General features: G+C 29.8%; 4 protein-coding genes across 4 annotated transcripts; 1 reads left to right on the top strand and 3 right to left on the bottom strand.

The window, feature by feature from the left end:
* The first annotated feature begins 6,559 nt into the window (after positions 1-6,559).
* LOC117911347 (triacylglycerol lipase 1) lies at positions 6,560-13,900 on the top strand. Its single transcript, XM_034825685.1, has 10 exons — positions 6,560-6,815; positions 7,170-7,280; positions 9,411-9,551; positions 10,303-10,413; positions 10,524-10,667; positions 10,755-10,795; positions 10,888-10,964; positions 12,638-12,733; positions 13,070-13,539; positions 13,721-13,900. The coding sequence occupies exons 1-9, from the start codon at positions 6,642-6,644 to the stop codon at positions 13,408-13,410; spliced, it is 1,236 nt and encodes a 411-aa protein (XP_034681576.1). The 5' UTR covers positions 6,560-6,641; the 3' UTR covers positions 13,411-13,539; positions 13,721-13,900.
* A 9,628-nt stretch (positions 13,901-23,528) lies between these two features.
* On the bottom strand, positions 23,529-25,334 carry LOC117911854 (gallate 1-beta-glucosyltransferase-like). Its single transcript, XM_034826276.1, has one exon. The coding sequence runs from the start codon at positions 25,264-25,266 to the stop codon at positions 23,830-23,832; it is 1,437 nt and encodes a 478-aa protein (XP_034682167.1). The 5' UTR covers positions 25,267-25,334; the 3' UTR covers positions 23,529-23,829.
* A 10,777-nt stretch (positions 25,335-36,111) lies between these two features.
* LOC117911678 (gallate 1-beta-glucosyltransferase-like) lies at positions 36,112-37,893 on the bottom strand. The gene has a single exon (XM_034826082.1). It carries the CDS (start codon positions 37,787-37,789, stop codon positions 36,350-36,352), a length of 1,440 nt encoding a protein of 479 aa, XP_034681973.1. The 5' UTR covers positions 37,790-37,893; the 3' UTR covers positions 36,112-36,349.
* Positions 37,894-48,276: 10,383 nt separating this feature from the next.
* On the bottom strand, positions 48,277-50,164 carry LOC117908459 (UDP-glycosyltransferase 84B2-like). Its single transcript, XM_034822058.1, has one exon. It carries the CDS (start codon positions 50,075-50,077, stop codon positions 48,605-48,607), a length of 1,473 nt encoding a protein of 490 aa, XP_034677949.1. The 5' UTR covers positions 50,078-50,164; the 3' UTR covers positions 48,277-48,604.
* Positions 50,165-50,547: the final 383 nt, after the last annotated feature.

Genomic DNA, 50,547 nt, shown 5'->3' with positions numbered 1-50,547 from the left:
TTCAATATATTTACATTTAAATATCATGTATATTTCATTTAATAAAATTTAAATATTAATATTTTTTATTTATGTATGATTTAGTTTGATAATATTAAAAATAAAAAATAGATATTATTAATTAATTAATTAATAATATATTAATTTTTTATAATTTAATATAATTTTAAATAATATATAAATTATATATATAAATTTTAATTTGACCACAATTCAACCATAATTCAACAATTAGTCCAATAATTGAACCATAAACCAATAATTTTTTTAATTTAATTAACCCGATTTTAAAACATTGATCACGATATCTAATTCATCATTACAAAACATTTGCAAACCAAGCTTTGAAAGAGGCCAACAAAGCTAGCATGTTTCATCATCAATTTATTTGAATACATAATGACATGACTGACAAAGAAAATATATATATATATATATATATATATATATATATATATATATATATATATATATATAATATATGTTCAATTTATTTTGCTTTCATTTGCTTTAGTCCATATTCAACCTACAATTTCTCATGAATACTCTTTTTGTAACTTGTACTTAAAAAGCAACCAAATGTCTCTTACAATTTTTTTGTTATGTCATATATGGTATCAATTGCGCCAACACAATGCACTAAAATGGATCCCTAAGAAAGACTTAGGATTTATGTAAGTTTTGATTTTTCATCTATCATAAGATATATTGAACCCTTAATAGATGATGTTTTGACAACTGTTTTATGGGTTGCAATTTTTTATAAAAGTGTTTTCTCGTCTTTAAGGGAAGAAAAGTAAATTCCTAAAAATCAACAAGAAATTACTTCAAATGCATATACTTCATCCCATCTTGATCTTTATCTATAAATTAATGTAAACTAGAAGTTTAAAGGATAATTCATTTGCAAAATCTTACAAACTAACTATCATTAGCATTCATTGATATAAAGAAAATGATAAAAGTAACATATCATAACTACAAATACTCCAAGGTTGACCAATGTTTTCATAAGACAACTAACAAATGAATTTAAGAAATATCCGAAGTGTGGTAAAACTGTTGATTCAAAGGATGTAATTCCTCGAAAGAAGATAACATAAGAAAATGTTGGCACTCTTACAATGGGCATAAAAATGACTAATTAATCTAAAATTGATAAAGTTATAATTCCTAAAAAGGCACAAGTAAAACAAAAAGTTCCTAAAAAAAGCACATATTGAATAAAAAAATCCCCTGAAAAGATATGAATTGAATGAGTAGCTCTTGAAAAGGTACATGTACTTGAATATTATAGGATCTCAATAATTTTGTACATATGAGATAAAAATGAGATTGAAATAATATTATTATTATTAATATTTTTGCTTTCCAAGTGGCATTTGATATTATAAAAATTTATGAAGATCCTGAACCACAAAATTGATTGGACAAAAAGAAAAGAAACTATGCAAGTAGGGTTAAACTTATTAACAAAACAAGAAATATTTTGATCTATAGTTTAAATGTTTGAAGATGTAAAGTTTGTTAGGTATTAATTGGTATTTATACAAAAATACAATGGGAATAATGAGATTATAAGATATAAAATGCGATTAGTATCACAAGGTTTTTCGTAAAGATCTAGTATTAATTATGAAGAAACATACTCTCCCATCATAGACACAATTACATTTTGCTTTATAATTAGCTTGACAATCTTAGTAGGATTGAATATGTGTCTTATGGATGTTATTACAACATACTTATATGGATTCATAGATAACTTATATATATATATATATATATATATATATATATATATATATGAAAATCCATGAAAGATTTAGGCTCTGTTTGGTAACTGTTTTCAAAAATTGTTTTATGATATTTTATAAAATAAAAGTTTGTTTAGGAATCTAAAATATTTTTAACCTATTTTTAATATTTTTAAATGTGTTTTAAAATATTTTTGTATCTAGTACTATATTTTTAGTCATTCCATATGATTGTATAATTATTTTTTAAAACTATGTTTAGAAAACAAATGAAAATAATTGAAAACAACTAAAAAATGTTATCTGAAACAACCATGTTTTCCTTTTTTTTTTTTGTTTTAAAGAATAGAAAATTGTTCTCAAAAATAGTTATCAAATAAACTCTTAAATTGCCTAAAGCAAATAGTACAAAGTCTTGTTGCATGTATTTAATCAAATTATAATGATCTTTGTATATGATTAAAGTAACCTAGACGTATGTGATGCAATCACCTTAACGAATACTTGCTAAAAGAAGGGTATGCAAATAATCCTATGTGGTCATGTATTTTTATTAAGAAATTAGAAACCAAACTTATAATTATTACAAAATATGTTGATGACTTAAATCTTGTTAAAACTCTTAAAGAGCTCATAAAAAGAACAAATTATTTAACAAAGGAACTTGAGTTGAAAAATCTTAGAAAAACATAATTTTATATCGGTCTACAAATCAAGCATTTTTCACATAGAGTTTTAATACATCAATCAACATACATTAAGAAAATTTTAAAGTGATTTCATATGGATAAAACACATCCTTTAAGTTTTCCAATGGGTATTCGATTACTTGAAGTAAAAAATGACTTGTTTCGCCTTTGTGAAAATGATGGAAAATTACTCAATCTTAAAGTACAATATCGTATATTATTGGTGCGCTTATGTATCTTGCCAACCATATAAGCCTAAGCATTGTTTTCTAGTTAATTTATGTGCAAGATATAGTTCCAAATCAATTGGAAGACATTAGAATGATATCAAACATATATTATGCTTTGCAAAGCTACCTATCTAAGTCTATTTTATTCAAGAAAATGAAAGTTATAATCGCTTGGATATATAGATACATGATACCTTTTAAACCCATGTAAAGTTAGGTTATAAATAGGGTATGTATTTAAGTCTAATGGTATTTCATGGAGATCTGTTAAACAAATAATTGTGACCACATCATCATATCATTTCAAAATACTTGCAACTCATGTAGCAAGTTGTGAATATGACTAAGATCTATAATCCAACATATTTAAGAATAATGTGGAACATCCTCAATCAAAGGCAACCCGAGAATATCATATGAATATATTGTTACATTCATTATATAAATAAAAGAGGGTTATATTATAGGAGATATGACAAAACATTTCACAAAAAATATTTTTTACACATGAACTCTAAAAAAACGGTGAAATTGATATTTAACAAATACGTTCAAGTGATAATCTAATTGATTTGTTCATAAAACTATTGTCAATCTTAGCATTCAAGAGGTGTTAATGCATAAAAGTGGAATGCATCGACTCAAGGATATCAATATTAGGGGGAACATGTTTCTAAAAGGATGTTAGTGTATTGTACCATTTTTCTGTTCATTCAAGTTTTGCCCCAATGAATTTTACTGGTAAGGTTTTTAATGAGACAGTTTTAATAAACCAAGAACATCCTACAGAATTATAAAATTATTATATTTTTTTTTTGTAGTTTTTTCCATAAAGTTTTTTACTAATAAAGTTTTAATGAGACGCATTCTTTTAATGCGGGGTACATCCAAAAAAAGTGTTGTAAATAAAAATGGTGAGTGACCACCATATATAGTAGCAAGGTGACATAAATCGTATTAAAGATGCGTAATAAATGACAAACATTTTGTAAAACCAATGAAAGACATTTTTTTCCTCGTTGTCTCGTCTCTTTTTTTCACTATTTTTTTTTTTTTTTGCTTCAATTTCAATTTTATATGCTTTTATAACACCCTTAGATATTTAAGGCAACATGACCTGTCTTTATATGCCCCAAAAAAAATTCTCTAGTTACTACTCAAAAGAGCAACATGATGACCCGTTTTATATGCTCTTTAATGGGCTTAAGTCGTTGCCAAAGAACAACCTACAAAGATGCTTAAGGGCCCGGACTAAGGGCCTAGCCCAATATTTTACAAGTCAAATAGGAGACTTTCTTCTTTCTATGCACTAGTGTGAAGTTTGGTCAAACAAAAATATATTAAATTTGTTTTTCTTGTTAGTTTCAATTTTTCTTCCAAAAAATAAAATAAAATCTTATTTTAACTAGAAAATGAATTATAATTCTATAACAAAATTTCAAATTTGTTATATTATCAACAAATTATTTGAAAGTTATTTTCACCTTTAATAAACCAAAAATTGAGTATTAAAACATTAGTACTAAATATAGTTAGTACTAAATATGCTTAATTGTCACATGACGTGTGAAAGGATTTGAAAATTATACGAACATCGTATTAAACAAGTTAGTCTATTCTACAAATCGGCATGAATATCACTTTAAATAAGTCGTCTTGATAATAATATCAATATCATGTTAAACAAATCATATTTGGTTGAAAAACTTTCAACTTGATTTGTCCTATAAGTCGTATTTTCTACAAAAATGTCTCAAAATTGACATAAACATCGTATTAAATAAGTTATATTTAGGGGGAAGACTCGATAGAAATTAAGCAAATTATGTTTTTTTTTTATAAATACCAAATTAAATCAATTGTATTTTTTTATTAAACAACCCAAAAATTGAAATAAATTTGATATCTTATTAAAATTGTGTTTTCTATGAAATGATTTAAAAAAATAATATATCATGGAATATAATAAAAGAAACGGCAAATTTTGGATTAAATGGGTCTTTATTGATCATTTGAAAACCTTAACATTTTTATTATTTAAACCTTTATTCTTTCCTTGTTAAATAAAAAAAATTAAGCCTAATTTTATTATTATTATTATTATTTATTTTAGCAGAAGTGTCTAGAAAAAATAAGTAAAATACTGAGCAAAAGGTTTCAAAGAGGGAGCTTGCTTACATAAGTGTTTTTCATTTTTTTGTAAGAATTTTTTTGAAATTTCTCATCAATTGTATTTTTGAATTTTTATGTAAAAAAGTATTTGAAATTTTCAACTTAAATTGTTTGTTGGGTTTATATATATATATATATATATATGAAAATTTTCTTTTCAATTATGATTTTTTTTGTTGGCTTTTTTCTTATATAAAATGTATCTACATAAGTATAGAATGGAGTCCATAAAAAGTGGTAGACCCAAAAATTAAAATAAATAAATAAATAAATTTAAAAAATCAAACTCAAATATTAATAAAATAATTTATATGCTAAACTTAGTGTTGATTTAATATTAGAAGCCTTTACTAATGTAAAGTTAATAAAAATAAAATAAAATCATACATATATTTTTAAACTTTGCTTTAGAAAAAAGAAGAAGAAGTAACAATATTAATCTTGTAATTGAAAACTATTGCTAAAATGTTTTATTAAAAATAAAAATAATTTTACCATTTTTAAAATTTTAATTAAATAAAAATTTACTTGAGGAGGGAAATAAAATTGTTAAATGATAATAAATAGCATGAACATACTTTTAAATTTTTAGGAGTTACAAGATAGAATTAGAGATAATATATTTTATCTCATATTTGATTGGTATGAAGTAAATTAAAATATCTTATAGTTTATTTTATTTTATATTTAATCCTATATAAGATATGATAAGTAATAAGATATATTATCTAACCATATTTTTGATATTTTTTTTCTATATGAGATATATGTTAATTCTAGGTATTATAAATTTACCTTTTTATTAAGTTTTGTTTAATTTTTTATATTATTTATTTTACAAAATAAAAAATTTTAATTATAAAAAATTAAATTTGTAGTTAGAAATAAAGAACTAATTTTTTATTTATTAAATTATATAAATTTTAAATATTTTAATAATGAAAATTATAAATAAATAAATAATTATTTACCAAATTTAAATATATAATAATTTCTAAATATCAATAAATATAAGAGAAATTTTATATTTATTTAATAAATATCGAAAAATAACATAATTTTTATTCTAAACAATTAAAATTTTATTTATTTATTTTATTAGCTAAATTCTATGTTAGGAACTTAGGATGCATATCCTATCTTATTTTGTTCCACCGATTCCGCTAATTAGATTGGCAACGGTAGATAACGATAACGGTTCCGGTTACTTGTTACTCGTCACGTATCACACCATTCCCGATATCCCTTCATGATTTTGGCGATATTTTTAATTTTTGACACCCAACTACAACGGTCAGGAGTGGGATTTAATGTAAACGTCAACCAAACGCGCTCTTCATAAGCGTGCCTCCAAATATAATGCCAAGATTAAAGCGTCGTCGTTTAGGAAGATTACCGTTTAAATGCTACTCACGAAGCTTCTCTTTTTGTTTTCCTCCTTCTGTTTTCTTGCTCTTTCTGTCATTTTCATAAAGAAGTTTTTTAATTATTAAGAAAAATAAGAAAATAGAATATAAATATTAAATTAATTTTTTATGATAGAAATTAAATATATTAAAAATCGTGTGAGAATTTGAGCAATAAATAATTTGTTTTGTTATTTTTAGTTTTATCGTTTAAAAGCAACGGAATCACGTGCTCTATGGTTTTTCCGCCAACGCTGTCATGACAGTCAAGAGGGTAATCGATACGCTGTGAGAGCGCGTCATATTCACTCTTCGCCTGCCACCGGAAAAAGATAAATAAAAGCCCTTGGATTCAGTCTCATCACACCGCTAGCAGCCTTATCGAAGATGGAGAGGTCTGCGCCGGTCATGTCTCTGTTAATCTGCTTCTTCGTCTTGCACTCCGCCGGAGAAGTCGCCGGCGTATTAACCGGCGGTTCCAATGTGAGCCGCCCCTTACCGGTGCAGAGCCTCTGTGCTCAGCTTGTTCAACCCTCCGGTTATCCTTGTTCCGAACACGCGGTAAGTCTGTAATCTCTCGAACATATAGTCTGGTAAATTGATCGTTCCTGATTGCTCCGTTTGGTTGCTGAGAAACTGGGGAAGAGAAAAAGTAATTGAAAATTGAGGTTTTCGTTTTCTTAGGAATTGAGCAATGAATACAGAGATATCGTGTAATAACGGAATCGTTTTTTCTCTTAAGTTGTTTTCCCAACCGAGCGGGGTTTCTAGTCTGTTTCAATTCTATGATGACATTTACAACAGTTGGAGAATTTTTCTGCTGAAATTCTGTAACAGTGTTAGTAATTTTTGGTTTGGCACTTTGATTATTGTTCTTGGCTGAATGATAGTGAGGTTTGCTTTAACTTGTTTCAGGTTCAAACCAAGGATGGATATTTGTTGGCTCTTCAACGTGTTTCGTCTCCCACTGTGAATTTAGGATCTCAACCAGGTCCTCCTGTTCTGCTTCTACACGGTCTCTTTATGGTGATTTTCTTACTATTCTTACAACAAAATTACTGTACTTTCAGAACAAACTGAAATCTTTGTAATTGTTTTACTAATGTATAAAACCCTACTTGAGATAGATTTATTTATAATTTTTAGGGTTCTTTTGTTTAACATTTTGAAATTACTTTCATTGTTTCTAAAAGCAAACTTGTGTTGATTTTTGCTCTTAAAAGCAATAAAAGTATTTTCACCTAGCCGAGGAAGCAGTTCTCCAGTTAACTATCAAAATTCCTCATATTTTTAGCTTCTTAAAGAATAGAACAATTATTGGCTAGAACCTTAAAGAACTAGCTTGGCTAGAACCTTAAACCTGGCATCACGAGTGCTCATGATCCAGAGGTTTATAGATAGACTCACCCAATCAATGTCTTTGGGACTGAATGGTCGTTGAGAAAGATGATGATTTGTAGAGCCGGGTGGTATCCATTTCTTTCCTTTTTGTTTGTATTTCATCCTTTGTAAACATGAGAGCATTGATGGTAAAGATTTTCTCAACTGCTTCATTGGAGCCCTTCTGGCATTAGAGTCGACAGGACTTGTGCTTCTTGTAAGACATTTAAAAAATACTCCTTTAGGAGAGGTTCTCAACAACTTCAAGATCGATATGGGACATGCGGCCACCTTTTCTGTTTGATCTGCAACTACTTCTTCCTCATTCTTGGGCTATGACTCCCTTGCCTCCTAAGCCAGTTAAGGCCTTCAACTGGCATCTCTTCTTCATATATTGCTGTCGCACCTACCTACTTCAGTTAGACTGTGGGTGGGCCATTTTTACAAAATACTGATCTTTTTCTTGTTCCTCCTAGCTGGATGCATTGAATTGAAACAAAATCCTGTTTATTTAAGTTCTGGTAGCATCCCATTGGGATGGTCACGTGTGAAAATTGCAGAAGCAGTCAGGCCATCTTTGGCATTATCATCTACCATTAGGTTAGGAGGGGATATTTCTTGGGGGCCACCTAGATACTGATTATAGTTTAGATAGAAGATTCAATGGAGGTATATATGTGATCACTCAGACTAGTTGAGCATCATATATAAATGATTGCTCAGAATGGTGTCCATCTACAATGGCCTACCAAACAAATGCCTATAAGTGATCTAGGCTATGTCCGTGCTTATGAATATATGGCCAACATTGAACTTTTACATGGCTGTCAAATGACGCAAAAGCCAAGACCAACCTTTTGAGGACCCATGCAAGGCATCTTAGAAAAGGTTATGCCAAGGCAATTGCCACGAGCAAGGCACTAAAGTGTAAGAGAAGGCGACCTACTCCTTCTAATATATATAAAATTTAATTTAATGATGATTGTGATGTGAATAAAACATGGATAGGTTCAAGCTATTTCATGATTGTATGCTTCATTCGATATAGTAATTAAAGCTCTAGACTTTGTTGCCTTGGATTGCACTCACTCTTGTTAGGCATTGTTCATAATATGGTCCTTTTGTTTTCCTACTGAAAAAAAAAAAGAAAAGCAAAAAGAAAAATATCCCTGCAATTTGCACCCAGAAAGTTCATAGACCTTTTAGTTTGTCCTGAATCACTTTTAATCTTTCCTTGTTGAATTATGAACAAAGCTAAAAGGAAATACATGGTGACATAATGCTGTTTCACCGCTGTTATCAACAGCGCTTGTATTAATCTGCAGGTCCCTGATTTTCTGCTTTAATTTTCTGGCACAGACCAAAATGTCATGTACTTATATCCTATTGTAAAGTATAGCACATAACCGAAATCTGTTTGATGAATATACTATGGTGTGTTAATTCCACTAAAGGCCATGATTCTATAAGATATCTAGCTTTTTTTTTTTTTTTTTTAATGTATAAATAACTTGTATCCATTCCAACGTTCAATTTGTTTAATTCTTCTCATCTTGCATTATTCTCTGTTTGCTAATATTGATATATGCTCTCTCCATGTTTCTAGTTTTGTGCTCTCTTTCTGAAATTTCCATTTTGATTTTTCATTTACATAGTCTAAAATGATTGAGGCATTTATTGGATAAATTCTTAGGTGGTTATGAGTTTACATAGACTAGAAACTTGGTTTCTGACATTTTCTTATTCTGATGTTTGCTCAATTTAAAATAAGAACAGGCTGGTGATGCATGGTTTTTGGACAACACAGAGCAGTCATTAGGCTTCATCCTTGCAGATCATGGTTTTGATGTATGGGTTGGAAATGTGCGTGGAACACGCTGGAGTCATGGGCACGTCACTTTATCAGAGAAAAACAAGGTAAAGTTAGTTTGCAGTATATTTTTATCTCCATCTAAAGTTGAGCACACTTTCATTGAATTGACAGGTGTCTAACTCATAGTCCGATATATCTAACAGCTCTCTTCATCTTCTAAAGTTGATTATACTTCCATATACATTACTTTTTTATCAGAACTTCTTTATATATCACTTTGAATTTGCATAATGTAAGGTTTTGGACCACTGTGAAATTGAATTGCCATAAAAAGTTTCATGTTATGTAACTAGTACTTTACAAAAAATTAAAAATAATTTGTCTTGGTCATAGTGGAGTTGGGTGCATAGACTTTGATACCGGCTCTGTTAGAATTGGTATCCTGCTCTTCTAGCCTAGGTTGCATTCTTGTGTTTTATGTAGGACGTATTTCATGAGAATAACAAAATAGGAATCTTAAGCAAACATATATTTAGAAGAGCAATGGAGATTTATTTAGAATATCATAATGGAGAGGAGAATTAACTGCATATATAAGTATGGTCTTGGAATGAGAATTTTAGCATCCAGATCTTATGAGAAAAGACCGTCTTCTACCTTTCCATCCTCATCAGGTAACTTTTACATGCATGTAGATTTATATCCTTAAATGAGAAGTCTGCTTGGGGGATTGACTGGTATCATCAACCTGGGTTTATGTTCTGTAGTAGTCTAACAAGGAAAGTCTGAATGAAATTTGTGTATATTTCTTCTTGTCTGTAATATTATCAAACTGAGTGTATGCTTTTGTTGTAGGAATTTTGGGATTGGAGTTGGCAGGAATTGGCACTGTATGATCTTGCAGAAATGATCCATTATATATATACCATGACAAACACCAAAACCTTTGTTGTTGGACACTCACAGGTCTTGATCCATTTGGTTTATAACAAAACCCACCTTTGGTATCGATCAGTTTACTTCTGGCTTCTGTTCTTTGCTCTACTATGAGTTTATTTTCTTAACTCTCTTCACAGGGGACAATCATGGCTTTGGCTGCTTTCACTCAGCCTGAGATAGTGGAAATGGTTGAAGCTGCAGCTCTTCTTTGTCCCATATCATATCTAGAGCATGTCAGTGCTCAATTTGTACTTAGAATGGTCAACATGCATCTTGATCAGGTATCTTTTGCATTTAGACATGTTTGGATTACAGTGTGGAAACACTTTCTGATGGTACAAATTGACATATCAGTTCTTTTTGGACAGATGATTCTTGCTATGGGTATCCATCAACTTAATTTTAGAAGGTTTTGTTCTATCTATTTTCCATTTCTGTCTTTCATTTTGTTTGTTAATAGTTCTATGTATACTGATATTACCATGTCTTATTTATTTTCAGCAATGTGGGAGTTTACCTTTTAAATTCTGTATGTGAAGGCCATTTTGATTGCAACGACTTGCTAAGTTCAATCACAGGTTCTGTCTTTGTCTCTCTCATATATGTTTGTGTGTGCATTGATGCCCCCAAATCTGTGCATGTGACCATTTTTTTTTATAATTTTTTGAGAACTGATGGTGCATAATGTGGTTAAATAACAAGGAAGTTCTGGAATGCTGTTTTATTTGATTTGCAGTGAATTTTCTCCTCACCTTGAAAATGTCATAAAATTGATGTCTATTTTCTCTCTATCCTATTTCTTTAAGGCATTTGAGTTTGCTGCAGCATCCAAAACCCAGTTCCCAAACCATACTGTCATGGAAAGATATCTCAAAATCCACATGCCATTCCAGTGGCTTTGGTCTTACTGTCTTATGTCACAAGAAGCATGTTCTATCCCTTAACTGAATTATGTGAGCGTAATAATCCTGTTGATTTCTTGTTGTTGTTATGGATCAATTTTCAGGCTTTCTGATAATCAAAGAATTCTAGTGGTATAATAATTAGCATTGTTCAATGAAGCCAATTATTGCATTGTCGGTATTTTTGGCAGCAGTGATTTAATGGTGGGGTTCACCCAAGCATTTTGAACTTTCTATATTAACAGAATTAAGTCTCATCCAAATCTTCATAATTGGTCCTATATTTTTTCAATATTTTTGGTGGCTTTATCTAGGGCATTAAGTGTAATGTTAATACTAATGGCTTTATCAGGGGCATTAAGTGTAATGTCAATGTGTGTGACGGGGTGTGATTGTTTAGATACTGGAAATGTTTGTGCTCCAACACTTTAAAATTGATTCTAGAGTCAAATCCTAATAATGTAAAATAGTTGGGCTAATGGTCTCCCCACTATTTTAAGGTCTCAGTGATCAGAATGTTGGGTTTCTAAAAGAATTTGAATCATCAAACTCCATGATGGGGGTTCCTGAAAGCATTTGATTCATCAAACTCCAACTAAATAGAGAAAGGGAACCTATCAAAAAACTAAATAAAGGGAAAAAAGTGTCTCCTTTGAGTGGTTTTGATGTATCATATGATTGAACGATTTGCATCATATGAGATGGTTGATAGATACACAGCCTGATCCATTTCCCTCAAAAACAGGCAACTAAATAAAGGAAGACAAGTTCCATTATTTTGATGAGAAATATTGAACTTTTCAGACTGAAGTACCAATCTATTTACTCTACATGGTTGTAGTGTTTCTATGATCACTTCCTTGAAATATTTCATTTCCCCTTTTACCAAGCAAACCCTTTAATGTTTTTTGGTAGCTCTTTTAACTTTTCCCCTTATCACCTAAGAATTATTGACCATGTTACTAAAAATACTGTAGCATCAGGACCTATACTTGAGATGGTTAGAAACTGTTCGGCTTGTTCATATTACAATGCTGATTTAAAGCATTGAATTGTATTTGCCTGTGGTAGAAACAGTTGTAATCTGTATCGATAAAATGGTTGTTGTATTGGAGTGGTTGAATGATTACTATATGGTTCTTCTGCATAAGGCCTTTTGGAGGGCATTTTCTACTGAGTATGGTTCTTAAGTACCTAAAAATTCTAGCAAGAAAAGAGCATAAAAGAAAAGAAAATAATATGGTTCTTAAGTGGAAGGTACTAAATTTTGTTTGTGAATGTTCTGATCTTATAGTCCATTCTATATCTTTATCTATTTTTACATTGTTTTAAATTTGATCTCTTTTCAGGGGAAAACTGCTGCTTTAACAACTCACGCATTGACTACTATCTTGGATATGAGCCTCATCCATCATCCTCAAAAAATCTCCACCATCTGTTTCAAAGTATGCTCCACACTTTCTTGTCACAACCTTCTATTTTGAGGGCCTTTAAGGTCGATGTTTTGCATAAAACTTTCCCAACCAAAGTGCCACATTGTTACTTTTTAACTGCTAAAACTTGATTTCTATCTTCATCATGTCTGGGTATTTTTAACAGTTGATTGTCCAACAACTGCATTCAATTGTCCCTGTTGCAGTAAAAACAACATGAAGGGGATGAAATATTCACTAAGTTACAATGTCTCTTATAAAGATGTCCTCCCTCCCTGTGCCCTCTCTCTAATTTGTCTTTTTCCCACTCCTGGATGATTTTGTTTCTAACAGCCTTCTGCTTGGCAGTGATCCGAGCTGGAACTTTTGCAAAGTATGACTACGGAATCTGGAGAAATCTCAAGCACTATGGTCAGGTCAATCCACCAAGATTTGATCTTAATAGCATACCCAAGTCGTTGCCGATATGGATGGGTTATGGGGGCAGTGATGCCCTGGCAGATTTGACTGATTTCAATCACACACTCACCGAGTTGCCATCCGAACCAGAACTGCTTTATCTTGAGAACTATGGTCACATAGACTTCCTTTTGAGTGTAAATGCAAAGGAAGATGTTTACGATAACATGATCAGGTTTTTTAGGTCACGAGGAAAGTCTAGTTGTTCAGCTGGTTTGTGCAATATATGATAGTTATGATTCATGGATGTGCTTCGCCAATTCTATATTTTTATTGTGTATATGTTTGTAACTTCACATTTTTTTTCTTCTTTCTCTGATAAGGGCAATGAACGAGGGAGAGTGCTGCGTAGTAATAAGGTTTGCCTTCATTTACCACAATTTCCTGTTTGGTTGCTGAGAAAAGAGACAGTTTTGAAATTTGACACATTTTCCCATCTGTTTATGCATTTCTCTCTTCGTGGCAACCAAACAGATAAATTACGTTACGGGGAATGTCTTCCCACTTACTAACCAAACGTACTTTTAACTGCCTTTGCAGGATTAGAAGATGAAACTAGTTATTTATGATAATCAAAAGAAAGGAAAAAAAAAAATCGAAGATCGGCTTCTTTTTAATATCAAGCGCAGGATTAAAGCTCTGTTATGAACTGTCCACCCCAAATATGGTATGTAAAAATGGTGGCTAATATATGAGAGTGTGGACTGTTTAAATTGTTTATTGTCAGTTGGATCAAAAGTAAAGCATCATCAGAATCCAATTGCCTTCTGGGATTCTACTCGTTTCTCTAGAGCATCAGTACAATCTTGGCTCAGAATAAGTACTCTGCCTCCTCTCTACATGGTTCCCCAGAGCCCATTCTTGGGCCTCGGCCGGGTTGGAACTTGAGCCCTGCTGGAAGAAGACGTGCAAGCAACGTCTATGCAACATGTTATATAAGAAAAATCACATATGGTCATGGGTGGTAGTCATTGAATGTGATTTTGACGTCGGAAAAATAAACATGAACGTTACAACGGGAAAACACTAACTTGATTTAATGATTATTTGGACATAAAATTCCGGGCAAATGCAAATTTGATGATTTTTTAGATAGAAAATTTAAATTCTAATTTTAATGATTATTTAGACACAAAATCTAGATTTACTATGCCTTTTTTTTTCTTTCTTGGATTATTCGATTGAAAATGATAAATAATCTTGAATTTGTAAGAGTTCATTTTCTCATGCTTGAACTTAAAAAATAATTTTTTTATATATAAATACCCTTTAATATTAAAAAAAAAAAAAAAAGAAAGTTAAAAGGGTATTTAAAAAAAATGGATATGATTTAGATTTAAAATTAAAAAAAAAAAAGATTGGTAAATTTGAGATTATTTCATCTTAATCAAATAATATATATATTTTTTCACTCCGTGGGATGAACATTTGACTGGTTGACAATCTAAACACCATAAATAACTAACCTAACACAATTGAATGATCCGTATAATTCAACCTACCACAATTTCAATTTGGACCTAACCCAAGAACAGATCTGATTGGACTTGAATCTTATCTCCGATCCAGCCAACCCAAAGGAATCCTATCATTGATTTTGCTGTCTCCATGGATAAGTTGCTTTTGCCTTTATGTCGTACAAAATTCAGATACCCCAAATTGGATTTTTCTCAATAGTACGGTAATTTAAAAAAGTTATGCTTAAATTACTGTAGTAGAAGAAGTTATTACAAATATACGGTAGTTTTTGCCACCTAGGAAAGAGGATTTACCACTTAGGAGAGAGGAGAGAAGAGAGAGGTTCAACGGATAAATTTTTTTTTAAACAAAGGGAAATCGTCTTTTCAAAAGACGAGTTCCATGAAAAAAAAAATAGTATTTAAAAAAATTCTCCATTTACAAGGGAACTCGAGTTCCTTGAAAAAAAAAATATATTTTTTTTTTTAAAATTCCAAATTGTTATTTAAAAAAAAAAACAACAATTCCTCGAGGGAACTCATCTCTTCAAGAGACGAGTTCCCATGGGAAAAAAAATATATATTTTTTAAAAAAAATTCCCAAATTAAAAAAAAAAAAAAACAATTCCACAAGGAAACTCGTCTCTTGAAGAGACGAGTATAAAAAAGTTCCCAAATTAAAAAAAAAAAAAACAATTCCACAAGGGAACTCGTCTCTTCAAGAGACGAGTTCCCATGGGAATTTTTTTTTTTTTTTTAAATACCCAAATTAAAAAAAAAAAAAAAAAATCTTCAAGAGACGAGTTCCAGGGGGAATTTTTTTTTTTTTAAATATTTTTTTTATAAAAAAATTCCCAAATTAAAAAAAAAAAAAAAAAAAAAAAACAATTCCACAAGGGAACTCGTCTCTTCAAGAGACGAGTTCCCATGGGAAAAAAAATACCCAAATTAAAAAAAAAAAAAAAAAAAAACAATTCCTCAAGAGAACTCGTCTCTTGAAGAGACGAGTTCCCATGCGAAAATTTTTTATTTTAATTTTTTTTAAATACCCAAATTAAAAAAAAAAAAAACAAACAAACAATTCTTCAAGGAACTCGTCTCTTCAAGAGACGAGTTCCTAGGGGAAATTTTTTTTTTCTTTTTAAATATTTTTTTTATAAAAAAATTCCCAAATTAAAAAAAAAAAAAACAATTCCACAAGGGAACTTGTCTCTTCAAGAGACGAGTTCCCATGGAAAAAAAAAAATTAAAAAAAAAAAAATTTTTTATAAAAAAATTCCCAAATTAAAAAAAAAAAAAAAATTTCACAAGGTAACTCATCTCTTCAAGAGACGAGTTCCCATGGGAAAAAAGAAAATTTAAAAAAAAAAAAAACCCAAAAAAAAAAAAACAATTCTTCAAGGGAGACGAGTTCCCATGGGAAATTTTTTTTTTTTTAAATATTTTTTTTATAAAAAAATTCCCAAATTAAAAAAAAAAAAAAAAAACAATTCCACAAGGGAACTCGTCTCTTGAAGAGACGAGTTCCCATGGGAAAAAAAAAAAATTTTAAAATTTTTTTTTTAAAAAAAGATACCCAAATTGAAAAAAAAAAAAAAAAAACAATCCTTCAAGGGAACTCGTCTCTTGAAGAGACGAGTTCCCATGGGAAAAAAAAAATTTTTTAATGAAGAGACGCAACCACACAATTCAATTGAAGAGACGAGTTCCCAAATTAGTTATTTTTATTTTTTATTTTTTATTTTTATATTTTGGGATTTTTTATAATTTGGGATTTTTTTTTTAATGAAGAGACGATTTCCCTTTTGCAATATTTTTTTTATTTTTTATTTTTATATTTTGGGATTTTTTTAAAAAATATATTAAAAATATTACTTTTTTTTAAAAAGACTATTTCCCCTTTGGAATTTTTTATTTTTATTTTATAATTTGGGATTTTTTAAAAAAAATAAATATATTTTTTTTATGGGAACTCATCTCTTCAAGAGACGAGTTCCCTTGATGAATTGTTTTTTTTTTTTAAATAATAATTTGGGAATTTAAAATATATATATATATATATTGGGAACTTTTTTTTTTTAAAAAAAAGACGAGTTCTCTTGAGGAATTGTTTTTTTTTTTTAAATAAAAATTTGGGAATTTTTTTTAAAAATATATATATTTTTTTATTTTTCATGGAACTCGTCTCTTGAAGAGACGAGTTCCCTTGAGGATTTTTTTTTTTTTTTTTTAAATTTGAGAACTTTTTTAAAATATATATATATATATATATATTTTCCATGGGAACTCGTCTATTGAAGAGACGAGTTCCCTTGCGGAATTGTTTTTTTTTTTTTTTTTTTTTTTTTAATTTGGGAATTTTTTTTAAAAAAATATTTTTTTAAAAAAAAATTTCCCATAGGAAACTCGTCTCTTGAAGAGACGAGTTCCCCTTGTGGATTTTTTTTTTTTAATTTGGGAATTTAAAAAAAAAAAAATTCCCACTCTTTCCCCTTGTGGAATTGTTTTTTTTTTTTTTTTTTTTTTTTGAATTTAGGAATTTTTAAATTTTTTTTTTTTTTAAATTTTTTTCCCATGGGAAACTCGTCTCTTGAAGAGACAAGTTCCCTTGTGGAATTGTTTTTTTTTTTAATTTGGGAATTTTTTTTAAAAAAATATATATTTATTTTTAAAAAAATTTTCCCATGGGAAACTCGTCTCTTGAATTTCCCTTGTGGAATTTTTTTTTTTTTAAGGAATTTTTTTTAAAATATATACCTTGAGGATTTTTTTTTTTTTTTATATATTTTTTTTCATGGAAAGAGACGAGTTCTCTTGTAAATAGGGAATTTTTTTAAATACTATTTTTTTTTTCATGGAACTCGTCTTTTGAAAAGACGATTTCCCTTTGTTTAAAAAAAAAATTATCTGCTGAACCTCTCTCCTCTCTCCTCTCTCCTAAGTGGCAAATCCTATTTCCTAGGTGGCAAAAACTATCGTATATTTGTAATAACTTCTTCTACTATAGTAATTTAAGCATAATTTTTTTAAATTACCGTACTATTGAGAAAAATCCCCCCAAATCTGGAATTTTGACAAAAAAATAACATAGAAAATTGCAAACAATAAATGTTAAAGCAGTACAAAAGCAAATAGAGACAAGGAGGACAACTTTATTTAAGCCTTTTTTTTTTTTCTATGCCAACAACCGGTGGTCGGCCAACTAAACTTAATGGAAGGGTAGATGATTGTTGGAAATATTTGAGGTGGGAATTGATGAATTTGTAATTTAAAAAGTGTGAGCTCCAATTTGTTACGTGGCCGTTTTTACAAATGATGTATTATAATCCATCGTAGATTATTTGATGATGAAATGTACTACTAGATATTTTTAAATATTATTTGATTATTATTATTATTATAATTATTATTATTTATCATTGTCTCACATTCAAATACATTTTTAAAAAACGTGTAAAATTGATTCCGTTAAATTGATATAATATTCATAAGTTTGAATAAATGAAGGTTATTTTTTCAAAAGTATGAATTATTTTATTCATTTGGAGTGAAGGATTGGTTCTTGCTAATCATAAAATTGTAGGTATAAATTTCTTTTCAAGAAAAATTAGCCGTCAATTAAAATTGATTAATTCAGAACTAAGGTCCAATTTTTATTTTGACTTGGTTTATACATTCACGAATCTTAAGTGCGGGTTTGAATTTTGGTTTTACTTGTCTTGAAGCTACGTTAGGACTTTGATTTAGCTTATGTTCGTTGAGGTTACAAATACTTAATTTTGAATAGAAGATGCTTTGAATTTGATCTTCAAATTTATAAACTTGATTTTTGAATCTTCCAACTTGTTCTTTAAATCATAGAACTTGTTTTTTAATTTTAGACTTGAACTTCAAATCTTTAAATTTAAACTTAAAGGATATTTTAATATTTAAAGATGAATTTGAAGAATCCCTGAATCTTTGAACTTAGATTTGAAGATCAAAGACGAGGCTTGAAGTACACTTAAGGCGTTGAAATAATGTCTTCAACTTTGTTCTTCTATTGTCTTCATACTTCGCCTAAAAGCTTTGCAAATAGGGATTGGAAACTCCATATTTAAATAGTTTTATTATTTCTTAATTAAAATTAATATTTAGGGAGATTTGAAATGCTATTTCATAGTTTTAACTCATTGAGATAAGAATAAGTAAAAATAACATTTAAGGAGATTTGGAAGACTATATTTGACCATCTTCAATTTATTTTTTGATCAGACTCAATAATTATCTCTTTTATTATTAAAGTTAACATTTTTTTGTTTATTTTAATAATTAGATTTTAATTATTAAAATATATGTTTATTTGTTTTAATGGAAGACAACTAGTCTCTTTTTCTGTTAAAATATCAACCAACATAATTAAAACAAATTTGTTATCAATAAGTTCAATTTAATTATATTGATTGATATTAATAAATTACTTTTAGTAACATTTGACTTTTTCTATTTACCCAAAAAAAACACCACCTTCCTCTTGTGCATGGCACATGTGACATGTGTCATGACTTAATTGGAGGAGGTTATTGCCATATGACACTTTTTATTTTATTACATCTCTCAGCATTGTATGTTTTAGGACACATGATGGTTTTTTAATTAGTCATAACTTAAACTAATTATATATATTTAATTTTTTTGTAGGCTAATAATTAATTTAATTTGAATATATGATAATTGTAAAAGGTTAAATTTTGTCATTTTACATAACCATGTCCATAATTACCACCAATATGACATGGTTGAGTAGTCTAATTAGAGATGTTTTGACTTATGATTATGAGCTATGATTCTAATTAATTTATCCCCTGTTTGTATTAGTTCCTTGAAAGTTAAGCATGATTGGTCCCTTTCATTCTATGAAGACCTCGACCTAGTCTAGCTTTTTAGAAGGTTGGTTCCCTTAGTTGAGTTAAGATATAAAGCAAAGGCATGTATGTGTCATTGGAAAGTGTCTCAAATTTCTAATTAGAATATGTTTCTTTTTGTAAAAGAAATATTATGTATAGAATATTTCTTAAGGTCATATGTGATAATTGTAATTAGATTCCTTATGGAACAAGAAAAACTAGAAGGAATATCTATATAAGTATTCTTGGTCATAAGGGAAAAAAGTTACGAGGGAGATGAACTTGTGAAACTAGATGAGGTGGATAAAGATGCACGGAAAAACAAAGACACCTAATGAAGTGAGACACATCTGATGGTGCAAAAAGGCTCGTGGTTCAAGATGGAATGCAAAAGTGGAATGCTTCAAGACCTAATAATTGTATATATTTCTATTGCATGGTGAAACGTTCTTTCTCATTATTGGAGATAGGTATGAATGACTAAACCACATTAAGACCTTGTCTACCTTTGCGTGAGGTTTGCTTTGTTTTTGTATTTTTCCCTTACGGGAATAATTCTATAACATGCTTAGGTGCCTCCATAGTTCATTCATTAACATGATAGGTGTTATCGAGCTTTCATCTTGAAGGAAAAATTGGATTATTCGGTTGGACCAAGGCTACAAGTTGAACTCGAACTAGGGTTAAAACTTGAAAAATAGTGGAAATTAGAGTAAACTTTATGATGACTAAAAACTTGATAAAAACAAATAATTAGCTATCTCGACAATGTATTGTATATATGACCAAATTCCGTTATAAAAAACTTGAGTTTGGTAGGTGAAGTGAAGCAAACTACCCTTACCTACCTCCTCTCTGTATCTATAGCCGGCAATGGTAAGAGCTGCTAAGCATGGTGACTGGATCGGATCATCACTAGTCTCGTTTAGGTGATCAAAGTTCCCATATAAGGGTGGCACTGCACCATTCGGATGAGAAATTTGATTGTCATTTTGGCTTTGCTTTCAAGTCTTGACAAAATTTAAAAAGGAATATTGCTGTGGTCACCATTTTTAATTAGCGTTCATGAATTTCCCACCTTTTCATGCAAAATCCTTTTTACCTTTAATCAAAATATCAATCAGTCCAAACACAATCATAATTGACAAAAAGCATATCCCTTTCCACTAGGGTTAAACAAAGGGGTAACTAAAACTTCTTCCCATTTTCCTTGTGGTGGTAGCACACCCTTCTCAACCCACCACTTCTCTTTATTTTTTCAGTGACAAATTCTTTAATAACTAAAAGTTTTTTTTTTTTTTTTTTTTACCCTAAAAAAAATATATCATATATACAACTTTAAATCTCATGGTTTTATACCTTGATTTTATTTGTTTTTGATGGATAGTAACCCTATTGTTGACATAAATGTTCTTAATTATTTTAAGTATTTACATGTAGATTCGAAAAGAAATGATTATTTTTATAAGAAAAGAATGAGAGTATTTTTATTAAAATATGACCAAAAAAGATGGAAAATTTGGGTTTTCAATGATCATTTTAATCAAATAATCCTATTATCATCCAATGATTTATATTTCATAATAGACATTATTTATATTATGTCTTTTTAACTTAACATTATTTACATTAAAACTATTGCGGACATAACATGTATAAACAGATATGATCAAGATATAATATAAACAATGCTAATTCATGAACACAAAGATAAAATAATTTGCATACATGTTAATGAGGTATTAATAAGTTCGACCAATCAACTACATTCATAAACAATAGAAAACCATTCCATTATGCTATAAAAAATGCTTCTCATTAAATGTTTCTTATTCTTTTTAACGTCTCTATCTCATTAAGCATAATTTCACAAACTTACTTCCATTTCATAATCCTTTTTCTTTACAACTTAAAATATTTATAAAAAATATTCTTAATAACTTTTTTTATTCTATAAAAAAATATAATATTACAATAATATATGAATATACAAAATATTCAATACAATATTCTTCTTACTAATTAAGAATTTAGAACACTTTGTTTTTTACCTTCTAGGTTTCACTACACATTCCATTGTGTAAATGTGGAATTCGGTGGCCGCTGGTTTCCATTTTCCACTCTTTAATCAGACAGAAGTGGAATTCGGTGGAGACGAGCCAGTTGTCATTCGGGATTAACTCAAACCTAATAACCCCAAGAATAAAAAGGGGAGGTGTACTGACATTTGACACTAGGTTGCTGCCACCTAAATCTACTCACGTGTTCCAAGACCCCTCTACAGCTGGTCACCAGTTGCGGCTCAACCCATTTCACCAACTACTTCCAAATAATATTATTTTATTTCTTGGGCTGGGGTTGGTCATTGGTGGCTGTTAGGGTTAAACCCGGCCATTTCACACAATAGCAAAAATATATTTACAAGTAAAGCTATGAAAAGATAAATTAATATCTCATAACACCAAGGCAATACTTTTTTTTAATTCTATATTATTCTCTAACATTTAAAATAATAAAATATATCAAATAATTGCTATTAAATAATATATATTTACATATATTTTTATTTATAATTTAAGTTTTATGTAAATATAGAATAAGGTCGAGTTAGATTGGATGTGCCCAAACCCTTATTCAATTCCCATCCAAATTTAATTCACATTGGCTTGGGTTGAGTATACGCCAAAACATTTTTAATTTAAAAAATATTTTCAAAACAAAAAATTATCAGATAGAATTTGAAAAACACTTTTTAAAATCTGAATCACTTTAGTATTGGAAAAACATTTATGAAGAAAATACTTTCATTAAAAACACTTCCTCTAAAAAGGTTGACAAATACACTTTAAACTTCCTATATTATAGCCCTAGTGGTCAATTTAGGCGTTCGACAATGATTTTAGGAAGTTTTTCTATAATTTCTAATATTTAAAAATTTTTATTTTTCAAGTATTAAAAAAAATTAGAAACACTTCCTAAAATCACTGTGAAACACACTCTTAATTTTAAACCTTGAAGCATTAATAATAACAAGTTGAAACAAAATAATTAGGATTTATTTGATAATTGTTTTTTAGAATAGTTTTTTATTCTCTAAAATAAAAAAATAAAAGAAAAAAAAAACACGGTTGGACAAAAAAAATGTTTTATGTTTTATGTTCTTAAAAATAGAAAATAAGATGTTTTTAAAAAACATTTTTAAATTGGTTTTTATTGTTTTTAATAGTTTTTTTAGGACTGTTTTAAAAAATAATTATATAAACACATAAAATAATTAAAAATAAAATATTAGATATAAAAATTATTTTTAAAACATATATAAAAAATATGAAAAATAAGTTAACAACGTTTTAGATTTCCAATCATACTTTTGTTATACAAAACATCATATAATAATTTCCAACAACTATTCTTAAAAATTGTTTTCGAAAACAATTACCAAATAAGGCTTAATATTTTCCCTCTTTCTTCTAGTGTTTTTTTTTTTCCCTATTTTTTCTATTTTCATCATTTAATGGTAAAGTTTAAGAAACTATATTCCCTTAGTACAATTTAATTTTATTACCATCAACATTCAAATAAAAGAAAATTTTATAAATATTGTTTTTAAACACTTTTTTTCTTAAAATTTTCCATTTTTTTTCCAAAGTTTATAATAATCAAACATAACCCTAATATTTGAATTTAAATTAAATATTTTTTAATAACACAGTGTTTTTAATATTTTGTATTTAAATATATATATATAAACATCACCTTGAGATAAATGTGATTTATGATTACCTAAAATATTATAAAGTCCGGATTGAGATGGTGCTTTAGAGTAATTGGAAGAAGTAAATAAATTAAAAATTGGACAGCGTGGCATGATTCTCCTCCATCTCCAAAATACAGATGGATCATGATTGCATTTATTGGATCTCAAACTTTCTGGTATTTTTTTTATTTTTTATTTTTGTTTTTTCCACGCCTTGAGATATTGGTTTGTCGGTCAATTTCTGCAAATAACAAGAAAGCTAATTTAATTGGATAAAAATTAGACAAACTCAATTACAATAATAGAATATTACAAGACACTAATTAGGAGACAAAATAAAGAAGAGAAACAAACAGGTTGCGTGAAACGACACCGCTATGTGCAGGAGAAAGGAAAGAGGAAGGGAAAGGCAATTCGATACGGAATCCAGTCAAGACCCCTTACCCTAAGAAGGGTATTCTAGTTATTCCACACCAGGTCTGATTACTTTTACCCAAGCGTTACTTCACACGTGTCCCTTCAAGATACTGAAAACTGAAGACTTTGACTTTAAATTTTTGTTTTGTAAATGATCTCAATGCTCCTTCTCCGAACCTCGTCGACAAAACCCTGTAGATTCCGTTCGGAGGAACCGCCCTCCGCCACCGCCTGCTCCGCCGCCTTCTTCCACTTCATGGCGTTTTGCTTCAACTCCGCTGCCTTTGGTCCGGTGGTGGCCTCGATCAAACACTTCTCCACCTCGGACCGGGTGATGAGCTTGTTTTCGGCCTCGCCTCTGCACATTCTCACTCCAATTTTGAATTCGTCCACCAAGTACTTGGCGTCGGTGACTTGATCTCCCCACTGTGGGAACGCCACCACCGGCATGCCGGAGCTGAGAGCCTCCATGGACGAGTTCCATCCACAGTGGGTAACGAAACAGGCAACGGAGGGGTGAGCTAAGACTTGCTCTTGCGGGCTCCATTGCACCACCTTGCCTTTGTCACCGGCCTTTTCCAAGAACCCTTCTGGAAGAACTAGGAGTTCCAGGCCGGCGTCTTTGTGCGGCGGTTTCATCACCCATAAGAATTGCAGGCCGGAGTTTAAGAGCCCATAAGCGATCTCGTCGACTTGGTCTTGTTTCAGGTACACGACGCTTCCAAAAGAGACGTAGACGACGGAGGAGGGAGGCTTGGAGTCGAGCCACTCGATGCAGTCGTCAGCCTTCATGAAGTCGCCACGGACAGTGGCGTTTGGCACCTTAGGGTTCTTGTATAAAGGTCCTACAGGCTTGATCGGGCAGATCTTGGACATGTATTCGATGACTTCGGGTTCCAGTTCTTGGAACGTGTCCATCAATATACAGAAGGGCTTGTCCAGGTTCCTGTACTGGCCTAAGATAGCTCTCCTCAGGAATGGGTATGGAGTGGTCGGGTACAAGAAGCTAGCGACTTCATCATACTTCAAGAGAGGCATACATGGCAACTGAACATCGATTTCAGGCTCAGCTTCGGAGGGAAAAGGGACTAAGCCATGGTAGTAGTGGTAATACGTAGAAAAGCAAGCGCAAGATTGAACCCAAAGCATGGCACTGGGGATTCCAAGATCAGCTGCTACATCAGAAACCCATGGAATAAATGGGTTGTTGATGAGGCAGGAGACAGGTCGATCCTGCTCTGCGTGTTTTTTGATCATCTGAGGAAGAACCTTTTTGCCCACGAGCTCCAGCTGGGGCAAGTAAAGGTCCAAATCTTGGCGCTTGGGCTCGTTCTCGTCCCACTCATCTTCGAAAAACTCGAACCTGATCAGACCTTCTCCGACCGGTGTCGGCTGGTCAGTAATGTTACTGGCTTTCCTTATCTGCTTCCCGATACTCTCTGGAGTGGAGAAGGTAACAAGCAAGCCCTTTGAAGCCAGACGCTTCCCCAGCCTGAGCAAAGGGTTGACATGCCCTTGTCCAGGGAAGGAAACCAAAAACACATGAACTAGCTTTGATTCAGACCCCATTTTTGTTCAACTATGATTGAGGGAGAGCAGAGAGAAGTGAGGGAAAAGGTGGTTTAATGTGGAATGGATGTGGGAGGAATACTCTTATATACCATGGAGAAATAGTGATAAGTTCAAAATTTAAGCGTGTAGTTAGGACAGGTGGGTAGACCCATAGATGCTGAAGGTTTGGTTCAGCGAAGAGCAAAGGTAAGTAGAGAATGTAGAGATGAACCTAATGGGAGTAGATAAATTTTTTAATTGTTAATTTCATAGTCAGTCCACCATCATCAAAACAGTCTAGACTCTCTAGTCTGATAAAAATAAAAGATTAGAGAAAAATTTGAGAAAACAAGTTCTGTTATAGCACAATTTGTTCTCTCATCCCTCTTGAATAAACTTTCTTTCTTCACATTTTCCATTAATTGAAGAATAGGGAACGCTAGATGTAACACCCCAAAATGAACTCTTCGGGCAAAATAGTAAATTACAAATTAATTAATTAATTAATTAATAATTAATTAAACTCATTAAAGGTGAAAGATTCTTTTTACAATTAATAATCCTATGTATAAATTAGATTTTCCTCTTACTTTCTTTATTCAGGAAACCTTATCGATCAAATTAGAGAATTAAAGATCGTAGGGTTCTAGGTTTAGAAGTCCAGAGTTTGAAGTTCAGATTTTTTTCAGATAATATTTTAATCCTAAATTAATATATTATATTCATTAGTTAGTTCCGAACACGGTAGATATTCTTTAAATTTTTTTTAATTTAGATTAGGGTTAGTTTATTTTTTTAATTCATTTTAATATCAAAAGATTGGAAATTTAAGATTATGGGTTGATTTATTGTTGGAAATTGGGAAATATTAAAATTTTAGATTAAAAATAAATAAAAATTATTTGGAAGATTTCGATTTAGGGTAGGGTTAATCTATTTAAAATTTTTAGGTCAAAATATTAAAATTATGAATATAGGTTGTTCCATTGATGAAAATAGGGAAATTCAAAATTTATTAGATAAATAGATCTAAACAATGAAATTTCAAAAATTAAATGAGTAAATAAATATATGATTATATGTGGTTTAAGCGATTAGAAAATATTAGGAAAAAAAAAATTATAAGATTTCAATGTACCAGGTGATTTCTAAAAGTGAATAATAATAATAATAACGAGATAGTGTGCACAGTGGCCATTAAATAAAAAAGAATGCGTGTGTGAGGAAGAACGAACAATGATGAAAATAACAATAATAAAGAAGGCATGGTGTGTAGAGTGTGGTGGATGATATATATATTTATATATATTATATTGGTAGTTGTGTGAGTGTTGTTATGGTAGTTATATTTGGAAAATATGAAAATGATATAATAAATTATGTATAAATAAAACGAGGTGATGTACAAATTAGTTAAATTTATAGTATTATAACTAGATTAATGATAAATATTAAGTTGATAAATAACATAAAATTTAATTAGTGAAATAAATTGTAGTTTAATTAAATTATGTTGTATCCTAAGAAATAAATTGAAAATAAAATTTAAGTTTTTATAAATTAGAAATTTATTAATTTTTCTAAAATAGGAATAGATTAAATTATCTTTCATAATTAAAAACATTAATTTGAATACATAAAATTTTAGGATTTTCAAATCTATAATTTTAAATAAATAGTTATGGTTATTTCTCTTATTATTTGTTAGGTGAATAGTAGATTTCCCAGAATTATTTTTCTCCAAAGTTTTTTAGGACTTCTTTTGAGGTAAAGGAAATTAATATATATATATATATATATATATATCGTGTGTGTGTGTGTTAATTTTGCTTTTAAGCATGAATCAAATATATTTTTGTATGGAAAAAAAATATGTTATAACATTTATTTTGTTTATATCGAAACACTTGGAGATTTTCTACTTTTGTAAGTTGAAATAAATAAAATAAATAATTTGACACTGGTTTGTTTGACCTTTGTCAACGAGATATAATAGTTGACCTTTACATTTTCGTGGTAAGAAATATAATTGATTTGGACCCTAACCTCTAGGGGTTTGGTTAGAGGTTACTAGTACTAGAAGTATTTGGTTCCGTCTACCTTAAAAGGAACATTTGAGGCTAGTCACCTATTTCTAAAGTCTCACTTAAATAAGCACTATTTGTTATTTGAAAACCATAGAGAAAACAATTGAAATGTATTTGATTTGAAATAGATGTGAAATGATTTTGATATATATGAAAATGTTTGGTTAAACAATTTAAAATGTATTAGCATTTTTGTACTCAAACGTTTTTATGAAAATGATTTTACACTAAATCTCCTCTTTGTAAGCATGATTGGAACTATTTGATCCATGAAACTATGTTAATATTACTTATTGGGCTTTGAGATCATCCCCCTTTGTTGATAATTTTTCAGTAACTCTTAGTTCGGGCGAAGAGTGACGGTTAGGAGGGAAAATTAACTTGTTAGGACATTTGTCAAAACTTTCTTTATTTTTTTTAGCATTGTTTGGATGTAAAATTTATTTTCCATTAGAATTATCTGAGTTTGGAGTTACTTGGACAATAACACTTGGTTTGATGTGTTAAGTTTCAAAAATTGTTATTTGGAGATTTTAGAATTTTTGTTATACTACTCTAAACAGGATTTTGGTAATTGGGAAATGGTAAATTTCCAGTTACAATACAAATGTTTGTGTTGTTTCCATTTTAAGTATTTGGGCTTGAAGTGTGAAATAACCTTTATGCCCTTAAAGTGGGTTTAAAGGTGTGACACTAGAGCATTTATAAATTTTCCCTTTATTAAATTTCTTTTCCTCGATGAAAGCATACTTTTGTTTCCAACATATGTTGGAGAAGCAAACAAAATATTTGAGACATGTGTACTCTAGTGATCAGTTTATTCGATAATGAAAGTTCATGTAAAGATCATAAATACTTTCGTTAGTTTTATCCCCGACCTAATTTAAGGTAGGGACTCTGTAAGTAGGAATTGCACCTTTAATTTGATGGTGACATATGGATATACACTTACATTATAAGTGATTATTTATCATCCACCTAATACTCATAATGTTCGAGTTTAACACACTCCATTTTCATTTGGTCAGGGGCTTGGTTTTGGAATTTTATATATATATAGCACTCGCCCACCTTATTCCTAAAAATGAAAAATGATAAAAAGGGTTTGATTTTTATTTTATTTTTTAAAAAAACCGAGTTTGGATTTTCACTAGTGAATCTTTCTATGCCTATTTTCCAAGCGGGTTATAAAGCATTTCTTTTTTCTTTGCCTAGATGAGTCTTGTAGATAGCACTTGTCCCGCTTATCCTTTAGCTTTCTAGGTGAGTATACCCCACAAATAGTCTAGTGAAGCATGATGAATCTCTGGACGGGTTAGAGAGCATTTCTTTTTTCTTTGCCTGAATGAGTTTCGAAGATAGTTCAACTTTTCATTGTTTACTCGCAGATGTAACGACCTCCTGTACTTTGTGGTCTCAAGAAGCCAAAAAACACCTTTGTTTCTTTAGATAGAAAATTATGCATTGAAGATTCTTATAAAGAAAAGTTCATTTCATTATATATATAGATAGATAGATAGATAGATAGATAGAAGGTTGCTATAATATTAAAATGTCAATATTATTTTAACACTTCTTATATTGATGCATTGTACTTAATTACATGATCATACATGTATGTTTCTTGTTTGCTATCATATCTTGTCATTTGTTAATTTTCTCACTGTGTTGTTTTTATTGATTATATTATTTCTTTTAGTACTCTTAATATTCTCCTTAAGTTCTTAAACTTGAGTATTTTCTCAAATAAAAGTAGTATATACTCAGGAGAAGCATTCTAGTAACTTTGGTTTTGTCATCATAAAAAAAAAAAGATGGTTAAACTAAGGTTTGGTTAATTTTGATTTTAATGATAAAAAAGTAAGTTTTGGAACTAATGATTTACTCTAAATTTGTTTAAGCAAGAATATTTTCAAAATGATAATCAAAAGATATATAAATTATGTAAAAGGAAAATTAAGAAGCTAGAGAGGACTTAAAAAAAAAAAGAACATCAATTAAAACCATTTGTCTAAGATCTCTTTATAAGGTTATTGTTGTACTAGGATCATGCATTTTATTTTTTTTACTTTTGCACCAAAAATCATCTAATTGCTAAATTATTTTTAAATTATTTTATAATTGGATTATTTCAAATTTCAAATTAAACCTTGAGCCAAATGATTTCTAAAATTGCTTTAAAAGGTTTTAAGTTGTTATATAAAAGTTATTGGAGCCTTGGAGGTTCCACACCTTGTAGTGCAATTGGTTGAGGAGGTTAAAAACCAATTGAGCCAATTACGCTCAACTAGTTGAGGGGCATTTTATGCACCCTTAACTTCCAATAGTTGGGGTGTAACTGGTTGAATCAGTTACTTGATCAATTGATTGAACCCCAATGGTCACTTGCTAGAGCATTAAATGCTAATGACTAGTGAATCGATCGAGTTAGTTGCTCGACTAGTTAAACCTCAACTTGCTTAATAGCTAGTTTGGGCTTCCAAACCCTATTTAAAGGCTTCAGACTTTTTCTTTCTTTTTTTTTTTTTTTTTTTTTTTTTTTTTTTTTTGTGAACAAGAGTTTTAAATCTTTTATAAGCATCATTTGAGCTTTGGCGGGGCGGGGGGGTGTTTTAAGTGCACTTTATTTCAAACTTGCAAATTCATTTCGTGTGTCTCAATCCTAGTTTTTCCTTGTATTATTTAAGTTTAAATTTGTACTACGATTTTGTGAGAATATATTTCCTATCAAATTGTAATCTTTGTGAAGTGAACTCAAGTGAGAGATATCGCTTAAGGGATTATTCAAGAGTAAAACTTCTCTTGAGACTTGTGGAAGGTTCCTTAGAATTGAGAATTCAAGTGTAAAGAGTTTGAAAGTTTTGACTTTAAAAGTATTGGATTAGTGGAACCCTCATATTGTTAGAACTTGAGGAGAGTGAACATAGGTCGGATTATGATAAACGTATAACATCTTGAGTTTGAAGTATCCCTTTCTTACTCTATTCATTTTATATGCAATTGTTTGTCAATTATATTTGTTAAATAACCAATTGTAATTGTCACTTGCATAATCTAAGTTTGAATTTGCAAAAAGTGATTCTTACCCTATTCATTCCCTCTCCCTAGGATGATGACCTTAGATTCGTATAGTTAGAATCCTAATAAGAAACTTAATGTACATTAAAACTTGCACTCATCTTGACATTAGTTTTGCGATTGGAATGTTGGAAAATTTCAAAGCAATCCAAGATGGGATCATTACCCCCCTCCAAGGTGATTACTTTAGGTTGATATAGCTAGAATCCTAACATGAAGCTTAATGTATGCTAAAACTTGCACTAGTTTAACATGAGTTTTGTGATTAGAATGTTGTAAATATTTCAAAGCAATTTAGGATGAGATTATTAGTTTACTGCTAAGAAATTAATGTGATATCTTTAAGGAACTAAAGATTACATGCTCACATATAAGCATATTGAAAACCTTGAAATCATCGGATATTCAAATTTATATTATGGTGGATGTCTTGATGGAAGGAAATCAACATCTAGATATGATTTTTTTTGCTTGTTGGTGAAGCTCTCTCATGGAAAAGTTCAAAATAATCATTAATTGCTTCCTCTTTGGATTGATGTATGTTTTTTTTCTTCTTTTTTTTTGATAATTTTTAGTTATCAAACATATTTTCTTATTTTTTTAGTATCGGAGAATAGAAAACTATTTGAAAACAGTTATCAAATAAAGCCTAACTAAGAGAGTATTCTAACATAATTTTATCTTCCACTTTCCAAGGTGATTTATTCATGTTTTTGGAAGGTAAGTACTCCATATTTTTCTTCAAATGACATGCAATAAACATAAATTTGTTGTAAAAACATATTTATACATAGCTAAAATTAAATAACTTTTAATAAGAATCTTCACATTTATATAATATAATATAATTATCAATAAATATTTTTAATTTTAACAATATATAAATTATATATTTATGATATTACCAGTTCAACCACAATTCGACAATTGAATCAATAGTTTTTCCGGTTTTGAAAACATTAATTGATAAAACAAGAAGATAAAAATTAATTTGACATACTCACTATAATTCTATAATTCTCAGGGCAAGGAGGTAAATGCATGTGAATAATTGGGATCTTTAGGCATTCTAACATGGATCACCCATTCCCACTAATTCACTTTAAAATTAAATTTATCTTAATAAATTTTGAAATATTTATAAGTTTACACACTCTTAATTTATATTTCAAGATATTTTTTTTATTGGGTAATAATAGTTTTAAAGTAAATCCACTCTCCTATTTTTATTGGGGTTAGGATTGTCTTTGGCAAAAATAAAAATAAAAATAATATTACATCAATTTTTTTTTCTAATAAAAAACTTAACTTTGGAAAGAAAATATTTATAAATTTTATTTCACTTAAATGCTATGTTTTCGTTTGTATAAAAAACAGATAAAATACAAAAAAATGAAAGTGTTAGGTGATATTTGTTTTTTTGGCTTTTTGCTGAAAATTATTTAGTTTTAGAATTTAGGTTGTTTGTTTTTTTACTTTTTCATGACTTATTATAAACTTTTTACTAAATAGAAAAAACCAAAATATGTGGCTTTTTCTAAATAGAAAAAATAATACAATGGTTTTTTTTTTACTTTTTAATACTTAATAGAAATAAAATACTACAAAAACAAACAACCTAATATTTAATACTATTAAGTATTAAGGTTCTATTTAAAATTAAGTAAAAAAACAAACACCACCTTAATTTTTTGGATTTTTTTTTTAAAATCAACAACTATATAGAAATATTTATTAACTAAACTTTAAAACAAATAAAAAAACTCATGTTTTTCATTTAATTTATATAAAATAATATTTATTAGTATACTAAAATTCATGTTTTATTTGTTAAATGAATTGTCAATTATAAAAGATAATTTGTTTTTACCAAAAATTAACAGTATTTTTTAAAATCATAAATTTTGGGATTGATCATGTATCATGATCTTATTAGGAGAATGAGAAATACTGAATCCAAAGAAATTCCAACCCCTCTCACTCTCCTTTTCTCTATCTTAACATGCGACTCATTGTTTTTCTAAGGATTTTAATTTAAGATGAAAGCTTTGGAATCCTTTAAAATCCAAATTTAAAGATTTAAAATTATTCAAATTTATTCCAGATCTAGATTGAAAATTTCAATGATTTGTAAAAAGTTCAAATGCTTGAGTCCATTAAATTGAATAGAAACTAAATCATCCAGGAACACATTTGTTTTTTCTAACTTTTATGATGTTTATTGTTAAAAAATAGAAAATAAAAATCTTTTAGTATTTTTCGGACTAGTTAGTCTAATCGATCAGACCATCCACTCAACAACTTTCTCAATTCAATTGACTGAATTGACCTGTTTATGAGTTGGATTGATCCCAATCCAAAAGCTAATGGATGTTAGGTTACAAGCTATGGATGTTAGCTTGCAAGCCAATGGATGTTGCACATATTCTTTCGGTGCGACAAGAATTATACTTTAGGGAAAGTGAAGAGAGGAAAATAACCATTAGAGTAGTTATATAAACTAAAATGGAAAGTGATTATTGGGAGAATTTGTGGCATGATCATTGATTTGAATTGGAAAACACTTGCAATTGTTTTCTTAATTGAAGGATTGAATTTTTAGTAATAATTAAGTAATGATATTTTATATTATTAAAATACATAATTTATAATAAATAAAAATAATGTATTATCTAATTTTATCTTCATTTTTATTTTTATATCAATATTATTTAAAATTATATAATAATAATTTAAATATATAATAATAGTTTTAGTTTTTTTATCAACCATTTAATAAAAAATTAATTCTTATGAATTAAGGAAGTTGGGTTTTTTCAATTCTAATTTTATTATATTAAATAACTAAAATTTAAGAAGAATCAATTTCAATATCCATCAATTAAAAATGCATTTTGATTTAATGTAATTCTCATAAATAAATTGAAGTAGTTTTTTATTTAAAATATTTGTTTATTACATGAAATAAATAAGGATAAAAATTTTAATTTAAAAAGATAAATTTCACAATAAAATTATTTAACAACAAGACTCTTTATTTTATTAACTAAATAAATATGAAATTAAAAAAGTTATAAAATTTTTAAAAAGTAGGTGAGAGAAGGGTGAGGTAAATAAAGAGAGAGAAAGAAAATGAAAGAGAAAATGAGAAAGGTGAGGATGGATGATTAATTTTTTTAATTTAACAATTAAGGGTATTTTGGGGATTTTTAAAAAGTAATATCCTTCCCCTTAACTTTTACTCTATCATTAGGTTTTGAGTTCAAATATAGGCGATAAGAAGATCTTGTGCCAATTATTAGTCCCAATTGATTTCAAAACACAATTCTCCTAAGGTAAAGAAATTAAACTTTGCAATATACTTGAGCAACATACCTTTAATAGTAAAAATAAGAATTGGATGACTTAATTATGCAATATCTTTAGTCGATGCTACCATAAACTATAATATATATATATATATATATATATAGTAGTATTAATAATTTTTTAAAATGTTTATTATATAAACCAGTAAAAAATATAAATATTTACATTCATGTTATTTTCATACTAATTATATAATGATAAATATGAAAATAATATAAATTAATTAATATAATAATTTTTAAAATTTTAAAATAATAAAATATATAGATATATAAATAAAATCAAATATTATAATGTTCTTTCCATCTTAAATATATCTTCCTACTTAATTATTATACATATTCTATTTGAGAAAATTTAAAATATTAATACATTTATATATATTTTTTATCATTTAATTTGACTTATCAAATATAAAAATGAAACATATATATAATTTCTTCAACTAATTTTAATTTTTATATAATATATAAATGATATATTTATGAGATTACCAATTTGACACAATTCAAAGTAACTTTTTAAATTTAGGAATTTAAAAAATCTTATTATATTATGAAATAGGATTCGAACTCCTCTCACCCTTCTTTTCTAAGAATTTTGGTTTTTCTAGAATCAATAGAATTTTTTAGAATGAGATATAGGGAGTTCACCTAGGATCCACTTGCTACTATCCAATTAAAATGGTATTTTGGGAAACATATTAAGAAATAATATTGGAATTCATAAACTTTTAAATATGTTTAAATTAAATTAAATTTTAAATAACTAAGTTTCTATTTTTTAACTTTTTTTTTTCACATATTAAAACTAAAAGATCAACAAATAAATGTCCCATTTTCCATTAGGATTACAGCTTCGATGGATTGGTTAGGTTGAAGCTAAACTACACTCAACCTAAATTAAGAAATAACCAACTTGAGCCTAAATCAACCTAAGTCTAACCCAACTTGACCTCTAACCTAAAGTACTCAACTCAAATCCAATCAATCTCATTTATCTAAACTTGAGTTGAGTTTGGATTGGTAGGATTAAATTGAGGTTGGTTAGATTGATTAGGTTGCATAATTCAAAATTCATATGTAATGTTTTTTAAAAGCTTTTTTTTTTCTATTTATTTATATGAAAATTAATAGCAATTAGGAAAAAAGTTCAAGATACCAACGATAAAATAAAAATAAATTTATATATCTTTAATATATAGGATAATATACATTAGAAAAAGTAAAAATCTTAAATTTGGTTTAAATTTTGCTTAGGTTGTCCGAACTTTAGCTTAAGTTCGATCCAAATTGAGTTCAAGTTGAAAAAAAATCTGACCTAAGCCCAATTGAAATATTGAAAATAATTTCCCAAACTCATCCAAATGCCAGGTTGGGTCGGGTAAACCTGCTTAAGTTGCATCCCTAAATTCCACTTATTCATAATGTGGAAGATTAAAATGAAAGCTTTGAAATCCTTTAAAATTCAAAGTTTAAAGATTTAAAACTATTCAAATTCATTCAAGATCAAGATTCACGATTTGAATTATTCATAAAAAGGTATGATTGATTGAGTCCTGGAAAGTTGAATAGAAATTAAATCATCCATGAATTCACTTTTTTCAAACTTTTATGATGTTTATTTTAAGAAAATAGGAAACAAAAATCTTTTAATGTTTTTAGACCGATCAATCCAATCATGCAAGCTGCAACTCGATGACCTCTTCGATTTGATGGACTGAATTGAGTCGTTTAGGAGTTGGATTCAAACAAATCCATCATCTAGCTAGATTGCAAGCTAATGGATGTCACAAATGTTCTTTGGGGGATTGGTTACAAGATCAGGTAAAGAAATCATATTCTCTAGGGGATTAATTATAAGAAAATTTTCGTTTTATTTTAAACATATTTTTATAGTTAGATATACATGATCTGTTTTTTTTAAATGTAAAATATTAATATATTTTTATTAGGCAAACACGATTGCAATAATAATAATAATGCTATAATTGATGTTATGAATGCTACCATATCAATGATAATGAATGTTAATTAAATATTATTTATGACTTTTATTAAAATTCATTAATGAAAATCATTTGGAAAGCTTATTAAAAAGAACTTTTCATCCCTTTAATATGTACCTTAAGAAAAAAATTTATTATTTTCTTTCATTCTCAGTCTTTCATTTTCTTAATTTTCTTTGATTCCTTCTTCCCATTATATATATTTTGTTAAAGTAATAAATATTTTATCTTTAAGACTTTGATTTGTGTTGCATTTATCCTCGTTTCACAACAAATAAATAATAATAATAATAATAATAATAATAATAATGATGATGATGAGTGACAAAACTAAGGAAAACGTACTTAGTGCCAAGAGTGACAAAACTAAGGAAAACGTACTTAGTGCCAGGAGACGACACAGTTTTATCTAGGAGAGGGGTAAAACAAGTAGGAAATTGAACATGGAATACCCAATGGTTCACTTACCTTATTTCACGCTACATCGTGACTCCTGCAAAATTATACTTAGATACATTTCCACACACCCTATGATCATAAGGACGTTGACCATTCTCTTTCAAATTTTGTTTGATTGGCAAACCAGCACCATACTCATCCTACTGACCTCATCAACAAACTCCTGAAGATTCCGATCGGAGGAGCCGCCCTCTGCAACTGCCTCCTCCGCCGCCTTCTTCCACTTCATGGCGTTTTGCTTCAGCTCCGCTGCCTTTTCACCGGTTGTGGCCTCGATCAGACACTTCTCCACTTCGTCCCGGGTGATGAGCTTGTTTTCCGCCTCTCCTCTGCACATTCTCACCCCAACTTTGAACACGTCCACCAGATATTTGGCGTCGGTGACTTGGTCTCCCCACTGTGGGAATGCCACCACCGGCATGCCGGAGCTGAGAGCCTCCATGGACGAGTTCCAACCGCAGTGGGTCACGAAACAGGCGACTGAGGGGTGGGCTAAGACTTGCTCTTGCGGGCTCCACTGGACCACCTTGCCTTTGTCGCCGGCCTTTTCCAAGAACCCTTCTGGAAGAACTAGGAGTTCCAAGCCGGCGTCTTTGTGCGGTGGTTTCATCACCCATAAGAATTGCAGGCCGGAGTTTAAGAGCCCATAAGCGATCTCGTCGACTTGGTCTTGTTTCAGGTACACGACGCTTCCAAAAGAGATGTAGACGACGGAGGAGGGAGGCTTGGAGTCGAGCCACTCGATGCAGTCGTCGGCCTTCATGAAGTCGCCACGGACAGCGGCGTTTGGCACTTTGGGGTTCTTGTATAGAGGTCCTACAGGCTTGATTGGGCAGATCTTGGACATGTATTTGATGACTTCGGGTTCCAGCTCTTGGAATGTATCCATCAATATACAGAAGGGCTTGTCCAGGTTCTTGTACTGGCCTAAGATGGCTCTCCTCAGGAAAGGATATGGAGTGGTCGGGTACAGGAAACTAGCGACTTCATCATACTTCAAGAGAGGCGTACATGGCAGTTGAACATCGATTTCGGGCTCAGCCTCGGAGGGAAAAGGGACTAAGCCATGGTAGTAGTGGTAATAAGTAGAAAAGCAAGCGCAAGATTGAACCCAAAGCATGGCACTGGGAAGTCCAAGATCAGCTGCAACATCAGAGACCCATGGAATAAATGGATTGTTGATGAGGCACGAAACGGGACGATCTTGTTCAGCGTTCTTCTTGATCATTTCAGGAATAATCTTCTTGCCCACAAGCTCCAGCTGTGGCAAGTACAAGTCGAGGTCTTGGCGCTTGGGCTCGTTCTCGTCCCACCCATCTTCAAAAAACTCGAACCTGATCATACCATCTCCGACCGGCGTTGGTTGGTCAGTGATATTACTGGCTTTCCTCATCTGTTTCCCAATGCTTTCTGGGGTAGTGAAAGTCACAAGCAAGCCCTTTGAAGCCAGACGCTTCCCCAACCTAAGCAAAGGGTTAACATGCCCTTGTCCAGGGAAGGAGACCAAAAATACATGAACTAGCTTTGATTCAGAACCCATTCTTCTCCAACTTCCAAAGCTTACTAACACAGGGAGAAATGAATATTCAATAAAGAGAGGAAAGAGAATAGAAATAGAGAAATCGTTTTAATGTGGAATGGATGGAAGAGAAATGTGGGAAGACTGATTTTTATATACCCTTGGAGAAATGTTGATCAATTCAAAGTTTCAATGTGTGGGAGAACGACTGTTAGGTAGCTAACTCAGACATGCTGAAGGTTTGGTTTAGCAAAATGCAGAGCAGAAAGAGTAGAGAGTAGTAGTTGCTATAACACAATCCTTAATTTAAGAGTCAATCCACCGTAATAACAATCGTCTTGATTGACATCTGATTCAGCATTCACTTAAAGCTTATCTGGGTATTGTACCTTACGTGTTAGAAGAAAAAAACAAAAAACAAACAAACTCGTAAACAGTGGATGATTAACGGCCGGCTACATACCGTGTGAAAAGGTTTTAAATTCAGGTTGTAATCATGTTCCCTTATGATCTCTAGGCCATATTCTTTGTGATGTTTAGAGCTAATTAATAAAGAATTCTGAAGTCTTCACAGGTAAAATCTCCACCAATCCTTGGGTCAGGTTCACTCTTTTTTATCAACTTTCGTTACATTCATTTTTTTAACTGAATAAAGGAGCTTTAAAGTATACATTTTTTTTTTTTTAAGAAAAAAAAGGAATTTCATTATAATTCCTTTTTTTTTATATAGTATTTTTTAAACCCAATCATGCAAATGATTAACGCACTCTTTGGTGTTCTGTTCAAGAACGATTACTTCAGATAAGCATAAACATACTTTCTATATTTTTATCCTTATCCCCCCTTCAAGCAGGAGCTCTGACAAGAAATTACAAAAGGTCTTTTCTCTTATCACCTAACTAATATTCAAAATTCCCGGGTTGGACTTTGGATTGAAGAAAATACAGTCGGGAACAGAGGGAAAAAGGCAATTGTTATGATACGTGCAATAGATGTTCAAATGGGCATGAGTTCATGCCAACATAGAATTCGCCAACTAGAAACGTCCAACCAACAAAAAAAAAAAAAAGAGCGGGGAGTAAGTAGAACTAAATATGTGAGGATATCTATAGAAGTTGGTCTACGCTCGAGGCTGACTAGGCGGCTGTCAGCCAACTTTATTCCATGTTCAAGGACCAGAGTATTTGTCATCGTCTTTACAAGTTTCTAGGAAAAGTAAGAGGAAAAACAAAAAGAAAATCATGAGAGATAAGTAGGGATAACTGTTCTTACAATTGTTGCCTTTAGAAGAAAAGGAGAACAATTTTATTGTCCTTATCTTCATCTAATTTTTTCGTATGGATATCTAATTCTTCTACTTATTAAACCATTAAATGGGGGTTGACTGTGATGAAATTGCAGTTATGGTTGGTTGTATAATAAAGTTTTAATCAATTTGATCTTTAATTATTTTTTGGGTTTAATACATTTTACCCTTTCAACTTATCCCATATTTTACACATTATTAATTTAGTTTTATAATTGAACACGTTGCATCCCAAACTTCTTAAATTGCAACACTTTACATTTTTCATTGGACGATATTAATTTAAGTGGACGGATAACTCATGTGTTGTGCACGTGACTACCTAATGAAGGGTAGATTTGTAAATCCTCAAACAACTCTCCCTCCTTCCGTCTTCATCTTTGTTTTCATCAAACTCTAACCTTGTATAATAAATAACATATCTTTCTAACAACTTCACTCCTATAGTATACACTATTTTGCTTTAAGACTAGACTCTTCTCTTTTGTATGATGAATATTGTGTTAAAATAGACCAAGGATGAAAATATCAGTAATTACGGATATATCGATACTTCGATTTTACAGATATATCGGAGATATATTCGGATATATCGGAAATATATCGGCGGATATTGGAAAAAAATATTGGTAGACTTAAAATTATTAAAAACTCATAGAAATGTAAGAAAACCTCATAATAATATAATTAGAAGTATAATGGACATTTTAAAGTTGTTTTATTGAAAAATTTGATATATATATATATATATATGATATAATTTGCGATATTAGATATAATTATATCATGTTGATCTATAAAAAATGTTAATTTTGTAAATGTTCTCATTATAAAGTCACATAAAATACTTTATTTCATTAAATATCAATAATTTGTACACATTAAATTCATTAAATAAACATATTTCATATTCAAAATATACTAGTTTATGTTAATTAAATTAATTAAATAATTTAGCATATTAATTAAATTAATTAAATAATTTAGCTAAGTTAACTAGTTTAATTTAATTCTAAATGTGAAAATAAATCACAAATAATAATCTAAAATAAACATATCAATTTATAATTAAATAATCAAATTAACCTAAGTTAATTCAATAAAAATATAAAAATTAATTACAATTGAATGTAAAAATAGCATTAAATCATCCATATTGCAAACATACTAATTAATTGAAAATACATGAGCTAATTACAATTGCAAACAAAATTAATTATAATTTAAATTAAATATACCTTAAAATGATTAAATAATTGAGCAACCTTAATAAAAATTGGAGTAATGAAAGAGCAAATGAAGAATGAAAGAAAAAATGGATGAAATAGATGAAATTTAGGCTATTTATAGAAGAAATTTGGGCCAAAATAGCCGTTGGAACATTAATTTACCATTGAAAATCAATTTTGACCGTTGGATCAAAATCTGGGAGCAATCTGGCCGTTGGATTGCCATATTACCATTGGAATCACATCTAGGTCGTCGGATCAACACGAATGTGATTTGGGCCGTCAGATCACGTTGCATGAAGGAGGGGAAATATCACAAAAAAATCAGTGATATATCTTCGATATATCTCTGATATATCGCCGATATATCACTGATATTTTGTCACCAGAGACGATTTTTTCAAAATATCTTCGATATATCTCCCAGAACCGATATATCGCCGATATATTGACGATATTTACGGAAATATCTCCCCTCCGATTTTTCTTCACGAAATATCGTGTCGACCCCTCCCGATACACGATATATCGCCGATATATCCCGACATTTTTTCCTTGAAATAGACTATCAATTTAAGGATGAAAATAAACAAAAAATTGAAGTTAGAATGGAAGAAAGGGTGAAAGTATTATGAAAAATAGGGTTAACTAACCATTGCCTCTAAATTATTTATGCTTTAACCTATCAAAGCTAAAATTAAAAAAAATCCAACATTTTTAATATAATTTCCATATATACTAAATTCTTAAGTTTCCATAAAAATTTACTAAATATTCATATATTTACAAAATCAAATTTGATATTCAACTATTAAAATTATTTATATCTTTTTCTTGTTATAAAAAACATTTGATATTAAGTTATTCAATATAATATTTTGGAATATCAAGTCTAATAATAATGGGGCTTTCCAATAACATATGGTAGAATTTTATCAATTATCAAGTAGTGTCGGAATTCTTTATTACTTTAAATTAATATCCACCTATAAAAGTTAGTTACTTTAATTTTCCTATGTGAATGGTAACTTGGTTTAGAAAAATCAATTATTATTATTATTATTATTATTATTATGGATTTTTAATTCAATGGAATTTTATCAATTACCAAGTACTATGAAAATTCTTTTAACACTTAAAATTAATATCAACTAACAAAGTTCGCTACATTAATTTTCCCTAGGTCATCTATTAAGTTTCAAATTAATTTTTTAATGGTAAAATAAATATTGTTATTTGTTTACTTTTAAAGAGCAAGTGGAATTTGATATCTTTTTTTTAGGATTTTTGGAAGGTTGTTCCTTATATAATTTAACATTTTTAGAATTTTTCTATTGATTGTGTTACATTACAATCTTGGGTAAATATCCATTCTTAAAAGGAAAAAAAAGAAAAAAAGAAAAAAAAAATATTTATCAAATTTAATAATTCTTAATTTAAAAATATATTTATCTTCATGCTTTCTTTTGTCATTTTATTTCTTTACATTATTTTTTGTTTTTATTTTAATATTTTCTATCATTCCAATAAAATTTTAATGAATGTACATTATATTATTGAAATTTGAGTCTCAGGAGTTTTATTACTATATTTAATTTTTTTCATTTTCATATAAAATAGAAAATATGGTATCAAATATTTCATAAATTAAAAGTGATCATGCATTTATTTTTTAAAAAAATTTTAAATTTTAAATAAAACTATAAAATAGGTAAGCAAGTTAACTTTATATAAATTACTACTTTTTTTTTTATATCCAATTAAAATAATTTTAATTTTTTTTACCAAAATAATCGAAAATTTATTATTTTACCTTCAACATATATGGTCCCCACCATAAAAAAGATCATTTTTGTAGTTGAAATCATTACAAATATTCTATATATTATAAACATCATATGAAATTTTTTTTAAAAAAAATTATACTTAAAATATAAAATATTGTAGAATAGTTAAATAAAGTAGTTGTTATGGAGATCAATCAGTTTGATAATTAATTTTTTTTTTGTTAATTTATGTTACTCCACAAATCAACTGACAGTGATTTTTTTTTCCCAACAGCTCGCAAACCATTCAAATCAAACTCCCATTCTCATAATATTGAAGTCTTCACTCAATCTCTTATGTTTTTCTAAATTAATACTTAAGGTTAGACCAGGCATTGAAGAGCAAAAATACAAAAATTTCAAGATGCATGGATGCAGCACTGCCCTTGTAAATTGCATTCTGGCAGCTAATTTTTCAGGCAAGTACACCCATTTTCCTGCTTGTGGGTCAAGGTGGCCATATACAATTGCAAAGTAGCCTCATATAGATTGGAATATAAGATCAAAACAAAGGCTTGGCCAAGTGTAGGGGAGGGGATGCAAGTTTCAGTATAAAATTTAGGCTCCCTGTATGATTGAATTCTTCTGCATTGCATGAGTCAAAGTTAAATGATAAGTTTTAACTTCTTTAATTTTCCAGGGTATTGGAATATGGCAATGGGTCAAATTGGATCAAGTTAATTAGTGGTTTTTAATTTATTTTTTAATTTTTATGATAGCAGCACAATCAACAAACATTCCAAGCGTCTTAGTTGCATGGAGAGACTTGGTGGACATGCAGTTGGGCTCCATAAAATATCTAAAGTAGTACTGGTTAGGTTTATAATTCTATAAATTAATACATAATCTTGCATCAATATCCACTTAAATATTAATGACTCATAGTGTAATGCTAATTAAAGAAAATTATTAAATTGATTTGAGAGACCTCTTTTAGGAAGGCATAATTCATGCCAGAAAGAAATGAGTTGATGGTGTCTGTGCTTGTCTATATGATTATTGAATATTCTAAAATAACTTTTTTAATTTTGGGAAATGCTTGTTTTATTGAATTATTTTGTTAATTTGTTTTAATTGTCTATTAAACCAATAATATGGAATGTAATAGATTAAGGATATTTATTATATGCTTGTTCAAGTGAACCCAAGAGCCTTCATAAAATTCATATAAGGTAACACCCAAAAGGTATGTTTGATTCTAGAAAAAGGTTATTTATACCGAAATGTTGGAGCTACTTCATGAGAGGTGGGTGGCCATCATTCTCATGATACAATTATGTACATAAATGTCCATGCAAGGAAAAAGTATTGGATCATGTGATTAGAGAGAGAGAGAGAGAGAGAGATGAAACCTGAGCAATCATGTATAGATCACTGAACAAGAAACTATGCCTAAGAATCTTTAAAAAATTAGTGCTTATTTGTAACCTTAAAAAAAACATGCAAAGAGAATATCGCAATAAAAAAATAATGTCAAACTTGGCCTGGAACCAATGGGGAAGCACCCATATTTCAATGGCTAAAAGGATAGACAAATACATAAAAAAATGACAGAAAAAATGGAGAAATCTAGTTGTTGAAGAAGAGACGGGTGATGGAACTGGTGCACACATGCACCTGAAACGTAGTTGCCGAAAGGGGGCAGCAGAAAGGGTAGCCACCTCTGTTCTTCAAAATTCAAAATGTGAGCTCATCGTCATACCAAATGCTATCTACTCGTCAACGCCACAAGGGGTTTGAATGTTTTACTGGAGGAAGATAACATTTCAACCATGTATACAGCTGGGAAGGAGCTCACGTGTACCACCAACCCACTTCTTTCCCTACACCAACCATGCTATATAATAGCTTATTATTATTATTAGAATCATATAACGTCTACATGTTAAATTTATTTGAGGTGTCTATTGGGATATTGATTTTTCCGTGCCTCCTTCCTTAGCTTTCATGCCATTTTTCCTTACTCATTAATTCATATACTTGTAATGATTAAGTGTTACATGGTGTTGATATACATTTTTTCCTTTTTGAACGTGTTAGGCTGATTAGCTCGTTTACTTGTATGGACATAGTTCTGTCCGTAGTCTGTTTGAATAGTAGTCCATAGTCTGCTCAGACGAAATCTATTCGTATGAAGAATGTGCTCGTCCGTCCGAGCATTCTACCTCATGCATCTACGCCAACTCTGATGTTCCGCGATTGAAAATTCTGTAATTATATGACGGGAGATCCGAGGCTTCATGATCAACTTATCATTCATGGGGAGGGACTTGGTCAATGGGGATGGCTCATGGCACAATACTACTACAAGTTGGCATGCAATTAATTTTCGGGGAATGAAATATATTTATTGAGTGGAAACTCTATCGACTTGGCTTTGGTTACAGGCTGTAGAAGTAAAGTAGGCAAAATTTGGTTACAGGCTTACAGCCTACAGGAAAATAAACTTGGCAGATTGAGTTGAGTTAATGTGAGATAAGAAAAAAAAAAATTAATGGAGGGTATTTTTTTATAAAAAATAAATAAATAAAGATTATATTTTATATTTTTTAAAATATAAAGGTTATTTCAAAAAAAATATGTGATTGTTTTATCTTTTTAATTAAATAATTTTAATATATAATTATAATTGTTACTTTCTCATTTTCATCAAATAATTCTAATATATAAAAATGTTTTTTACTTTCTCATGAAAAAAATAAAAATTTAGGTAAAATTAATTAATTTATTTATTTTAAATTAATTTTCAATATTTTTTAGTAGAGGGGATGGATATAAAAATTTTGTTTGATCAACATTTTCCCTATATCTTAAATTTAATTTTGTGCTAGAAAAACACTATGCTTTTTCTGAAATTTAGCTCGGATATATTTTTTATTTTTAAAAATAGTTACTTTAATATAAAACATAAATTTATAAAAGGAAAATTATCTTATATTTAAAAAAAAAAAATCAAAATTTTAGGGTTTGTTCGGTAACAATTTTCAAAATTAATTATGAAAAACAACTTTGGAGAACAATTTTGAAAACTCTTTTATGATGTTTTGTAAAACAAAAGTCTATTTGAAAACTTAAAATATTTTTAAAAATAATTTTTATGTGTATTATTTTATTTTTAATCATTCTACATGCTTATATAATTATTTTTAAAAATAATCCTTAAAAAACAACTGAAAATAATAATAAAAAAAAATAACTAAAAGATGTTATGTAAAAATACTATATTTTCGGTTTTTAAGACATAAAATAAAATACAATTTTTTGTTGTCAAACTTGTTTTCTTGATTTTTTTATTTTAAAGAATAAAAAATAGTTGCTAAACAAATACTTAGTATTTTGAGAATATGAAAACTTTTACTTGCTCAAATGCTAAATATTACTTTTAATTATATCAAATATCCACCCATTATTTTATAAAAAATCTTACTTTTTTACATAAAATTTTTAATTTTTAAAAATAAAAAATTTCAAAAATATGAAAAGATATATTTTTTTTTTATAAAAAAAATAATAACATAAATATAAATTAGAATTAACCTATGTTCCAAAGAGAATAATTTGAAATGTCCCCACTAAATTAGTGGGTAGATCACATGTCTAACCAACTTAGTCATTTTCAATCCACTTCTTCCATTAATGGCTCCCACCTAATAATGGGGATCTAATGAAAAGTGTGACAGAGATTGATTATTGGAAGGAATTTAAAATTAATGAAAAGTGCTTGCATGGCTATCTGGATTTATTGGTCCTCTCAAAGTACATCATAACCAATAGTATTATTTTTGTTTGAAAGAGTAATAGAAAATGACTTTTTTTTTTTCTTTTATAATTAACATAGCTGCAGTGGTCTCATCATCGTGGGATTTTTTTTTAATATTATTTTTAAAAAGTATTATTAATAGAAAAATATGGTCACAATAGTACTTTCTCCTATCTATTTTGTTTTTATATCTTGAAGGATTAATTCACTTTTTATATAAATAAATAAGTTCAACTCTTAGTTTGAACTCAATTTTTGGAAAAATGAGTTTTCTTTTTATTTCAAATTCATCCTTTAAAAAAACAAGTTCTATTTTTAGTTATATTACAAATTCCACGTGAAGCGTGGAAATACAAATCATTGATTAACCAACGTCCTTAAAATTTAGGCTTTAACACAAATTATGAGAGTTTTAAAATTCTTTTTGATACGAAGGTCTTTATTTTTAAAAAAATTGTTTTCATAACTATTTTTGATAGGATGACTTTTATTATTAAAAAAAAAAAAAAAAAGGAAGAAAAAAAAAACTATCATCACCACTAATTACGAAACGTATGTTGTAGAAAAATAATATTGTTACATTTTTGCTCATCCCTCATCCATGCTATTTTATAGACTTTTCATGGCCCTCAATGTCATAGTTTTCGATCAAATTAAACTATTTTTTTTTTTTATAAAAATCTCGATCTTGTTAAAAATATTTGTCAAAATAGTGCATTCATACAGCATCAAGTTTAATCACAGATTATGAATGAGCATGTGATGACAAAGATTAAATTGGTAAATATTTTGGGAAGAGATCTATTCTTCAAAAGCATTATTTTGGGCTTAAACTCCTTAATGTCATATGCTTAGAGTGCATTTGGTAGAAATCTTTTTAAAATATTTTTATTAGAAGTGTTTTCTTTAAAAGTGTTTTTAAGAAAATCACTTAAAACCCGTTTGGTAGTAATTTTAGGAAGTGTTTCTTAACATTTACAAATTTATATTATTCAAGTATTAGAAAGACTAAAAACATTTTCTAAAATTACCATCAAATACACTCTTAGAATCCGTTAAGTAGTTATTTTAGGAAGCATTTTTAATATTTTTAATACTTGAAAAATTTTATTATTCAAGTGTTAGAAATAGTAAAAACGCTTTCTAAAATTACTTCCAAATACACTCTTAAAGTGAATGTGATAGTGATTTTATGAAATGTTTTTAGTCTTTCTAATACTTTAAAAATAAAAATTTTTAAGTGTTAAAAAAATTAAAAATATTTCTTAAAATTGTTATCAAATGTAATCTTAATAAGAATACGTTTGACAATTATTTTAAGAAATGTTTATTATACTTGAAAAAACTAAAAACACTTCTTAAAATTATTACCAAATACACTTTAAATATTTATTTAGAAAATATTATAAGTAATTTTTCAACTTTTTTTAAAAAATTTCTAAATTTTGGCAAACATTTTATTTTTATGGGATGCATAATATATTCAACACTCTAGATTATTAAGTGCTCAATTGAAGACCTCTTGGACAGTTACAAATTTTGGAAGAAGATTCTTAAGTTGTCCTAAATGGAAAATTTGTAGTTCGTGTCATTTCTTTAGGAAAAATATAGTACAGGCCCTGGAGATGAAGGTTCGGCTTGCAGGCCTTCGAGTTGGGCCGTCGAGCCCAACCCAATGTAACCTGTGAATCCACTTTCTGGGCCTTCAAGTTGGGCCGTCCACTAATTTTTTTGGACTGATGTCCTCTTATCTCTTTAAAGAAAGAAAGGGGGGAAAAAAATTACTGCAAAGGAGCTTACTGCAATGAGGCATTTTGGAGAAGAGAACCATTTTCCTAAATTTATTCCATGCCATTTCTATACTATCTTTCAAATTCTTTCATCAGGAAGATTACCATTTAGGGTATTGACAATGATGTAATTAGGGTGAAGACTATAAAATTATAATAATTGAGAGAAAATTCATGAATAGGAAATATTGAAGTACTATTTTTAACATTAATTTTTACTATTATTATTAACAATTAATAATAATAATAATAAGATTAATAGTAATATAATATTTTAGTGGAATTAATAACTTGATAATAATAGTAAAAATAATAACAAGGTAATAGTATTAATAGTAGCAATTTAAATTAATAATATTGATATAATAATAATAATAATAATAATAATAATAATAATAAATAGCACCAAAAAGGGCAATTTTGGTATTTTCATATGGTGGACAAGTCAAAAATCTTGGGCGACAATTATATCAAAACCTATTAGTCATGGGATGAAATAGACTAACATAAGTAGACTTTGATCCAAATTATATAGAATTGAACAACCCTAAGCATATTGTCGCATTTCTTTAATCACATTTTAATGAACAAATCACATTCAAAATTTGAATTTGCTTCTTTTTAAATTTATAATAATTTGAATTCGATCCCACAAGGACCCATTTAGATTTTAGTAGTCTCTAGGCTGTTTGGACTCGAACAAACTACATTCCAACAAAGTGTCTATATCACCATGGAAATGGGAGTCGGTGGCCTCTGGCACTACTTTAATAAATTATTCCCTTGCCTAGTCCATTATTGTAAGAGTTCGGCTACACCACGTCTGTCATACAATACAACAGAATTACAGGATCACCTTAAGCAAATGAAAGCAAAGTATGAGGCCGTACATGTGGAATCATGTACCTTATTTTATTTGATGTCTTCATGGTTCAATTGCACTGCAGTTAACCCTAGAGGGATCCGTGATTGAATTGCCCTTGATCTCGTCCACAAACCACTGAATGTTACTGTCGGATGAGCCGCCTTTGACGACTGCTTTTTGAGCTAATTGCTTCAATTCTGCGGCCGTCTTCTTGACTTCTTCTGCCCTGGGCCCGACTGTGATTTCTTCGATGCTTTTCTCTATCTCCTCATTGGTAACAATGCCATCCTGGTTTGGCCTGAGCCTTACGCCTATGCGTAGAACGTCCACGATAAGTTTGGCGTTGGTGGGCTGGTCTGTCCACTGTGGGTAGGCGATCACCGGCACGCCTGCTGCGATGGTCTCTAAGGTAGAATTCCAGCCACAGTGACTCAAGAAACATGAGATGGATGGGTGAGTTAGTACCATGGTTTGAGGGCACCATGGCACCACTAGGCCTTGGTCCTTAGTTTCTTCCAGAAACCCTACTGGCAATTTTCCTGAACCATCAGATGCTGGAGGGTCTTGAGGCTTAACCACCCACAGAAATGGACGATTACTGTTCTTCAGGCCTGTTGCAATGTTCTCCATTTGCTTTGCTGATAACACAACAATGCTCCCAAATGATACGTAAACAACAGAACACGGCTTTTTTTGGTTCAGCCAGTCTAGGCATGTTTCCTCTGGTTTCCACATTTCTACCCCAATATCAGCACTCTGATCTTCACCCAGAAGCATTGATGGGACCAGAGGACCGACGGTTCGTATTGGGCAGAGCTCAGCCATGGACACAATAGCATCCTTCTCAAGCTCATGGAATGAATTTCCCAAAACCCACTTGAGCTTCTTCATGTTCTGAAACATTTCAGAGAACAACTTTGGGATACTACCAAACGTATTAGAAGGAAGAACAAACGATGGTAAATCCTCAGTGTTCAACAAAGGCAAGCCGGGTAATTCAACGCTCATATGAGGGTTTTCCAGAGTGGGAAATTGATTCAAACTGTTATAGAATCGATAATAGATAGCATAGAGAATGGATGGCTGGATCCACAGCAGGGCACATGGGATTCCATGCTCAGCCGCGACATCAGCCACCCATGGCACAAAAGGGTTGCTGATCAAGCAAGAGAATTTCCCAAGACCGCTCTGTGAGCGATCTTGAATGAGTTTGGACAAGTTGATAGGGCCCATCTTGCCCAGAGTTTCCATATAGTGATCGAGATCAGTCTTCCTATCATAGTCTAAGCTGAACCCGTCAGAGAAGAATTCAAGTTGGATACCTGAAACACAGTTAGTGGTGGTGGTGGTGGTGGTGGTGGTGGTGGACTTGAGCATTCGTTGGCGTGTAACCTCTGTGAGTGCGAGCGTAACATCAAGGCCTTTGGAAACAAGGCGTTTGCCAAGCCTAAGCATTGGGTTGATGTGGCCTTGCGCCGAGAACGACACCATCAGCACATGAATCTCTTCCTTTACCTCCTCCTTCAAGGCCATGCCTGCACTCCGATACAACACAGGAGAGAGAGAGAGAGAGAGAGAGAGAGATAAAGAGATAAAGAGATAAAGAGAAGGAATGGTGGAGAGACAGTTAAGCTTGCGAGAGAGAATGAATAAAAATACGATATACAAGACAAAGGAACGGGTTAAGTCAAGCAATTGTAATCAATGTGATATCTACAGATTTGGCATTGTACAAGTTAAAATCCATTACTTTTGATGATGAATAAAAAGGTTGCTGTGTTTTTCTTTATTTTTTTATTATTTTATTTATTTATTTATTTATTTTTAGTTCTCCATGTTTTCTTTTGGTTCTCTAAAATAAGAAAAAACAACATTCACCTATTTATATATATATATTCATATTTATTTTTTAAGGCTCATAGAAAACAATACTCAAACAAGCTAATAAGTTTTTAAAAATAGAATAGAAAAATATTTTAAAAAATGTGGAAAAACAAGCTCTT

The sequence above is a fragment of the Vitis riparia genome, chromosome 3, assembly GCF_004353265.1.
Source record: "Vitis riparia cultivar Riparia Gloire de Montpellier isolate 1030 chromosome 3, EGFV_Vit.rip_1.0, whole genome shotgun sequence".
Classification (NCBI taxonomy): Eukaryota; Viridiplantae; Streptophyta; class Magnoliopsida; order Vitales; family Vitaceae; genus Vitis; species Vitis riparia.
Note: the sequence above shows the minus strand (reverse complement) of the source record. Positions and strands in the feature narration are given on the sequence as shown.

What these genes read in the sequence shown, in the direction of transcription:
- LOC117911854 (XM_034826276.1), bottom strand. Translation starts at nt 25,266, where the DNA reads ATGGGGTCTGAATCAAAGCTAGTTCATGTGTTTTTGGTTTCCTTCCCT.
- LOC117911347 (XM_034825685.1), top strand. Translation starts at nt 6,642, where the DNA reads ATGGAGAGGTCTGCGCCGGTCATGTCTCTGTTAATCTGCTTCTTCGTC. An exon ending in CTTGCTAAGTTCAATCACAG is followed by an intron (nt 10,965 to 12,637) that starts GTTCTGTCTTTG and finishes ATCTCTTTTCAG; the next exon opens with GGGAAAACTGCTGCTTTAAC. An exon ending in TCTCCACCATCTGTTTCAAA is followed by an intron (nt 12,734 to 13,069) that starts GTATGCTCCACA and finishes TCTGCTTGGCAG; the next exon opens with TGATCCGAGCTGGAACTTTT.
- LOC117908459 (XM_034822058.1), bottom strand. Translation starts at nt 50,077, where the DNA reads ATGGCCTTGAAGGAGGAGGTAAAGGAAGAGATTCATGTGCTGATGGTG.
- LOC117911678 (XM_034826082.1), bottom strand. Translation starts at nt 37,789, where the DNA reads ATGGGTTCTGAATCAAAGCTAGTTCATGTATTTTTGGTCTCCTTCCCT.